Source organism: Hyla sarda, chromosome 4 (assembly GCF_029499605.1).
Source record: "Hyla sarda isolate aHylSar1 chromosome 4, aHylSar1.hap1, whole genome shotgun sequence".
NCBI classification, from domain to species: Eukaryota; Metazoa; Chordata; class Amphibia; order Anura; family Hylidae; genus Hyla; species Hyla sarda.
The window spans coordinates 6,589,322-6,661,410 of NC_079192.1; the positions used below are offsets into that span (position 1 = coordinate 6,589,322).

Below are 72,089 nucleotides of genomic sequence, written 5' to 3' on the forward strand. Positions count from 1 at the left end.
TGACTACAGATGACGTCTTCTCTATAGTGAGGAGAATACACAATGATATCAGTGATTACAGGTGACGTCTTCTCTATAGTGAGGAGAATACACAATGATATCAGTGATTACAGGTGACGTCTTCTCTATAGTGAGGAGAATACACAATGATATCAGTGATTACAGGTGACGTCTTCTCTATAGTGAGGGGAATACACAATGATATCAGTGACTACAGATGACGTCTTCTCTATAGTGAGGAGAATGCACAATGATATCAGTGATTACAGGTGACGTCTTCTCTATAGTGAGGAGAATACACAATGATATCAGTGACTACAGGTGACGTCTTCTCTATAGTGAGGAGAATACACAATGATATCAGTGACTACAGGTGACGTCTTCTCTATAGTGAGGAGAATACACAATGATATCAGTGACTATAGGTGACGTCTTCTCTATAGTGAGGAGAATACACAATGATATCAGTGACTACAGGTGACGTCTTCTCTATAGTCTTCCCTTATCTAATTCAGATGGTACATACCGCCAGGACTTGTTCCAGCTAAAACTTCTGTCTATAGAATGTGACGCCCAGACGTCTCCTCACTATGTCAGATCATTCTCATCCTCTATATGAAAACAATTATTATTATAAACCTGACAGACACTGTATCCTCTAAATATAATACTACTATACACTACACTCTTTATTATAAACCTTCCATACACCATAACCACTGAATATATTACTACCACACACTGTACATTCTGAATATAATACCAGCACATACTGTACACTCTGAATATAAATCTGCCACATACTGTACCCCTGAATATAATACCGCCACACACTGTACCCACTGAATATAATACTACCACATACTGTACCCTCTGAATATAATACTACCACCCACTGCGCCCTCTGAATATAATACTACCACACACTGTGCCTTCTGAACATAAATCTGCCACATACTGTACCCTCTGAACATAAATCTGCCACATATTGTACCCACTGAATATAATACTACCACACACTGTACATTCTGAATATAATACCAACACATACTGTACCCCTGAATATAAATCTGCCACATACTGTACCCCTGAATATAATACCGCCACATACTGTACCCTCTGAATATAATGCTACCACCCACTGCACCCTCTGAATATAATACTTAGAGATGAGCAAACTACAGTAAATTCAACTCGTCACAAACTTCTCGGCTCGGCAGTTGATGACTTTCCTGCATAAATTAGTTCAGCTTTCAGGTGCTCCCGTGGGCTGGAAAATGTGGATACAGTCCTAGGAGACTCTTTCCTAGGAATGTATCCACCTTTTCCAGCCCACCGGAGCACCTGAAGGCTGAACTAATTTACGCAGGGTAAGTCATCAACTGCCGAGCCGAGAAGTTTGTAACGAATCGAATTTACTGTAAGTTCGCTCATCTCTAATAATACTACCACAAACTGCGCCCTCTGAATATAATACTACCACCCACTGCGCCCTCTGAATATAATACTACCACAAACTGCGCCCTCTGAATATAATACTACCACAAACTGCGCCCTCTGAATATAACGTTGCCATACAGTGCACCCTCTGAATATAATACCACAACCGCAGTAACACCCCTCAACATCCGTTAGCTGATGCTATTACCACGGGAGGGGGGTATTGGTGGTGTTGCTAGTGGATGATGGGGGTGCTACTACTGGGGGGGTGTTGCTGGAGGATGATGAGGGTGCTACTGGCCATCCCCCCTGGCAGTATCACCCCCATCATCCATCGGCAGGATCATCCTCCTGGCAGGAGCACCGCCATCATCCACCATCAGGATCTGCTGATGGAGGTGCTGCTGGGGGGGGGGGGGGGTGTTGCTGGTGGATGATGAGGGTGCTACTGCCAGGGGGGAGCATTAGGTAGGCAGCAGTTCCCCCACATCCCACATTAGGTAGGTAGCAGTTTCCCCACATTAGGTAGCATATTTTCCCCACATTAGGCAGCATAGATTCCCCACATTTGGTACCAGTTCCCCCACATTAGGTAGGTACCAGTTACCCCACATTAGGTAGCATAGATTCCCCACATTCGGTAGCACAGATTACCCACATAAGGTAGCATAGACTCCCCACATAAGGTAGCATAGGCTCCCCACACAAGATAGCATAGACTTCCCACATTAGGTAGCATAGACTCCCCACATTTGGTAGTAGTTTCCCCACATTAGGCCGCAGGTTCCCTTGCAGGTTCCCAACAATGGGTCAAAGTCTCCCCACAATAGATCGCTGGTTCAACCCCCCCCCCCCCCCCCCCCCCCCCCCCCACACACACACACAAAAAACACATACAACACAGAGAGACACACACACAAACACACACACTGTCAGAGACACACACTCACAGACACACACACAGAGTCACACACACAGTCACACAGTCACACACACAGAGTCACACAAACACACAGAGTCGCACAAACACACACACAGAGTCACACAGTCACACACACACTCAGAGAGTCACACAAACACACACAGTCACACACACACAGAGTCACACAGTCACACACACAGAGTCATATACACAGACACACACACAGTCACACACACAGAGTTACACACACAAACATAGATAGAGACAGACAGACAGAGAGACAGATACACACACTTACCCATCCAGCGCAGCGCTCCTTCTCACCGGGCGCCCTGCGAGTGACGTAACTGACGTCCTCCTGCGCGGCCATGCGGTGTGATGTCAGGCCGGCGCAGACGTGGGAGCGGAGGCCGGGCACAGTGCTGGTGAAGATGAGGGGGGGTGTGATGACGGACGGGCGCACAGTGCAGGTGAAAGGGGGGGGGTTGCTGACGGACAGGCGCACCGCACACACAGCACGGGGGGGGGTGCTGACGGATGGGAGGCCGGTCGGGCACAGATGGGGGGTGTCAGTGTAGCTGGGGAGGGGGGGGTGGGTGCTGCGGAGCATCTTGGTGTCACCCCATTAGGTTGGTGTCACCCGATGCGGGCCGCACCCCCCGCAGCCGGGTCGCAACGCCACTGTGGACGGAACGCTACTTTAGTGACCTGATCTACCTACTTCCTCTTCCTATTTCTCTTTAACCCCCTTAAGGACTCAGGATTTTTCAGTTTTTGCACTTTCGTTTTTTCCTCTTTACCTTTTAAAAATCATAACCCTTTCAATTTTCCACCTAAAAATCCATATTTTTTTGCCTCGTCAATTCTACTTTGCAGTGACATTAGTCATTTTACCCAAAAATGCACGGCGAAACGGAAAAAAAGATCATTGACGACAAAATCGAAGAAAAAAACGCCATTTTGTAATTTTTGGGGGCTTCCGTTTCTACGCAGTGCATATTTCGTTAAAAATTATACCTTATCATTATTCTGCAGGCCTATACGGTTAAAATGATCCCCTACTTATATAGGTTTGATTTTGTCGTACTTCTGGAAAAAATTATAACTACATGCAGGAAAATTTATACCTTTAAAAATGTCATGTTCTGACCCCTATAACTTTTTTATTTTTCCCCTTACAGGGCAGTATGCAGACTCATTTTTTGCGCTGTGATCTGAAGTTTTTATCGGTATGATTTTTGTTTTGATCGGACTTTTTGATCACTTTTTATTCATTTTTTAATGGTATAAAAAGTGACCAAAAATGCGCATTTTTTGAATTTGGAATTTTTTTGCGCGTACGCCATTGACCGTGTGGTTTAATTAATGATATATTTTTATAGTTCGGACATTTACGCACGCGGCGATACCACATATGTTTTTTTTTTTTTTTTTTACACTGTTTTATTTTTTTTATGGGAAAAGGGGGGTGATTCAAACTTTTATTAGGGAATGGGTTAAATGACCTTTATTAACACTTTTTTAAACTTTTTTTTTTGCAGTGTTATAGGTCCCATAGGGACCTATAACACTGCACCCACTGATCTCTTATACTGATCATTGTTATCCCATAGGGACCAATAACACTGCACACATTGATCTCTTATACTGATCATTGTTATCCCATAGGGACCTATAACACTGCACACACTGATCTCTTATTAGGGAATGGGTTAAATGACCTTTATTAACACTTTTTTAAACTTTTTTTTTGCAGTGTTATAGGTCCCATAGGGACCTATAACACTGCACCCACTGATCTCTTATACTGATCATTGTTATCCCATAGGGACCAATAACACTGCACACATTGATCTCTTATACTGATCATTGTTATCCCATAGGGACCTATAACACTGCACACACTGATCTCTCATCATGATCACAGGCGTGTATTAACACGCCTGTGATCAGTGTTATCGGCGCTTGACTGCTCCTGCCTGGATCTCAGGCACGGAGCAGTCATTCGCCGATCGGACACCTAGGAGGCAGGTAAGGGCTCTCCCGGTGTCCTGTTAGCTGTTCGGGACGCCGCGATTTCACCGCGGCGGTCCCGTACAGCCCCGACTGAGCAGCCGGGTCACTTTCACTTTAGAAGCGGCGGTCAGCTTTGACCGCCGCTTCTAAAGGGTTAATACCGCACATCGCCGCGATCGGCGATGTGTGGTATTAGCCGCGGGTCCCGGCCGTTGATGAGCGCCGGGACCGACGCGATATGATGCGGGATCGCGGCGCGTGAGCGCGGCGCGTGAGCCGGCGCAGGACGTAAATATACGTCCTGCGTCGTTAAGGGGTTAATACTGAAATACCCCATATGTGGATGTAAATCAGGGTTCTCAAACTCAAATTTTCTGGGGGGCCACTGGAGGTAGTGGCTGGGTGAGGCTGGGCTGCATGCGCCCCTCACATATAATGCCCCCATCATGCGCCCCTCACATATAATGCCCCCATCATGCGCCCCTCACATATAATGCCCCATCATTCGCCCCTCACATATAACGCCCCCATCATGCGCCCCTTACATATAATGCCCCCATCATGCTCCCCTCACATATAATACCCCCATCATGCGCCCCTCACATATAATGCCCCCATCATGTGCCCCTCACATATAATGCCCCATCATTCACCCCTCACATATAATGCCCCCATCATGCGCCTCTCACATATAATGCCCTCATCATTCGCCCCTCACATATAATGCCCCCATCATGCGCCCCTCACATATAACGCCCCCATCATGCTCCCCTCACATATAATGCCCCATCATGCTCCCTTCACATATAATGCCCCCATCATGCTCCCCTCACATATAATGCCCCCATCATTCGCTCCTCACATATAACACCCCCATCATGCGCCCCTCACATATAATGCCCCCATCATGCGCCCCTCACATATAATGCTCCCATCATGCGCCCCTCACATATAATCCCCCCATCATGTGACTCTCATATATAATGCTCCTTGTGCTGTGCCCCTCACATATAATGCTCTTGTCATGTGCCCCTTACATATAATGCCCCCTGTCCTGTTCCCTCAGGGGGCAATATATGTGAGGGGCACAGGAAGCATTAAATGTGAGGAGCACAACACAGGGGGCCCCACCTATTATGTGTTTTTAAATCACCCTCCCCTCCTCCTGTACGATATAGTGTTGCCTGGGCCTTGAGCATACTCATCTTACTTACAGTATGTGAGCCGCAGGAACGGGATCTCCAGGTGCTGCGCGATTATGTAATGTCATCGTGCCAGACTGAGGTGGATTGCGTCCACGCAGCTCACACCCTGTGTACTCACAGCGTTAGTGAAGGTTAGTGAATGCTAGAGTATGCCCCCCTTGCTACGCCACGGGCTGAAAAATTGTGTTCCACGAGTTTGAGACCCCTGATATAAAGTGCTCAGTGGGCTCATGGCAGGGCTCAGGAGGGAAGAAGCACAATTTGGCTTTTGGAGAGATCATTTGGCTGGAATAGTTTTTTGGGGGCCATGTCACATTTATAGAGCCCCCATGGTGCTAGGGCAGTGGAAACCCCCCTCATGCCACACCATTTTGGAAACTACACTCCTCAAAAAATTTAATAAGGGGTGCAGTGAGCATATACACCCCACAGACCACTCTTTCAAAAATCTGCCAGTCACCTGTGGGGTGTAAATGCTCACTGCAACCCTTGTTACATTCCTTGAGGGGTGTAGTTTCCAAAATGGAGTCACATGTGGGGTTTTTTTTTTTTTTTTTTTTGCAGGTTCTCCCTTGTTTATACTGTTTTTTGTTATTATGTTTGTGTGTTATGTGTGCATAAATATGTGTTTTTTTATGTGTGTTGTGATTATGTATATATGTATTTTCTTACCTTTTGTGAAGATCCGGAAGCTGGCCCCTTTTTCTTCCAGGTTGTGTTCGGTAAGTGGGATGTCGGGGGGTGTGCTCTTGCTTCTGTCCTTCCTATCTTCTGACATCCAAGGCAAATCTTTTCTTCCTGTTTCTTCCGTGGCTCAGCGTCGAATCTGCGGCCTCTTCCGGCGCATGCAGAGTTTTTTTTTACCAATAAAGTTTTTTTTGTCTAATTGACAAACTGTCTGCGCATGCGCGAGTATGCAAGTGCTACGCTAACAGCATAGCGTACGTTAGGTCTACGCTAATAGCGTAGCTTCGCGCAGACAGTTTGTCGATTAGACAAAAAGAACTTTATTGGTAAAAAAAAAAATACCTGTGCATGCGCCGGAAGAGGCCGCAGATTCGTCGCTGAGCCACGGAAGAAACAGGAAGAAAAGATTTGCCTCGGACGTCAGAAGATCACACTTACCGAACACAACATGGCGCAGGACGAGGTGCACAGCAACCCACTGGAAGAAAAAGGGGCAAGCTTCCGGATCTTCAAAAAAGGTAAGAAAATACATATATACATAATCACAACACACATAAAAAAACACATACTTATACACACATAACACACAAACATAATAACAAAAAACAGTATAAGCAAGGGAGAACCCCCTTTATATGTACATGGTGTGCTCTCACTCCTGAACCATGTTGTACACCCACAGAGCACCTTACGTCCACATATTGTGTATTTCTGTACTAGGGAAAAATTGGAATATAAATTTTGGGAGTCTTTTTCTCCTTTATGTGTATATTTTTTACACTTAAATGCTGGTGTAGCCCCCACCTTTCCTTTCCTTTTCATAAGGGGTAAAAGGAAAAAAAGACCCCCAAAATTTGTAGCACAATTTCTTCTGAGTACGAAAATACCACATATGTGGCATTAATTTGTTGCCTTGAAATACGACAGGGCTCCGGAGTGAGAGAGTACCCTGCGCATTTGAGGCCTAAATTAGGGATTTGCATACGGGCGGACTCAGGTGCAAGCATGATGTTAGCCTCCTCCACCAAAAATACCCTATGGCAGTGTTTTTCAAACAGGGTGCCTCCAGCTGTTGCAAAACAACAACTTCCAGCATGCCTGGACAGCCAAAGGGCATGCTGGTAGTTGTAGTTGTGTGTCTCCAGCTGTTGCATAACTACAACTCCTAGCATGCCCCCTTGGCTGTGCATGCTGGCATTTGCTCCACAAAAGCAGACATAGCTTCCAAAATGCAGGAACAAGGCAAATGCAGGTATATTATGTGGCCCTGCTAAAATGTCACGTCTGGGCAGGGAAGAAGTGCACACTATTCTCGCCCACTCACCAATCCCTGCCTACTTACGTACCTGCCCTGGGCGAAAGGTCCGAAACCATGGCAACAGTCCCTCCCTAGACAAGTGAGGGAATTCAACTGTCAAAATAATAAATTACAATAATACAGACACAGGTCAAGGTACAGTAGGGAGCAGACAGACTAACAGATGCAAAACTAACACACTCACACTCAAAGTCCACTATCCACGTCAAAACACAGGAGTTGTCAAAGTACAAAATTGCTAATACCAGAGAAGAATCAGAGAGCGGAGCCAAAGGGTCAAAATGCCAGATATAACAGAAACCACTAGCTAGGAGTACAAACTGAGTTCTTTAGCAGGCAAAGACTGGGAGTAGACTGCCATCTTATATGGAGCCAGAACAGGTGCTCCAATCAAGGTCAGCTCACCAGTCCAGACAGCCGGGCATAACCCAGCAACAAAAAACAAAAAAGAATCTGTCAGAACATTTTAACCCTAAAGGTTCTGACAGCAGGAAGGCAAACAGTATATGCCTCACTGCACAGTGAGTATAGGAGCAGGGTCTCCTGTCTTAGACAGATGCCCCTACTCCTCTACCGATTATCTCAAAGTCAATCACAAAAAAGCATATTTGTAAAAGTGCAACAAATGTGATTCATTCGGATTCATTTTGCTCATCTTTGGTGGTAAAATTAAGTCTATTGAAAACAAACTTATAATAATTATTTACAAAACTATTGATGGCTGCTGTTCATTCCTCATTGATATCATAGCACTTTTACAGACAACTTACTATATTACTTCCAAGAAACTATATATACTGCATACATGTTTTTCTGTGCTTTTTATATACATTTCCAATACATGTCTCATTTTATTAGACCTCATTCTATGCCCTGATAGCTGTATGACATGTATATATATATATATGATCAATATAATGGAGGTGGAAATGAGCATCACAAAAATTTGGGACACATTTCCAATGAGGCACAAATTCCATCTCTCAACTACTACACCCCCCCCCCCCCCTTTATGTTACTCATTATTCTCAATTCACCTTGTACAGTGAGATCACAATTGAGTCTACACTAAGCCATATGTCCATTCATATTATTCATGGTATTTAATGAAGACATAAGATTATTTTCTCACCTAAAATGAAGCTTTGGGATTATTTATAAGAGCTCAAGTCTCTACATGGGACACGTCTTCAGTTAGATGGATATAGACAGATGTCCTCAGTCTTCAGTTACCTGTATACAATAGGATATTGGTCTTACTGTTTTTTGTTTTATTGATCTGTTTATAGAATATTCTGGCTATTTCTCTTCTGGAAGCAGAATCTTATACAGAGCAGATGTTCTTTCTTCTCTCTCATTGTCACCTGATATATATGATGTTATGCCCAGATGCCGTATTTTATTGCTTTATTTGGCTTTATGACAAACAATGAGCCTTTCAGGTTCTCAGTGTTGTAGATTTGTTACCATAAAGATAAAACGGAAAATGTGCATAAAGGAAGCAAAACTAGTGGATGTAAATAGTTTAAGGTGATAGAATAGGACACATTTTACCCAACACAGGGTCCAGTCTATGATAGAAGTAGACGTGTAATGTGTATTTGTGCAGAGAGAAATCAACCATATGAAATAAAGGTTGGTGAAATGTTTCTACAGAGCTCAGGAGCTCATATTTATGACATGTACATATGTGACTGGATATAGGAAACAGGAAATATAAACTTCAGTAACATCATCAGCAATAAAAAAATAATAATAATACAAATAATTTTAATTTAAACAGTTTTGAGATGAAAAGAATAAAAGGCATAAACAACATAAAAAGGAAAAGTACATTTCAGGAGTTGAGGAGTGTGACAAAGCTGTGGCACCTTAGCTATAGATTTCTGCAGGGTCCCACACTAATCTGGTGGCACTGCCTGAGTGCGGGTGACGCTGATCACAAGGGTCTTTTCCCTACATAGTAACATGTAAATGATGCTGTTTGGTGAACTGCAATGCCTACCCGGCTGGTCTTTGATGAACGCCCCCTTTATAAATATTTATCACATTAGCCAGGAACATGTAGCCGCTAGGTGCTGCGAGACTCCACCCTTGTATGGTCAGATCTCTAGTACAGCCGGCCCACTGTGCTTGAGCCACTACACTATACTATGAAGCATCAGATGCACGGCCATTTAACTCTGTGCTGAACTCAAAAAACACTACACACAGAAGGCCGTGTGTCTGAAGCCAATCCCTTCGCCACTTCTGGGTGTAATGTGAAAGCTGTGCATACATGGTGATACTCTAGGGCAGTCAGTGTTGTGAAAAATCCCATTAGCCCCAATAACTTAAATAATAACGTTAGACCCAATAACTCAAAAAATCCCATTAGCCCCAATAACTTAAATAGTACAATTAGCCCTTATAACTCAAAAAATAACATTAACCTCAATAACTATGAAAATCCCATTAGTGAGACTATATGTATAAAACTTAATGGAAATGTAAAGTGTATGTTCACAAATGCCAGAAGCCTAGCAAATAAAATGGGGGAGCTTGAGGCCTTGATACTGGAGGAACATATTGATATAGTTGGGGTCACTGAGACATGGCTGGACTCCTCGCATGACTGGGCAGTCAATCTGCAGGGGTTTACATTGTTTCGCAAGGATAGAATGAACAGAAAAGGTGGTGGAGTCTGTCTGTATGTAAGAAGTGGTATCAAAGTCAGTGTGAACGATGCCATAGTGTGTGATGATTCTGAGGATGTGGAGTCATTGTGGGTAGAATTACAAAAGGAGGGAAATTCTGAAAAAATAATATTTGGTGTAATCTACAGACCCCCTAATATCACTGAAGAGATAGAAGGTCGGCTGTATAAACAAATAGAGAGGGCCGCCCGGGCAGGTACAGTGGTAATAATGGGAGATTTTAACTATCCAGATATAGATTGGGGTCCGGGGTTGGCTAAAACTACAAAGGGGCGACAATTCCTACATTTATTGCAGGATAATTTTATGGGCCAGTTTGTGGAGGACCCAACAAGAAGTGATGCCTTGTTGGATCTGATCATTTCCAACAACGCAGAGCTGGTTGGTAATGTAACTGTGAGGGAAAACCCTGGTAATAGCGACCACAATATAGTTACTTTTGACTTAAAATATAGAAAACAAAGACAGGCGGGGAAAGCAAAAACATATAACTTTAAAAAGGCAAATTTCCCTGGGCTGAGAGCTGCTCTACAGGACATAGACTGGGGGGAGGGGTTCTCAAATACTGATACAGAAGGTAAATGGGACATCTTTAAATCAACTCTAAATAACTATACAGCTAAATATATACCAAAGGGGAACAAATATAAACGATTAAAACTAAATCCTACATGGCTGACACATGATGTTAAAAGAGCAATAAACAACAAAAAAATAGCCTTCAAAAAATACAAATCTGATGGGTCAGCTATAACATTTAAACAGTACAAGGAGCTTAATAAAATCTGTAAAAATTTGATAAAAACAGCAAAAATTCAAAACGAGAGACAGGTGGCCAAAGAAAGCAAAACTAATCCTAAATATTTTTTTTTAGATATATAAATACAAAAAAACAAGGACAGAGCATGTAGGACCCCTTAATAATGATAATGGGGAGGTTGTCACAGGCGATCAAGAGAAGGCGGAGCTACTGAATGGGTTCTTTAGTTCTGTATACACTATGGAAAAAGGAGCTGACATTGGCCAGGTCAGTGCTGGTAACAAATCATGTAATGTACTGAACTGGCTTAATGTAGAGATGGTACAAGGTAAGTTAAGTAAAGTAAATGAAAGCAAATCTCCAGGACCGGATGGATTGCACCCAAGAGTTCTTGGAGAGGTAAGTTCAGTAATATCTGTACCCCTGTTCATGAAATTTTGAGATTCTCTGGTGTCTGGTATTGTGCCAAGGGACTGGCGCAAGGCTAATGTGGTGCCAATCTTCAAGAAGGGCTCTAGGTCTTCCCCAGGAAACTTTAGACCAATAAGTCTAACATGCTGTCACGATGCCGGCTGGCAGGTGGTGGATCCTCTGTGCCAGAGAGGGATTGGCGTGGACCGTGCTAGAGGATCGGTTCTAAGTCACTACTGGTTTTCACCAGAGCCCGCCGCAAAGCGGGATGGTCTTGCTGCGGCGGTAGTGACCAGGTCGTATCCCCTAGCAACGGCTCAACCTCTCTGGCTGCTGAAGATAGGCGCGGTACAAGGGAGTAGACAGAAGCAAGGTCGGACGTAGCAGAAGGTCGGGGCAGGCAGCAAGGATCGTAGTCAGGGGCAACGGCAGAAGGTCTGGAATCACAGGCAAGGAACACACAAGGAACGCTTTCACTGGCACTAGGGCAACAAGATCCGGCGAGGGAGTGAAGGGGAAGTGAGGTGATATAGGGAAGTGCACAGGTGTAAACACTAATTGGAACCACTGCACCAATCAGCGGTGCAGTGGACCTTTAAATCGCAAAGACCCGGCGCGCGCGCGCCCTAGGGAGCGGGGCCGCGCGCGCCGGGACAGAACTGACGGGGAGCGAGTCAGGTACAGGAGCCGGGGTGCGCATCGCGAGCGGGCGCTACCCGCATCGCGAATCGCATCCCGGCCGGAGGTGGTAACGCAGCGCCCCGGGTCCGTGGAACCGACCGGGGCGCTGCAGTGAGGGAAGTGTAGCGAGCGCTCCGGGGAGGAGCGGGGACCCGGAGCGCTCGGCGTAACAGTACCCCCCCCCTTGGGTCTCCCCCTCTTCTTGGGGCCTGAGAACCTGAGGATCAGACTTTTGTCCAGGATATTGTCCTCAGGTTCCCAGGACCTCTCTTCTGGACCACAACCCTCCCAATCCACTAAAAAAAAAGTTTTTCCTCTGACTTTTTTAGAGGCCAAGATTTCTTTGACAGAGAAGATGTCCGAGGAGCCGGAAACGGGAGTGGGAGGAACAGATTTAGGAGAAAAACGGTTGAGGATGAGAGGTTTAAGAAGAGAGACGTGAAAGGCATTAGGGATACGAAGAGAAGGAGGAAGAAGAAGTTTGTAAGAGACAGGATTAATTTGAGACAAAACTTTAAAAGGACCAAGATAGCGTGGTCCCAACTTATAGCTCGGGACACGGAAACGGACATATTTAGCGGAGAGCCATACCTTGTCTCCAGGGGAAAAAATGGGAGGAGCTCTTCTTTTCTTATCTGCGAATCTCTTCATGCGAGAAGAAGCCTGTAAGAGAGAATTTTGGGTCTCTTTCCATATGGTGGAAAGATCACGAGAAATTTCATCCACAGCAGGCAGACCAGAGGGCAAGGGGGTAGGGAGGGGGGGAAGAGGGTGACGGCCGTACACCACGAAAAACGGAGATTTGGAGGAAGATTCAGAGATTCTGAAATTATACGAGAATTCGGCCCAAGGTAGAAGATCTGCCCAGTCATCCTGGCGGGAGGAAACAAAATGTCGTAAATAGTCACCCAAGATCTGGTTAATTCTCTCTACTTGTCCATTGGATTGAGGATGGTATGCAGAAGAAAAATTTAATTTAATCTTGAGTTGTTTGCAGAGAGCCCTCCAGAATTTAGACACAAATTGGACGCCTCTATCCGAGACGATCTGTGTAGGCAACCCGTGAAGACGAAAAATGTGTACAAAAAATTGTTTAGCCAACTGAGGCGCTGAAGGAAGACCAGGAAGAGGGATGAAATGTGCCATTTTGGAGAATCGATCAACGACCACCCAAATAACAGTGTTGCCATGGGATGGGGGTAAGTCAGTAATAAAATCCATACCAATCAGAGACCAAGGTTGTTCGGGGACAGGTAGAGGATGAAGAAAACCAGCGGGCTTCTGGCGAGGAGTCTTATCCCGGGCACAGATAGTGCAGGCTCGCACAAAGTCCACGACATCAGTCTCTAGAGTCGGCCACCAATAGAAGCGAGAGATGAGTTGCACAGATTTCTTAATGCCCGCATGACCTGCGAGATGGGAGGAGTGACCCCATTTGAGGATCCCAAGGCGTTGGCGTGGAGAAACAAAGGTCTTTCCTGGAGGAGTTTGTCTGATGGAGGCTGGAGAAGTGGAAATCAGGCAGTCAGGAGGAATGATGTGTTGAGGAGAGAGTTCAATTTCAGAGGCATCTGAGGAACGAGAGAGAGCATCGGCCCTAATGTTCTTATCAGCAGGCCGAAAGTGAATTTCAAAATTAAATCGGGCAAAGAACAGAGACCACCTGGCCTGACGAGGATTCAGCCGTTGGGCAGACTGGAGGTAGGAGAGGTTCTTGTGATCGGTGTAAATAATAACTGGAAATCTTGATCCCTCCAGCAGATGCCTCCATTCCTCAAGTGCTAATTTAATGGCTAGAAGCTCTCGATCCCCGATGGAGTAGTTCCTCTCCGCCGGAGAGAAGGTCCTGGAAAAAAAACCACAAGTAACAGCATGCCCGGAAGAGTTTTTTTGTAGAAGGACAGCTCCAGCTCCCACTGAGGAGGCATCAACCTCCAATAGGAAGGGTTTAGATGGGTCAGGTCTGGAGAGCACGGGAGCCGAAGAAAAGGCAGACTTGAGTCGTTTAAAGGCGTCTTCCGCTTGAGGAGGCCAAGACTTGGGATCGGCATTTTTTTTTGTTAAAGCCACAATAGGAGCCACAATGGTAGAAAAATGTGGAATAAATTGCCTGTAATAATTGGCGAACCCCAAAAAACGTTGGACGGCACGGAGTCCGGAGGGGCGTGGCCAATCTAAGACGGCAGAGAGTTTATCTGGGTCCATTTGTAGTCCCTGGCCAGAGACCAAGTATCCTAGAAAAGGAAGAGATTGGCATTCAAACAGACATTTCTCTATTTTGGCATAGAGTTGATTATCACGAAGTCTCTGAAGAACCATACGGACATGCTGGCGGTGTTCTTCAAGATTGGCAGAAAAAATCAGGATATCGTCCAGATATACAACAACACAGGAGTATAGGAGATCACGAAAAATTTCATTAACAAAGTCTTGGAAGACGGCAGGGGCGTTGCATAGACCAAAGGGCATGACCAGATACTCAAAGTGTCCATCTCTGGTGTTAAATGCCGTTTTCCATTCATCCCCCTCTCTGATGCGGATGAGATTATAAGCACCTCTTAAGTCCAGTTTGGTAAAAATATGGGCACCTTGGAGACGATCAAAGAGTTCAGAGATGAGGGGTAGGGGGTAGCGGTTCTTAACCGTGATTTTATTAAGACCGCGGTAGTCAATGCAAGGACGTAGAGAGCCATCTTTTTTGGACACAAAGAAAAATCCGGCTCCGGCAGGAGAGGAGGATTTGCGGATAAAGCCCTTTTTTAAATTTTCCTGGATGTACTCAGACATAGCAAGAGTCTCTGGGGCGGACAGAGGATAGATTCTGCCCCGGGGTGGAGTAGTGCCCGGGAGGAGGTCAATGGGACAATCATAAGGCCTGTGAGGAGGTAGAGTCTCAGCTTGTTTTTTGCAAAAAACGTCCGCAAAGTCCATATAGGCCTTAGGGAGACCGGTTACATGAGGAAGCACAGGGACACGGCAAGGTTTACTGGGAACCGGTTTTAAGCAGTCCTTGGAACAAGAGGGCCCCCAACTCTTGATCTCCCCAGTGGACCAATCCAGGATTGGGGAATGGAGTTGAAGCCAGGGAAGTCCAAGAAGGATTTCAGAAGTGCAATTGGGGAGGACCAACAGTTCAATCCTCTCGTGATGAGATCCGATGCGCATTAGAAGGGGCTCCGTGCGGAAACGTATAGTACAGTCCAATCTTTCATTGTTTACACAATTGATGTAGAGGGGTCTGGCGAGACTGGTCACCGGGATGTTGAACCTGTTGACGAGAGAGGCCAAGATAAAATTTCCTGCAGATCCAGAGTCCAAGAAGGCCACAGCAGAGAAGGAGAAGGCAGAGGCAGACATCCGCACAGGCACAGTAAGACGTGGAGAAGCAGAGTAGACATCAAGGACTGTCTCACCTTTGTGCGGAGTCAGCGGACGTCTTTCCAGGCGGGGAGGACGGATAGGACAATCCTTCAGGAAGTGTTCGGTACTAGCACAGTACAGGCAGAGATTCTCCATGCGGCGTCGTGTCCTCTCTTGGGGTGTCAGGCGAGACCGGTCGACCTGCATAGCCTCCACGGCGGGAGGCACAGGAACAGGTTGCAGGGGACCAGAGGAGAGAGGAGCCGGGGAGAAGAAACGCCTCGTGCGAACAGAGTCCATATCCTGGCGGAGCTCCTGACGCCGTTCGGAAAAACGCATGTCAATGCGAGTGGCAAGATGGATGAGTTCATGTAGGTTAGCAGGGATTTCTCGTGCGGCCAGAACATCTTTAATGTTGCTGGATAGGCCTTTTTTAAAGGTCGCGCAGAGTGCCTCATTATTCCAGGATAATTCTGAAGCAAGGGTACGGAACTGTACGGCATACTCGCCAACGGAAGAATTACCCTGGACCAGGTTCAACAGGGCAGTCTCAGCAGAAGAGGCTCGGGCAGGTTCCTCAAAGACACTTCGAATTTCCGAGAAGAAGGAGTGTACAGAGGCAGTGACGGGGTCATTGCGGTCCCAGAGCGGTGTGGCCCAAGCCAGGGCTTTTCCAGACAGCAGGCTGACTACGAAAGCCACCTTAGACCTTTCAGTGGGGAACTGGTCCGACATCATCTCCAAGTGTAATGAACATTGGGAAAGAAAGCCACGGCAAAACTTAGAGTCCCCATCAAATTTATCCGGCAAGGATAGTCGTATTCCAGAAGCGGCCACTCGCTGCGGAGGAGGTACAGGAGCTGGCGGAGGAGATGATTGCTGGAGCTGTGGTAGTAACTGTTGTAGCATAACAGTCAGTTGAGACAGCTGTTGGCCTTGTTGCGCAATCTGTTGTGACTGCTGGGCGACCACCGTGGTGAGGTCAGCGACAACTGGCAGAGGAACTTCAGCGGGATCCATGGCCGGATCTACTGTCACGATGCCGGCTGGCAGGTGGTGGATCCTCTGTGCCAGAGAGGGATTGGCGTGGACCGTGCTAGAGGATCGGTTCTAAGTCACTACTGGTTTTCACCAGAGCCCGCCGCAAAGCGGGATGGTCTTGCTGCGGCGGTAGTGACCAGGTCGTATCCCCTAGCAACGGCTCAACCTCTCTGGCTGCTGAAGATAGGCGCGGTACAAGGGAGTAGACAGAAGCAAGGTCGGACGTAGCAGAAGGTCGGGGCAGGCAGCAAGGATCGTAGTCAGGGGCAACGGCAGAAGGTCTGGAATCACAGGCAAGGAACACACAAGGAACGCTTTCACTGGCACTAGGGCAACAAGATCCGGCGAGGGAGTGAAGGGGAAGTGAGGTGATATAGGGAAGTGCACAGGTGTAAACACTAATTGGAACCACTGCACCAATCAGCGGTGCAGTGGACCTTTAAATCGCAAAGACCCGGCGCGCGCGCGCCCTAGGGAGCGGGGCCGCGCGCGCCGGGACAGAACTGACGGGGAGCGAGTCAGGTACAGGAGCCGGGGTGCGCATCGCGAGCGGGCGCTACCCGCATCGCGAATCGCATCCCGGCCGGAGGTGGTAACGCAGCGCCCCGGGTCCGTGGAACCGACCGGGGCGCTGCAGTGAGGGAAGTGTAGCGAGCGCTCCGGGGAGGAGCGGGGACCCGGAGCGCTCGGCGTAACACATGCATTGTGGGTAAATTGTTTGAAGGACTTATAAGGGATTACATATAGGAATACATAGAGGATAATTGTATTATAAGTGATAGCCAGCATGGGTTTACTAAGGATAGAAGTTGTCAAACCAATCTAATTTGCTTTTATGAAGAGGTGAGTAGAAGCCTAGACAGAGGAATGGCTGTGGATATAGAGGGGGGCTGTGTATATAGAGGGGGGGCTCTGTATATAGAGGAATGGGTGTGGATATAGAGGGGGGCTGTGTATATAGAGGTGGGGCTGTGAATATAGAGGAATGGCTGTGGATATAGTGTTTCTGGATTTTGCCAAAGCGTTTGATACTGTCCCTCATAGACGTCTGACAGGTAAGTTAAGGTCCTTGGGTTTGGAAACTTTAGTTTGTAACTGGATTGAACACTGGCTCATGGATCGCACCCAAAGAGTGGTGGTCAATGATTCGTACTATGATTGGTCCCCGGTTATTAGTGGTGTACCCCAAGGTTCAGTACTGGGACCGCTGTTGTTTAATTTATTTATCAATGATATAGAGGATGGTATTAACAGCTCTGTTTCTATCTTTGCAGATGACACTAAGCTTTGTAGCACGGTACAGTCTATAGAGGATGTTCATAAGTTACAAGATGACTTGGATAGACTAAGTGTCTGGGCATCCACTTGGCAAATGAGGTTCAATGTGGATAAATGTAAAGTTATGCATCTGGGTACTAATAACCTGCATGCGTCGTATGTCTTAGGGGGGATTAAACTGTCAGAGTCACTGGTAGAGAAGGATCTGGGTGACTTGTAGATCACAGACTACAGAATAGCATGCAATGTCAGGCTGCTGCTTCCAAAGCCGGCAGGATATTGTCATGTATAAAAAGAGGCATGGACTCGAGGGACAGGGACATAATACTCCCCCTTTATAAATCATTGGTACGGCCTCACCTGGAATATGCTGTTCAGTTTTGGTCGCCTGTTCATAAAAGGGACACTGCGGAGTTGGAAAGGGTGCAAAGACAATAAACTAATATGGGGCATGGAACTTAGCTATGAGGAGCGATTAAAGGAGTTACAATTGTTTAGTCTTGAGAAGAGACGTTTAAGGGGGGATATGATAAATGTATATAAGTATATAAATGGCCCATACAAAAAATATGGAGAAAAACTGTTCCAGGTTAAACCCCCCAAAAGGACGAGGGGGCACTCCCTCCGTCTGGAGAAGAAAAGGTTTAGTCTAAAGGGGCGACACGCCTTCTTTACCGTGAGGACTGTGAATTTATGGAACGGTCTACCTCAGGAACTGGTCACAGCAGGAACAATTAACAGCTTTAAAACAGGGTTAGATACATTCCTGGAACAAAATAACATTAATGCTTATGCAGAATTATAAAACTATATCCCTTCCCCTTATCCCCTTACACCCTTCCCTTCAATTCCCTGGTTGGACTTGATGGACGTATGTCTTTTTTCAACCATACTAACTATGTAACTATGTAAGGGGTTTTCATCAGGGACCAGTCAAGCAGGTGTAGCAGTGCACCAAGGGGCTATGCAACACCCCCAACAGCCTCATTTACAAATTAATATTGTATTAATATCTCAAGAATGGGGCAACATGGATTAAAATGGAAAATGTTCTTGTGATCAGTGTCATCTGTAAGGATGGGATCTTACTAGAATCCATCATACTCAGTGTCATGTGTTGGATCAGTTCTTGCATCAACTAAATAAAAATAATTTTAAATATATTTTTTCCCTGCAGATGCTGGTTTCTGTCTCTGTAACAAACCATAAGCTTCCATTCTTATTTATTTCCAATTTTTGACTAACACAATGGTTACTAACAATGGACTCTGACTTTGTTTGATGATGTGGTCATATAACATCCATTTCACTGAAGACATTTAATGTTTTCAGTCATCAATAGGTCTGGTGTCTCCTGCAGGGACCTTGTGCTCAATGGGTCAAAGCCAAGCCCATTTAATCTCTAGAGAAATATGCAATCATATGAATTTAGTCACCCTACTTAATGTACCAGCAAACAGTTGCCCTTTCTAACGGTACCATCTTCAGCAGATGTTCCACCGATAGTTGTCACTGACCTAGAGCTGAGGTGGCACACTGTCCGAGGATCAGTACCCATGCCTTCATTCTCAATTTGCCAATGTGACTCTTTGGTAACTTAGTTTTCTCTTATTGGGAAAACCTCTTGTAAGGGGTCACGGCGGGTGGTGGATCCTCTGGGCCTGTGTGGATGATGACGTGAGCCATGCCAGGGGGTGGAGTCTAAGGTGCCACTGGTTTTCACCAGAACCCACCGCAAAGCGGGATGGTCTTTCTGCGGCAGGCGGCACTCAGGTCGCTACCCCTGGCACGACTCTTCCACACATGTAGATGAGAGGTGGAGTGGCACAGAAGGAAACTGGCAGGACGTGGCAAGATGGCAGTAGGTCAGGGCAGGTAACACAGGTGCAGGGTAGGTAAGGTAGCAAGGAACAGGTACACGGTAACAGGAACACAGACTTTCACTATGGCACAAGGTAACCAAAGATCCAGCAGGGAACCAAGGGAGGAGCTGATATTTAAAGACAGCGGACAGGTGTAGACACTTTGATTAATTAAGCACTAGCCCTTTAAGAGTTAGAGCTCTGGCATGTGCGCCCTAGGAGGCAGGGGCACAGAGAGGCGGAAGATGAGGGAGGTGAGTGATGGGCTGGGATTCGGGCGCGTCCCGCAATGCGAATCCCAGCCCCGCCGGCAGCGTGGACAGAAGCAGAGAGCAGTCATGGCCGGCGTGTCCAGCCGGAGCACAGGTGTTACACCTCTGCCATCAGCTCCCGAGGTGCCATTGCACACTCCTTGATCAACTCCTTCCTTACCCAACTCTTGGATCAATACTGAAATGTCCTCCTAAATCATTTCTACAGTGGGTATAGCCTTTTTGACAGGAGAGCCAAGTTTCAAGAAAGCTGGGCAGAGATGCTCAAGTGCTGCAGCCTGGCCTATCTTCTTGCTCCCCCTCACCTTCATGCTCTTTCTTAATTGATGTACAAGGCTTGGGTTATAATCAAGGAGGGACTGAGGTATAAGGCTAAGCTGGAAGGCACACCAAGTTGTGGCACTTAAACAGTTTGGGTCACTGTCACTGTCATCCAGGAGTTCAGGGGTTTTGGAATATAATACGGGTACGGCCCTTGTGGACTGGTTGACTGGCTGAAAGTCTTCTCAAGTGGAGGAAGAAGAGTCTGACAATATGACAGAGAGCCAGCAGTGTATTTCTCCTCGTCTACAGTTACATGGCATGGTGGAAATGTCCATCCTAGATGGTCTCATCATGTCTGCCTTTGCACACCTCCCCCCCTCCCTAGTTCTACACAGAAGGATATTTTTTTTCCACAATAAGGAGTTTCTTTAGGACAGTACACATTTCAAATGTGTTGCAGATGTGGTTGAGGTGGAAGACATGGCCAAACATAATAGTGGGCTACTGGACGGTGTCATGGTGGATATGTCAAAGGGGAGTAAGGAGCCCGAGAGGTTTATGCAGAGAGGAGTAGTGGGGACTATGAGGAGGAGTTTGATTATGATTATGGTGTAATGTTGGACGTCCTGAAGGAACCAGGTGAGTAGGTGACATGTTCTGTTAAACATAATAGACATAGGCCTGCTGCTCTGATCAGACGAGGGGCACAGTCAGACAATGCGGTAATTGCCCAGTATTCTGCTGTGTGGAAAATCTTTTCTACCTTACCTGCCTTCTCTGGTCATATCCTTCTTCTCTATCTCATCAATTATCTATTGGGGAATCTATGTCACACAGACAATAGTATTCGCCCAGTCAAGGAAGTCATTGTTATGAATAAGGAAGGAGGGATAGAGGAATGTTTCTAATGCAGTAGGGACAATATTCAAATTCATGATATTTGGCAAATATATTGACGATTATTCGTCCTATGTTCGCGAAATTCTCATATTCGCTATGTTCATTCATTTTTCATTTCAATTTCAAAATGAAAATTTGCATGTAAAATTTACATAAAAATGAGCACAAAAATTAGCTTGAAAATAAAAAGTTAAAAATATTCAGCATAACGAATATATAGCACTATATTCTAAATATTTGTGAAAATGTGAAGTGACGATATTCGCGATAAAAATTTGCATTACGAATATTCCTTCTCAACACTAGTTTCCATGTGGCTGGCAGCAGTATGGATGTTCTTCTTGAGGAGGAGTTGGATGAGGATGATGAGGCAGTGGGACATGAGGAGGAGGGGTTGGAGATGAAATATGTCAAAGGAACAGTGGACAAGCAATCTACACAAGGTGATGATGATGACGATGATGACGAGGACCATGACCAACATTGACAGTGTGGGACGGAGGTAGAACAAGCTGGGCTCTTGTAAAAGCTGACAAGGATGGCTAGCTGGATGCTTTCTTGCGTGCTCAGTGAGAGGCGTAGTTCAAGCTTAAAGGAAAGAAGTGACTACTGGATAGTAACACTCTTAGACCCTCATCATAAAGCCCAAATGGGGAAATGTTTTCCCCTTCTGAGAAGGAGGCTAAACAGGGGTCCATTCTCCTCTCCCCGCTGAGTCAATGCTCCACCACCTGGTAGCACTACCCCTGCAAGAGGCAGGAGCATCAGCAGCAGTGCCACTTTAGGTTGGAGTACATGATGACAATGTTTTTACATCTCGTATTCCATCCTGACATGAATCATTCCCAATGGGATATAAACCACCACCTGAACAACCAGTTTGATGCATACCTAAGCTGTACCCATTTTCTGAGAGATTAGTTGACTGTCAGAGTGAACTTGCTCAGTTTGCGCTGGGTGCTCTGTCTTGTCCACCCTCGCATGTAGCATCAGAGAGAGTGTTCAGCGCAGAACTTGACATTCAGCCAGCAATGTGGAAAAACTCACATTTGTTAAAACGAATCAGGCATAGATCAGTCAGGAATTTAAATATCCTATTCCAGATACCACTGATTAGATACTAGTACAACCTACAACCCCCACCAGTCCTCTACCTCTTGTTTTCCTGTTTGCTGGCTACTTCAACTTACACCATTCCACCACAGCCTGTTGTACGCTGTCCAATAGACCTCCCACCAGTCCACCACTCCCCGCTGAATACAACAACTACCACCAGTCTGCCACTGCATGCTGTATGCTGGATACCACAACTGCCACCAAGCCACTACCCTTGCTGCTACCCCTACCCCCAGCCAGGCTTACACCCATGCTGAGAGGGGCATGTTATCTCAGAATGTTATCCTCTATCCACAGGATATAGGTAACATTCTGATTGAGGCCCATAGACTTGCATAGCCTGGGCGGGGCGTGACGTCACACGGGGGCGGAGTCGGGATGTCACAATTCTCCGGCCCCGTGGTCAGCTCCCAAAATATTTGTATCATTCAGGTCCTTTAGGTTTATGCGGTTGCCTCTATGCTCTATTGTATGTAAGTAAAAGTGGTTGGTAACATGATGAGAATGATGACAAAATAATGGACAAGATTGAAACGGATGACCACTATTTGTTAGTGACTCACTTTGTTGATTCTGACTATAAATAACATTTTAATCAGATAATATCGGATTTAGTCTCCTGACATATACAAACAGGAGAAGATCCCCTAATGACTTATTACTGGAGAATAAACATAGAAAATGTAACCATCTGTGGGATCCCTGTAGATCTGGTAACACAATAAATAAGGGGCCAGTGTGCTTAGTATTTTATATTGAGCTTATGCTGAGTGGAGATTCTGCCTTTACATCTTTCTTCATTTACCATTATGGTGAATATACATTTACTATTAATGCTCTGGATTATTTATCTTCACATTCAGAAGATGCAGCAGTATTGACCAATACATGGAGCCAAACCAAGGCTTAGTGATAGGGCATAAAATATGAATATTCTATTACAGAATAGAAATTAATGCTTTAATGTATGTTTCTTAAAAAAATCTCCTGATATCCTTGGAGACAAGTCTTGTCTGTTGCTCCTCGTAGTCGTATTCTTCTTATCATATCTAAATGAGAAAACATAAAGCACCATAAAATCACAAATGAAAGCCTAAATAATGGAACTTTGTGTAAGTGATTTTTTTATGTTTTTAGATTTGTTAGCACCATCCATATGACTGAAGTGCTCTAAGATATAGAAATTGCAACAAAATATCTTACATATCTATATTCATCAGGTCCTTATGCTTATAAAGTTTGTGCTGAGTTTGCACTCAATCTGCAGGAAAGTAAAAAAAAAAATGGAAAGGAAATGGTTTGTCCAGAATTTTTTTTAAAGTAACATGGTGCTGGTTCATGGGGAGAAAAGGAAACATACTTACCTAGCTTCGATCCCCCACTGGTCTCCTAGAGCTTTTATTCACCTGCGTCTGGTCCCCGATTTTCTTCCTGCTTGTAAGACGAGTACTCAATACAGAAGGACTAGAAACCGCTGTGGCCAGTGAATGGGTGACTCATACTGGGGGACCGGACAGATGTGAATGGGAGCTGGGAGGGACAAGTAGGAGACTGGGGCTAGGTAAGTATGTTGATTATTCTTCTATTTACCCCCCATGACAGTATCATATTAGTGTTCACAAAATGCTGGATAATTCCTTCACACTGTTCAAAAATGTTTGTGCTGTCCTATTTAGTTTTTTTTTTTTTTTTGTCCCAATTAAGACTTGTACATGGGATCACAGGTACTTTTATTAGGCCCTGTCTCCATTAGGTCTTAAACCATACCTGTCATTTCAGATGACTTTTCAGAATATGTCATTATATAACTTGTTAGTTGTATGTTTTGTCAGATTTCTGCTCAGCAGGCTTCACCTCTAATTTGAAGAGTTCCCTCTAAAGTCTTCCATAGACTTGCATTGCTTGTCTCGCAGACACAGGACACAGCTGAGCTGAATTTTAGAGAGGAAGATCTGAGTAGCAAAAGCCGGTGTGTGTGTGTGTGTGTGTGTGTGTGTGTGAGAGACAGTGCCTATTTAGTTACCATACAAAGATGGCAGACCTGAGGACCTTTATTTTCCTACGGTATGACTACCCATTGTCAATTGTGATTGCTTTGCAAAGTGTTGGTGGAGTGACAGAGAGCGCTCTGCTGAGATCACAATTGATAACTGGTCCCGGCCATTATTTAATCCACATCATCCCATTCACAGATCCATATCACATGAGGGATTTGTTCATTTTAGGATTTAATAGAAATATCTTCATCTCTTTTAAGTCTAAAAATCGTCGGATCTGGTTCTCTAGACAGTGGCTCGGTCATGTTGTCCGAATGAGAAAATGATGGAACTTTTATGCCAGGAACCTTCTCTTTGAATGATTTTTAGATATTGATGATATTTCTCTAACAAGCCATGTGTCATTATTGCACCTTTGTTACTTTCTTTTGACTTTTTAAAAATTATTTCTATTACTATGTTTATCGTCTGACTCTCACATTTTTATATTATTGTCTCCATGTTTCAGGGCTTGTCCGGCGAAAATTATGTTCTAAAAACATGACCAGGCTGGCTCCTTAAACAACAAAAACCATACTTACCTCTCTCTCTGTCCCTGTCGCTTCCGGTGTAGCTGCTTCCAGTCTCCTCCGTGCTCTACTTCCTGGTGCCTGGGGTCAATATGTCACTACTACAGTCACTACTTTGGACCACCAATATTTCACAGTACTTCTCAGCCAGTCACTTGCCACAGCGTAGTCCCTCCATAGCCAGTGACTGAGCGTCATTCTGACATCCCAGACCCCAGCATCAGGAAGTAGAGTATGGTACAGACCAGAAGTAGTGATACTGGAGGCTACAGATGGAGTGAGTAAAAGGTAAGTATATTCTTGGCCAGATAAGATCTAGAGAAGGGCAAAAAAAAAAAAAAAAAGGAGCCGACAAAAATGGGCCTTGATAATATAGGTGACCAAGAGTTCAAGCTGATCTGCAAAGATCCTGTGTGCAAATGAGTGAAAATTCCAAAAGGTCAACCATCACTGTAGCTTTCACACCATCACTGTAGCCAGAAAGAAGCTTCTCTGTAAGAGACACATGTAAGGCACCTGGAGTTTGGGGGCAGCATCATGTCTGGAGGAAACCAGGCACTGCCCATCACCTGCCCAATACCTTCCCTACAGTGATCATGGTGGGGGCAGCATCATGTCTGGAGGGAACCAGGCACTGCCCATCACCTGCCTAATACCATCCCTACAGTGATCATGGTGGGGACAATATCATGTCTGGAGGAAACCAGGCACTGCCCATCACCTGCCCAATACCATCCCTACAGTGATCATGGTGGGGGCAGCATCATGTCTGGAGGAAACCAGGCACTGCCCATCACCTGCCCAATACCATCCCTACAGTGATCATGGTGGGGGCAGCATCATGTCTGGAGGGAACCAGGCACTGCCCATCACCTGCCCAATACCATCCCTACAGTGATCATGGTGGGGACAATATCATGTCTGGAGGAAACCAGGCACTGCCCATCACCTGCCCAATACCATCCCTACAGTGATCATGGTGGGAGCAGCATCATTTCTGGAGGAAACCAGATACTGCCCATCACCTGCCCAACACCATCTCTACAGTAAAGTATGGTGGGGGCATCGTCCTGATCAGGGTTGAGGGAAAGCTTAATGTAATATTGTTTTATTCTTAATGAAAACCTGATTCAAAGTTCTCTGGACCCCATACTGGGCCAAAGGTTTACCTTACAACAGATGTGTCAAATTTATCAAGGGATTTACACAGTTTTGTTTTTGTGTATATTTGTTGCAAAAATGTTGCATGTGCAATGTTTTTTGCAACTTTTAGTGGTGATTGTGCCTGCACAATTTCTCACTGAACAGATGTTTTACAAGAGATCTGCTTTTTACTTTGCAGTGGTCAGAGATTTAATATGTGCAACTTTTCTAAAAAGGTTGCAGATTTGTCACACCGACCTACACCAGAATAGACCTACACCAGAATAGACCTACACCAGTATAGATACTGAGGGCAGATATCAAATAACAAAAATGTGAAATAAGTGAAATGGTCTTGTGAATACATTGTGTCACGGGACAGCATACCGGGATGTGTAAAAGCGCTCAGAGGCAATGCCGGTCGTTTCACACGACTCTGTGGGCTTCCTGGCCTAGGAGGCCGGAAAAAGCGTGCATAGTTGCGTGAAACGATCGGCGTGGTCTCTGAGCGCTTCTACACATCCCAGTATGCTGTCCCGTGACTTTGGACCTTCAGGCATCTATGTGAGTGCATGCTATCGCTTCTTTGTTGTTATTTAGTGATCCTATACCTTGATTGCGTGCACCCTGCAGGTGTCAGCTACTGTTTAGTTGGATCCCTGAGTGTGACGGCTGGAGTCCCTCCTAGTAGTGGTATCAGAATATTATATCATGGAAGAAATGCGGAGCACTCACCAGGTACGTAGATCAGGGGCTTCTTTATTGTAGTTTGTCCCGTCGCCAGCTTCCATACCCCCGCGTCTATTCCATCCCGCACCCCTGCATGCAAAACTGACTGCACTGAACTACAATAAAGAAGCCTCTGATCTACGTACCTGGTGAGTGCTTTGCATTTCTTCCATGATATAATATCTATAGTAATTCAGAGAATTTAGGGTATCTCCCAACCAAATTATAAGAATATTCCCAGTCAAATAAATTATGAAGTAGGGGGGGGGGGGAGGGGAGTGACTAAAACTTAACTTTTAATCTAGTAATCTTAAAAGAATACAATTATATGTGAATGTACAGTGTGGGGTAGATCTGATGATGTCTCCCCACCATGAAAGACGCAATAAATACACAGTGTTAAATAACCCAGAGTGTTATGCATTGTTAATTTAGTACAGTCTGATATAATATCTAGACTGTACTGCATTGCGTGCTAACACCAAAGAGTTATCAGGTGTGGCTTCCAGGGACTGTGCAAACCTGTTGGAATTGTGTCCTATTCACACAGCAGTATACGGATGGTCCCGAGATTACTCTTTTCTTGTATGGAATTAGTGTTGAACACGAATATTCGTAATGCTAATTTTTATGGCGAATATCGGCACTTTGCGATTTCGCAAATATTTAGAATATAGTGCTATATATTCGTAATGACAAATATTAATATTTTTTTTCCCATGCAAATTTTTAGGAAAATCTTTTTGCATGGAAAAAATGAACAAACATAGCGAATATGCGGATTTCGCGAACATAGGACGAATAATTGTCAATATATTCGCAAAATATTGCAAATTCGAATATGGCCTCTGTTACTCATCATCATGTAGAATATCAGAATAGGTGTGATCTCCCCTTGTTTCCTTGTTCTCTATTTTATATATATATATATATATATATATATATATATATATATATATATATATACAGTGACCCCCCCGACCTACGATGGCCCCGACATAGGATGAAATCGACATACGATGGCCTCTCAGAGGCTTTTTTATGTCGGGGCCATCGCATTAAGTGCTATCCGGCAGCGCCAAATGCTTAAGCTGCTGCCGGATAGCAGCTTAATGTTCCCCGTGTGGTGCGGTAAGTATTACTTACCCCTCCACGATTCTCCGGGTTACCCTTCGGGTCCAGCGCTGGTCTTCCGGTGTCTTCTCGGCCCTCTCCGATGACGTCAATACGCTGCTGCGCACGTCATCCAATAGGAATGGCGTACGCAGCCGCGTAATGATGTCGCTACGCAGGCCCAGTAAGGCCTTGCGGAAGACAGAAGAGGACCGGAGAAGACAGAAGAGGACCGGAGAAGACAGCGGAGGACCGGAGAAGACCAGGAGAGCCCAGCGGAGGCCCGGGATCACCATCGGGAGCGGCGGGGACACCATCTCGAGCGGCGGGGACAGATGGGTACAGCTTCCTATACTTTACATTGCACAAATCCCTCAACATACGATGGATTCGACAAACGATGGCTCGTTTGGAAAGAATTACCATCGTATATGCATTTCCAAAATAACAGGGTGGCACTCCAGTGATCCAGCGTAAAAATAGTTTTTTATTCACCTAAAGTGAAAAAAGCTACATTTCAATCTACTCAATAAGGTCTTTTTTTCAAGCATTGAATTGGTTGAAATGCTGCTTTTTTCACTTTGGGTGAATAAAACTATTTTTACACTGAATGGATCACTGGAGTGCCGCAATGTTCTTTTGAAATTGTACTACTTTGGACTTTGTGGTTGAGTCTTTGATAGGACTGAGCACCCGCCTGGATCCTGGGATCGAAATCCCACACAGTGCCACTGTTTTCTCTACTATATATATATATATATATATATATATATATATATATATATATATATATATATATACACATTTTTACCTCTCTGCTATTTTATTCAAAAACAGGAGATTAACCGGACTGTGGTCACTGAGTTCGTCCTCCTGGGATTTCAGGGCGGCAGAACCTTCCGATTTGTCTTCTTCTTTCTTCTCCTTGTGACTTACTGTGCTACGTTATATGGGAACCTCCTGATCATCACTCTGGTCTTCTACAGTAAGAGTCTCCAGTCTCCCATGTACTTCTTCATCTCACAACTGTCCATGAATGACATCTTACTGACCACAGACATTGTCCCCAACATGCTCTATATCCAATGTAATAATAGGGGGGTCATTACTTTCTCTGGATGTATCACTCAGTTTTACTTCTTCGCCACCTCAGAGACCTTTGAGTGTCTCCTCCTCACGGTGATGTCCTATGACAGATATTTAGCCATATGTAACCCATTGCGTTATCCTTCTATCATGAACAGTACATACTGCCGGACATTAGTCGCCATCACTTGGATTATCAGTTTTTTATCTTTATTAATCACCACTATTACTATATCTCAGTTATCCTTCTGTAAGTCAAATATCATAGACCACGTATTCTGCGATCTCGCCCCTTTATTACACATTTCTTGTTCTTACGCTGACATTGTCCAATTAGAAGTTTCCATACTAAGCGTACCGGTCATCATCCTGCCCTGTATATTGATCATAGTTTCCTATGGGTATATATTACATACAGGCCTAAGGATCCAATCTGCTTCCAGTAGACATAGAGCCTTCTCCACCTGTGGTTCCCACTTGATGGTCGTGTCCATATTTTTCGGATGCATATTTAGTTTTTATACTTTGCCAACAAAATCCGAATCAATGAGTTTGGTTAAAGTCCTTTCGCTGCTGTATACTGTGGGGACTCCATTGGTGAATCCCATCATATACAGTTTGAGGAACAAAGACATAAAAATAGCGCTGTATAAAATAATAGAGAAAAGAGATCAGCTCAGGGGTGTCTAAAGTTTAGCTTTGTTGGCACTTTTCCACAATGTTGATAAATTGTTGAAGTTTTTTTAGGTTATGTGCACACGGGCAAATTTCCCTAGCAGATGTTTCTGCTGCAAAAACTTCGGCAGAAAAAATGTCTTCTCTTTCTTGAGATTCTGCATTGGCGTCTATGAGATGTCACATTTCTTAGGGGTCCTAGCACCTGCCGTAACATTTAAATGTGCAGAATGTCCGGCTTATTTTCTCCTATGTGAACATGGCATAAGTAGGATGAGGCATGATAACGTCCAGCATGCTTTGTGCTAAAATAATAAAATAATGTTTTTCTCCATTGTTATTATTTTATATTATTATGATGAATTTACAAAACAAATGCATAGAATGTATGAAAAATAAAGTATTGCAGCCGCCCAGTACTTAGATAAGTATAGAAGCCCCCCCATTAGTTATGTAGGTATTGCAGCCCCCTCCCCCAGTAATCATGAAGGTATTGCAGCCCCCATTAGTTAGGTAGGTATTGCAGCACGCCCCATTAGCTAAGTAGGTATTGCAGCCTGCCCCATTAGTTAGGTAGGTATTGCAGCCCGCCCCATTTGATAGGTAGGTATTGCAGCCCCCTCCTCCCATTAGTAAGTTATTGCAGCCATGCCACTCCCCCCTCCCCCCCAAAACAATAAAACTTTTACTCCCTGAGGTCCAGGCTACAGCACAGGACTTTTTTAGCAAGCCATACGCAATGAGGTGGAAGTGCTGTGGGAGTCGATAAGATGATAAAAGTCATCTATTGTAAAATTATCAGCAGCTAACCTGGGTTTTTTTTCCCAGCCAACGGAAAATCTGGTACATGTTGTGTCTTATGAAAAAAAAAAAAAAAAAAAGGTTCTGGGAGGTAGATTGGGAGGGTTTTAAAGACATATGGCAATTTGGGGAGCAGGAACATCTTAACTTAACCCCTTGCCACAGAACACCATTTATAAACAGCACTGCACAAATGCAGGGTTACAAAGCGAGCTCAAGAGCTGAGTTTGCATCATGCCCTTATGGTCCCGGTTGCTATCAGCAGCCAGGACCCTTGGCTAATGCCGGACATCGTCGTTCAGGCCGTTGACTGGCATTAATTCTTTAGATGCCGCAATCAAAGTTGATCACAGCATCTAAAAGTGACAAAATCTGTTCCCAGCTGCTCAGTATAGCTGATCAGGACCTTTGCGGGGAAACCACAATGTCCCAATCTGCTGTACGGACAGAGGGAAGTCTCTTACCTCCTTTCCTGCCGTCCTATCGGCAGTCCTATGTGTTACGCCGAGCGCTCCGGGTCCCTGCTCCTCCTCGGAGCGCTCGCGGCGTTCTCCTCTCTGCAGCGCCCCGGTCAGACCCGCAGACCGAGAGCGCTGCACTGACACTGACGAAGTGGATGCGATTCGCATAGCGGGACGCGCCCGCTCGCGAATCGCATCCCAAGCCACTTACCTGTCCCGGTCCCCGGCTGTCACGTTCTGGAGCCACTCTCTAGGGCGCACGCGCTAGCTCTCTAAAATTTAAAGGACAAGTGCACCAATGACTGGTGCCTGGCCCAATCAGTCTAATTAGCTTCCACCTGCTCCCTGCTCATACAACCTCACTTCCCCTTCCCAGCATTGCTGGATCTTGTTGCCATTGTGCCAGTGAAAGTGTTCCTTGTATGTCCCAAGCCAGTGTTCCAGACCTCCTGCCGTTGCCCCTGACTACGATCCTTGCTGCCTGCCCTGACCTTCTGCTACGTCCGACCTTGCTCTTGCTTAATCCCTTGTACCGCGCCTATCTCAGCAGTCAGTCGGGGTTGAGTCGCTATCGGGTGGAACGACCTGGGGGTTACCTGCCGCAACAAGTCCATCCTGCTTTGCGGCGGGCTCTGGTGAATACCAGTAACCCCTTAGACTCCGTTCCCCTGGAACGGCCCACGTCATCACCCCACTGACATAGAGGATCCACCACCAGTATCCTCACAGTACCCGGATCCTGACACTATGCTTCAGGCAGCTATTGCAGGCTGGAGCAATGAAGCCCCGATGGCATTGACATCCCATATGGTGACTTGTAAAAAATAAGTGTAAAAAAAAGTTTAAAAAGTTAATAAATTTGATTTAACCCTTTCCCTAATAAAAGTTTGAATTACCCCCCTTTCCCCAATTTTAAAATAAAATGATGTATACAAAAATAAATATAATATAATATAATATATATAATATATATAATTGCCACATGCATTAATGTCCAAACTATAAAAATATAATGTTATTTTAACCGCATGATAAATGGCGTAAATGGAAAAATATTCTAAAGTGAAGAATTGCATATTTTTTGGTTGTTCTTTTACTAGAAAAAAAGAAAAGAAAAAAAGTGATCAAAAAGTCCCATCAAAACAAAAAAAGTATCACTAAAACTTAGGAATATGGTGCAAAAATTGAGCCTTCATACATCAAAAACAAAGAAGTTATAGGGGTCAGAAGAGGTCAATTTTAAACATACAAATTTTCATACAAAAAATTATAATTTTAGGTAGGAAAATAAAACAAAACCTATAAGTTGAATATCATTCAAATCGTATGGACCTAGAGAATAGATATAACTTCTCATTTGTACCGAAAAGGGCACAGTGTAGAATCACCCAAAGTTTGCAAAATTACTTTATTTAATTTTTTTTTTCAATTTCTTCCCACAAATATATTTTTTTCATTTCACATTAAATTTGGTGGTAAAAAGAGTGATGTTATTACAAAGTAAAGTTGGTGGTGCAAAAAACAAACCATTATATGGGTCTGTGAGTGAAAAATTTAAAGCGCTATGGCTTTGCGAAGAGGAAAAAACAAAAGTGCAACCCCCCCCCCCACAAAAAAAATGTCCATAAGGGGTTAACCCCTTAACCCCTTCCTGCTATGGGATGTATGCATACATCATAACGATCTCCGGGACTGCAGGAGATCGGCGACGGGACCCAGCTGTCAATCACAGCCGCAGTCCCGCCGCAGCTGCCGGAGCCGCGATCGCGCCCATCCCGGCAGCATTAACCCCGTAGATGTCGTGATCAATCCTGATCACAGCATCTATGGTGTTGACAGGGGGAGCGCTCTCCCCCTGTTCGCCAACAGCGGCACCACAATATGATCGTGGGTCACCGTTGGTTGCTATGGCAGCAGGCAGCAGGAGGTCACAATATGACCTCTTGTCTGCTTGCTATGGAAGCCTGTGAGATCCAGCCACAGGCTGGATTGCACAGGCGGTGCTGTGTGCAGCTGATCAGGTCATACTGTGCTGCAGTACAAATAAATTGCAGCATAGTATAACCTTTAAAAAATAAAATAAAAAGTTCTTCAAAAAAAGTATGAAGTGTAAAAAAAAAACAACTTACAAAAATGCCATATTCCAATAAAAGCTCTGTATTATCACCAAAAAAGATCAAAAACACAAATCATTTACATAATAGATATTGCCTCATCTGTAATGACGTGTACTATAAAACTATAATGCAAGTTATCCTGTACGGTAAACACCGTAAAAAAAAACATCTAAAAAAGCGCAAAATTCGCCAATTTTGGTACAAATAGCAGATAAAAAAAGACCAAAAGGTAGCACGAATTGCAAAAATTATAGTAAATAAAAAGTACAGCTCATCCCGCAAAAAATAAGCCCTTACTCAATGGCGTCGGACGAAAAATAAAAAAGTTGCGGCTGTTGAAAAATGAATGGCAGAAAAAGAATTTTGCTCAGAAAAGGAACATAGAAAGCGACATAAAATGGGTATCACCATAATCGTACTGACCCACAGAATAAATATAACATTACTTTTACTGCACAGTGTACACCATAAATATAACATTAAAAAAACTTCACAAATTTTCCAGTTTTTCACAATATTTTGCAGTTTTTCACAAAAAAATCTGCATGTGTCAACAAAAATGCACCACTTACATAAAGTACAATATGTCACAAAAAAATCCAGCTCAGAATCGCTCCGCTCAGAAAAATTGTTCTAAAGTTATTACCACCTAAAGAGATACATGTCAAATTAAAAAAAAAGTGCCTGGTCATAGAGGTAAAAAAATAACAAAATAGGTCCGTCCTTAAAGGGTTAAATGGGTACTCCGCCCCGGTCCCACTGCTGGCGACCCATGGGATCGCCGCTGCGGCACTGCGCTATCATTACTGCACAGAGCGAGTTCGCTCTGTGCGTAATGACGGGCGATACAGGGGACGGAGCAGCGTGACGTCATGGCTCCGTCCCTCATGACATCATGGCCTGTCCCCTTAATGCAAGTCCATTGCAGGGGGCGTGACGACCACCACGCCCCTCCCATTGAGTTGTTTTGAAAGGGGCGGACCGTGATGTCACGAGGGGCGGAGCCATGAAATAACAATGCTCCGGCCCCTGTATTGCCTGTCATTACGTGAAAAGCGAATTCGATCCCGGGGGTGGCCAGCAGCGGGACCGCGGCGACCTGACATCTTATTCCCTATCCTTTAAGGACCCAGCCAATTTTCACTGTAGGACCCGGCAATTTTTTGTACATCTGACCACTGTCACTTTAAGCATTAATAATTCTGGGATGCTTCTAAATTTTCGTCGATACTTGCTTCATTCTTGGTGAAAAATTCCAAAATTTCCTGAAAAAATTTAAAATGTTGAATTTGTTTTTATTTGAAGCTCTCTGCTTATAAGGAAAATGGACATTTCAAATAAATTTTATTTTCATTCACATATACAATATGTCTACTATATGTTTGCATCATAACGTTGACATGCTTTTACTTTTGGAAGACATCAGAGGGCTTCAAAGTTCAGCAGCAATTTTCCAATTTTTCTCAAATTTTCAAAATCAAGTTTTCCAGGGACCAGTTCAGTTTTGAAGTGGATTTGAAGGGCCTTCATATTAGAAATACCCCATAAATGACCCCATTATAAAAACTGCATTCCACAAAGTATTCAAAATGACATTCAAAAGGTTTGTTAACCCTTTAGGTGTTTCACAGGAATAGCAGCAAATTGAAGGAGAAAATTTAAAATCTTCATTTTTTACACTGGCATGTTCTTGTAGACCGAGTTAATGAAATTTTACAAGGGATAAAAGGAGAGAAATCTTCCTAAAATGTGTAACCCAATTTCTCTTGAGTAAGGAAATACCTCATATCTGTATGTCAAGTGCTCAGTTGGTGCACTAAAGGACACTAGAAGGGAAGGAGTGACAATGGGATTTTGGAGAGTGAGTTTTTCTGAAATGGTTTTTGGGGCCCCTATGGTGCCAGAACAGCAAAAAAAAAAAAAAAAAAAACACATTGCATACTATTTTAGAAACTACACCCCTCAAGGATCGTAACAAGGGGTATAGTTTTCCCCCCAAATTTCTATTTTTACAAGATGTTATAGGAGAAAATGCCCCACAAAATGTGTATCCCCATCTCTTCTGAGTATGGAAATACACCATGTGTGAACATCAAGTGCTCTGCAGGCGCACTACAATGCTCAGAAGAGAAGTCACATTTGGCTTTTGGAAAGCAAATTTTGCTGAAATGGTTTTTGGGGGGCATGACGCATTTAGGAAGCCCCTATGGTGCCAGAACAGCAACCCCCCCACACATGGCATACTATTTTGGAAACTACACCCCTAAAGGAACGTAACAAGGGGTAAAGTGAGCCTTAATACCTCACAGGTGTTTGCTGACTTTTCGTTAAAGTTGGATGTGTAAATAAAAAAAAATATTTTCACTAAAATGCTGGTTTTTCCCAAAATTTTACATTTTTACAAGGAGAAATAGGAGAACATAACCCCCAAAATTTGTAACCCATTTCTTCTGAGTATGGAAATACCCCAGGTATAGACGTCAAGTGCTCTGCTAGCGCACCACAATGCTCAGAAGAGGAGGAGTGCCATTGAGCTTTTGGAAAGAGAATTTGTTTGAAATGGAAGTCAGGGGCCATGTGCATTTACAAAGCCCCCCGTGGTGCCAGAAAAGTGGACCCCCCACATGTGACCCCATTTTGGAAACTAAAACAAATATCCTATGTGGATCCCAGGGCATCAATTATTATTCCTAAAACCCTTTGGGAGGACAAAACCCCCTCGGGGAAAAGAACCCTACACTAGGGTACCACTAAAAATGTTTTATTGGTATATGTTAAAATTAAAGTAACCATACCAAATAACCACCAGCAGTCCATATATAAGGTAGGAGGGTGTGAGAGACCCCTACAAAAAGATAGAAGTAGTAGCCGTGACATAGTGGAGCATTAACCCTGATAGGGTATCCTTCTTTCCCTTATACATCTGTGAGAAGGTGTGAGAGTCCTCTCAAAGGGCTGCTGACATGGCTAATCTCCACTGATAATCTCCATCAATACCCATAAAGGAAGGCACTAACCACCCTCCTCCTGTAAATTGATGATAGAGATAGCTCCTATCTCACCACCAAAAAGGGATACATCCCATAAACAGTACAAAAAGTATACTAAAGCAATAAAAAGAGTCCCTGATAATTTTAAAATCACTATTTGTTATATGTTGTATGGTTACTTTAATTTTAACGTATACCAATAAAACATTTTTTAGTGGTACCCTAGTGTAGGGTTCTTTTCCCCTAGGGGAGTTTGTCCTCCCAAAGGGTTTTGGGAATAACATTTTGGAAACTACACCCCTCGCAGAATTTAATAAGTGGTGCAGTGAGTATTTACACCCCACTGGCGTTTGAAAGATCTTCTGAATAGTGGGCTGTGCAAATGAAAAATTAAAATTTTCATTTTCACAGACCACTGTTCCAAAAACCTGTCAGACACCTGTGGGGCCTAAATGCTCACTGCACCCCTTATTACATTACAAGAGAGGTGTAGTTTCCAAAATTGGGTCACATGTGGGTGGGGGGGTCCACTGTTCTGGCACTATGAGGGCTTTGTAAACACATGTGGCCTTCAATTTCAGACAAATTATCTCTTCAAAAGCTCAATGGCACTCCTTCTCTTCTGAGCATTGTAATTCGCCCGCAGAGCACTTTACATCAACACATGTTTTATGTTCTTACTTACTTTATGTTCCCCTTGTGAAAATGAAAAATTTAGGGTGACACCAGCATTTTAGTGAAAAATTTTTTTTTTTCATTTTCCCATCCAACTTTAATGAGAATTTGTGAAACACCTGTGAGGTGTTAAGGCTCACTCTACCCCTTGTTACATTCCGTGAGGGGTGTAGTTTCCAAAATGGGGTCACATGTGGGTATTTTTTTTTTTTTTGCATTTATGTCAGAACCGCTGTAAAATCAGCCACCCCTGTGCAAATCACCAATTTAGGCCTCAAATGTAAATAGTGCACTCTCACTCCTGAGCCTTGTTGTGAGCCCGCAGAGCATTTTACGTCCGCATATGGGGTATTTCTGTACTCAGGAGAAATTGCGTTACAAATTTTGAGGGTCTTTTTTTCCCTTTTACCGCTTGTGAAAATAAAAAGTATGGAACAACACCAGCATGCTAGTGTAAACATTTTTATTTTTTTACACTAACAGGCTGGTGTAGCCCCCAAATTTTCCTTTTCACAAGGGGTAAAAGGAGAAAAACCCCCCCAAAATTTGTAGTACAATTGCTCCCGAGTACAGAAATACAGGGCTCTGAAGTGAGAGAGCGCCATGCGCATTTGAAGACTAAATTTGAGATTGTATAGGGGTGGACATAGGGGTATTTTATGCCAGTGATTCCCAAACAGGGTGCCTCCAGCTGTTGCTAAACTCCCAGCATGCCTGGACAGTCAGTGGCTGTCTAAAAATGCTGGGAGTTGTTGTTTTAAAACAGCTGGAGGCTCCTTTTTGGAAACACTGCCATACAATACCTTTTTAGTTTTTATTGGGGGGGGGGGAGTGTAAGATGGTGTATATGTAGTGTTTTACCCTTTATTATGTGTTAGTGTAGTGTAGTGTTTTAGGGTACATTCACAAAGGTGGAGGTTTACAATGAGTTTCCTGCTAGGAGTTTGCACTGGGGCAAAAAATTTGCTGCAGCTCAAACTTCAAGCAGGAAATGTGTGGATGTACCCTGTACCCTGTACATCCACATAAGGGGGCAAACCTCCAGCTGTTTCAAAACTACCACTCCCAGCATGCACTGACAGACAGTGCATGCTGGGAGTTGTACTTTTGCAACAGCTAGAGGCACACTGGTTGGAAAACCTTCAGTTAGATTCTGTTACCTAACTCAGTATTTTCCAACCAGTGTACCTTCAGCTGTTGCAAAACTACAACGGCCAGCATGTACTGATCGCCAAAGGGCATGCTGGGAGATGTAGTTATGCAACAGCTAGAGGTACGCAACTACAACTCACATCATGCCGAGGCAGCTGTTTGCTGTTTGGGCATTCTGAGATTTGCAGTTTTGCAAGATCTAGAGGGCCACAGTTTAGAGACCAGTGCACAGTGATCTACAAACTGTAGCCCTCCAGCTGTTGCAGAACTGCAAATCCCAGCATGCCAAAACAGCAAACAGCTGTCTGGGCATGCTGGGAGTTGTAGATTTGCAACATCTGGAGGGCTACAGTTTAGAGACCACTGTATATTGGTCTCGAACTATAGCCCTCCAGATGCTGCTAGGCAACTCAACGGCTTCCGTAGGATCCAGGGAGCCACATAGCCATCCTCTTCTGCTGCCGATCACCGCCGCCGATCGCCGCCGCCGATGGGTAAGTTGACCTTCGGCGACGGTCCTCGCCGGTTTCCCTGTTCTGCCCTGCCTATTGTGGGTGGGCAGAACGGGGAAAAATGAAAGTTAACCCCCCCTCCTCTGATCTGCTATTGGTCGTTGCTTTTGATGACCAATAGCAGTGATAGGAGGGGTGGCACCACTGCCACCTCACTCCTATCCCTTCAGGGGGATCGTGGGTGTCTTGGACAACCCCATCCCCCTTATTTTCCAGGTCACCGGAGACCTGTATGACCCTGAATTGATGCAAATCGCTAGTGTGAATTCAGTCTGATGACCCCCTGGGCATTTGTGCGGGGTGCCTGCTGATCGATATCAGCAGTCACCCCGGTCCGGTTCCCGCCCGGCGCGCGGCGGGGACCGAAATTCCCATGAGCGTACAGGTACGCCTTGGGTCCTTAAGTACCAGGGTGTCAAGGTGAACCTGTATGCCCTGGGTCTTTAACAGGTTAAAGGAGAAATCTCATTTGGAAAGCACACCTGCTTCATTTTAGAGGTCTATGACCCAATGTTCATAGTTTGCCTGGTAAAGGGTAGAATGAGGATAGGAAATATGGCCTCCTAGGTGAGCTAAGACTCAAGCTGTCGGACACGAGTAGAGAGAAGATGGCGCAGAAAGTATTCCTCCTCCAAAACCCATTGCCCAAAGGACCGAGAATGTGAACAACCATTTGAGGTGGTCAAAGGCCTTCTAGGCATCTAACGCTAGGATCAAGGCAGGGGTATTAGAGGATTCTATGTGGTGGAAGATATCGAGCAACCTTTTATTATTGTCAGAGGTTTAGCGGGCAGAAACAAATTGATTGATGGTACTGAACTAAGCTGGGAGAATTAGCTATAAGAGGCTGGCTAATAGTTTGGCAAATATTTTCAGGTCTTGGTTAAATAAATAATGGGTTTGTAGTTTTTGGGGAGGTCTGTTGACTTGCCGGACTTTGGAAGGGTAGAGATTAAAGTATGTAAGTTCTTCTTGGGGAGATTTGGCGTATTGGCAAAAAGACCATAGATAGGGAGATAAGCTAGTACAATAAGAACTAGCAAAACCATCCAGGCCTGGGGCTTTTCCAGAAAGAAGAGAGCAAAGGTCTCTCTGTACTTCCTCCACTGTTATGCTTTCATTAAGTGATTGAGCCTCTGTGAGGGTAGGTAAGTGGAGATTATCTAGGTACCATTGAATAGCAGTAGATGCATCAGGATGTTAGCAAGCATACAGGGCCGGTGCAAGGATTTTAGTCCTTCTTACAATTTGGTGGATGCCCCTGAAGTATCCCTTATTTACTTTCTGGGGCAACCACCAAATTGGAAAGAGCAGTACGTTGATAGGTATTGAAGCCACCCAGTACCCCCCTCCCCCCCAAAAAAAAATAAACTTTAACTCACCTTCCTACAGCTCCTCTTCCTCCCTGACTTCTTCAGCAAGCCACGTGCGATGAGATGACATCATCGTCCACGGCCTGCAGTGGAAGTGCTGTGCTTCGCCGCTCTGAAGTTCAGAAGCAGGGAGAACTGCTGTTCCCTGATCCTTTAAAGTACTGTGTGTGGCAATGCGTACATCCTACACATGGCCACTCATTTTACCTTGGCGGGGAAGGGGGAGTGGGGGCACATCTCATCCAAATCTGCTGCCTGCACTGGGGGTTTGGAGTTCTCTGCCCCTTCACCGCCTGCAACCTAAGGTAGCTGCTTTGAGTTGACTTATGGAAGCGCGGGTCATGCCAGCATATTGTAGTTGTGCAATAGCTCACACTGAAGTCATGGAAGTATGAACCACCAACTAAGCACGAAAAATAAAGTGTAAGATTAACCGCCATGAAACATGTGTCATGGATCAGTTCTTGGCTAAACAAGAACGGCGTGCAGCAGAAAGAGATACTCTTGGGGATGCTGGATCGAGGTTCCCGGATGTCAGCAGCGACTGACCCTCTTCCAGGGACCAAACCACATAAAGATGATCACCCTTTATGATAAGGAGGCGGACCAGGAAGCCTCATCTATAGGCTATCTTGGCAGAGTGGGGTTTTGAGTGATCGATTGGAGGGCCCTACGTGCTTGGAGAGTGGCAGCAGACAGGTCAGTGTATACAGAGTTCTTGTGGTATTGGGCAGGGAGGCCTCCATTACTGTGAAGTATTCCATCACTCAATTCATTTTAAACCAATTCACTCTCGCCAAAATGACCCTCAGGACAGTGTGCTCCAACTACCTTGGTTGGGGGATCCTGTGAACCCTGTCCACCTCAACTTCTTCAGCACTGCAGGATGGCAATACCAATATGATTAACCCCTTAACGACCATGGACGTAAATGTACGTCCTGGTTTGGCGGGACTTCGCACACCAGGATGTACATTTACGTTCTGTGTATGACCGCGAGCACCGGAACGGTGCTCGCATCATAAACAGCAGGTTCCAGCTTCTAGCAGCAGCCGGGGACCCGCTGGTAATGGCCGACATCCGCGATCGCGCGGATGTCCGCCATTAACCTCTAAGATGCCGTGATCAATACAGATCATGGCATCTGCGGCGATCCGATCATCCAGCATGGCGGCCGGAGGTCTCCTCACCTGGCTCCGGCCATCTCCCAGGGTCTTCTGCTCTGGTCTGAGATCGAGCAGACCAGAGCAGAAGATGACCAATAATACTGATCAGTGCTATGTCCTATACATTGCACTGAACAGTATTAGCAATCAAAGGATTGCTATAGATAGTCCCCTATGGGGACATAAAAAGTGTAAAAAAAAGTTGAAAAATTTAAAAATAAAAAGTAAAAAAAAAGTGAAAAATCCCCTCCCCCAATAAAAATTTAAATTGCCAGTTTTTCCCATTTAATCCCCAAAAAGTTTAATTTTTTTTATAAACATATTTGGTATTGCCGCATGCATAAATTTCCGAGCTATCAAAATATAATGTTAATGATTCCGTACAGTGAATGGCGTAAACGTAAAAAAAAAAAAAGTCAAAAAATGCTGCTTTTTTGTCACATTTTATTCAAAAATAAATTAATAAAAAATGTATCTAAAAGTTTTATATATGCAAATGTGGTATCGATAAAAAGTACAGATGACAGCGCAAAAAATGAGCCCTGATACCGCCCTATATATGGAAAATGAAAAAGTTATAGGTGGTCGAAATAGGGCGATTTTAGATTACTGATTTTGTACAAAAAGTTTTAGATTTTTTTAAGCGGTACAAAAATATAAAAGTATCTAGCCATGGGTATCATTTTAATCGTATTGACCCACAGAATAAAGAGCACATGTCATTGTCACTGTAAAGTGTACAGTGTGAAAACAAAACCCTCCAAAATGTGCAAAATGGTGGTTTTCATTAAAATTTCGCACCCAAATTTTTTTTGGGGGGGGGTTCGCCATACATTTAATGGTGAAATTTGCGGTTTCATTACAAAGTACAATTGGTCATGCAAAAAATCAAGCCCTTATATGGGTCTGTAGATGGAAATATAAAAGAGTTATGGATTTTAGAAGGCGAGGAGGAAAAAACAAAAACGCAAAAATAAAATTGGCCTGGTCCTTAAGGTTAAAATGGGCTAGGTCCTTAAGGGGTTAAGGAGCGACTATAATCAGTGATATCTGCTGGCAATACAGTCTCGGGGACAGACCACAACTTTATATTGTTGCGGCAACTCCTATTCTTCAGGTCTGCCACTTTTGCTCTCAACTCTGCCACATTCTTTGCTAAATCAATATGAGAATCAATGAGAACATTGTGAGAGACTGAGAACATTTCAAATTTAGTGTCAACATGGTCCATTCTGCCACTTAAAGGGGTACTATGCCCCTAGACATCTTATCCCCTATCCAAATAACTGATCTCCCTGCTGCACTCGATGTTCGTTTAGAGCATCGGGTGCAGTGTCAGAGGCTCATTATGTCATGGCCATGCCCCCTTCGGACATCACGGCCATACCCCCTCAATTCAAGTCTATGAGAGGGAGCATGGCGGCCTCCCATAGACTTGCATTGAGTGAGTGTGACTATGACATCACGAGGGGGCATGGCTGGGACATCACGACCCTCCTGCACCTCATAGCCAGTCATCTGGCATGGAGAAAATTTCGATCCGTGCATCGGATGACTGGGGTGCCGCAGCTGAGATCATGGGGGTCCCCAGCCGCGGGTCCCCTGCGATCAGATATCTTATCCCCTATCATTTGGATAGGGGATAAGATGCCTAGGGCCCAAGTACCCCTTTAAGTCTTGTACTGTAAAGCCCAAGCGGGCAATCATACCATCCATGGAATGTTTTGTGTAAGGCTAGTAGCAGGGATGGCCCTCATGATGGTGTCTATGAGGGATTTATTATACACAGAGATAGTTCCCAGAGCATCTTCTCCTTGTGAGGCGAGTAGGGAGAGAGGGTCCCAGTCGCATACATCTGAAGTAGGCACTGATAAGTGGGGTCTCTGATTGGCAGGACTTTGCATTGGTGTGAAAGCAGGGGAATATCAGGATGTCTTATGACGGGTCATGGGGCTACCGGCCTGTTGAATCACAGCCGCGCTTTGAGCAGAAGTAATGGAAGACCCGGGGAAGATGGCCTATCTGACTCCGGATAAGATCTGCAGTGTAGCCCTAGGTCAGAGGTGGAGCGGTGTGGAGGGATGCGAGTCTGAGATCCAGGGCTGCAGTTTCCAGAAGGCTCTGAAGCTCAAAAGGGGGCGTGCTCTGGGAGACTGGCACCATCTTGAGGGCAGCGGAATGTGCGGAAGAAACATATTTTGAGAGCGTTTCCTGCTGGCATGATGGTGAGTTGTGAGCTACTGATAGAGCTGAAAAAGCTGGGTAATGTCACTATTTCAGGCTTTAGTGACGGAGCTCTGCAGTTAAGCCGCCATATACCACGGCAGCCAGGCCACGCCCTGCTTGATAATATTTATTATCACCCAAAAATTATTATCACAAAACTATTGATATTATTTATTATTACATAACAATTACTGACATTATTATTTATTATCACAAAACAAGTATTGATATTATTTTGAATATTGTTATTATTTTATGTATTTATTTATTTTATTTAAAAGACCAAGGAAAAGACATAAATGAGACCCAGGAGAAATAATTAATTGATCCTCATACGATGATTTCCCACAACCCCTTAGGCTCAGTCTGACTATATATACATGAGCTGTATACACTGGGTCTTCTGTGTCCATGTCTGTGACACATTGTATGCTGCGTCTGTCCTCGCATCATTAACTATTCATTAACTATTTATTGACTAATTTGGGATTTGAAGCCAAGAACAAACTTTCCCTTTTTTGGAATGCTATCATCCAATAATTACAATGTGAGTTTTTTATGTTTTATTTCTAAGGTGTTTTATTTTATCACTAACTGATCTAATTTAATTGTAATAAAAAAATATATGATCAGTGCTAAGTGTAAGACTTCACTATAATAGTGACTCCTGAGTGACATCTCCTTCCATTATCTTTACATACAGCATATTCTGTATTTTGTATATTCTGTATTTTGTATATTTTGTATTTTGTATGTTCTGTTCTATATTCTGTATGTTCTATATTCTGTATTCTGTATGTTCAATATTCTGTATTTTGCATGTTCTATGTTCTATATTCTCTATGTTATATGTTCTATATTCTGCATGTTCTATATTCTGTATCCTCTATATTCTGTATTTTGTATGTTCTGTTCTATATTCTGTATCCTCTATATTCTGTATTATATCTGTTCTATCTTCTATATTCTGTATCTTCTATATTCTGTATGTTCTGTGTTCTATATGATGTATCCTCTATATTCTGTATCTTCTATATTTTGTATCTTCTATATTCTGTATTTTGTATGTTCTGTTCTATATTATGTATCCTCTATATTCTGTATCCAACTGTAGCCAACATCTGCATGTAACTACCAGCCTCAGACTTTAACCACGAACATACCACAATTAGAGATGAGCGAATCGAAGTTGACCAACCCGAATTCGTTACGAATTTCATGAACAATTCGATTTGCAACGAATGCGAATATCGCCGCGATTCTATCGCGCAAATCGCTTCATTAAACTCCATTTTACAGCGTTCCAGACTATTGGAGACATAAGATGGCGGATCCACATGTGAGTACATGGGGCAGGGGATTATGGGAGGGTGGGAAACAGCGGCGGGAATGAAGGTAGGCGGGATGACACTGAATCACATGTGAGATGCAGCCTATCAGTGATCACTGACCCCTGTGATGTCACAGCCCCTATATAATCGGCGGCCATCTTGCCTCTCTTCATTTCATCCATGCACTCAGATGGAGAGGACGGGACTGTGTGTGTGAATAGCTCATACCACAGCGTTACACTGCAACTGCTAGTCACATCAGCATTAGGGAAAGGCAGGAGTGCAGAGTGCTGTGCTGTTACACTGAGAAGGATCATTGATTGCTAAACCTCCTATTCACGTTATTGAGCATTGCAGCAGAGAGGGGCAGATAGCTGTCAGCTGCCTCATACAGATCTCCAAGCTGCCTGAACTTTATCAACCATCTTATCTCCTCATTTTTCAGCCCAATTGTTTTTTTAAATTTGCTCCACAAATCTTCTGCTGCTCAGAATTGTGTGACAGAGTGCAATTTAGGGTTTAATCCCTGGAAATTTTTTTTTTGTGGTGCAGCACTGTTGGGTCCTGCTGCTGTTCAGAAATACGTGATTGTTCAGTGGACTGTAGTGCATTTGTACCATTTTGTACCTGTTAATCTGTCAAGGGGCTACATACTGTGTAAGTCCAAACAATAGTATTCACCGGCTGATGTTTTACAAATATACAGAGTTTTTTCTGCGTATAGTTACTAATATTACTGCCCTCATCAGTGCATACCGCATACGTACATCCAAGTATTGTAACATCTAGTACCTGTTAATCTGTCAAGGTGCTCCAAACCGTCAAAGTCCAAACAATAGCATTCACTGGCTGGTGTTTTACAAAAACACTGAGTTTTTTCTGCGTATAGTTGCGCATATTACTGCCCTCATCAGTGCATACCGCATAGGTACATCCAAGTATTGTACCATTTAGTACCTGTTAAGCTGTCAAGGTGCTCCATACCGTCAAAGTCCAAAATATAGCATTCACTAGCTGGTGTTTTACAAAAATACAGAGTTTTTTCTGTGTGTAGTTACGCATATTACTGCCCTCATCAGTGCATACCGCATAGGTACATCCAAGTATTGTACCATCTAGTACCTGTTAATCTGTCAAGGGCCTACATTCTGTGAAAGGACAGTCGTAAGTAATCACCTGCTGCTGTTCTAGACACAAACTGTTTAAAGAGTAGTGTAGCGTATTGTAATACCCTCATAAACGCACAAAGTATGTCAGGCAGAGAAGTTCCAGGACGTGCACAGAGGAGTGGCAGATGCCTAAATACTTCAGGCAGAGTTGGTAGCAGACTTGGGGCGAGTGGCAGCAGGAGTCGCAGCGAGAGGCCTGTGCCGACGTGTGGAGCCGACGTGTGGAGCTGTAACTACGGGCAGGGACAATACTTGTCTTTTACGGCCCACTGGGTAAATGTGGTTCCTGCACAGCCACAACAGCAACTTGGACAGGTCACACCGCTTCCTCCTCCACGCTCTCGCTCACAGCCAGTTGGTCCTGTTACAGTGTGCGCCGCTGCCTCCTCATTCTCCACCGAGTCCTCGATCTCCACTGCATGTCCAAATCTCGGTGGCCCTTCATCGTACCATGTGTGTACGGCACGGCGCTGTCAAGCTGTTCTTCACATGGTTTGCCTTGGTGAACAGAGTCACACAGGGGAGGAACTGCTAAAGTTCATTCGTAAAGAAATCCGAGTATGGCTTACTCCACGAAATCTGGAAATGGGAACCATGGTGACCGACAACGGGAAGGACATTGTGTCCGAGCTGCGACAAGGAAGTGTGAAACATGCGCCCTGCATGGCACACGTGTTGAATCTGGTTGTCAAGCACTTCCTCAAGTATTCACCCCATTTGCAAAACATCCTGAAAATGGCAAGGAAACTGTGCATGCACTTCAGCCACTCATACACCGCCAAGCACACCTTCCTTGATCTGCAGCGTCAGAACGGTATCCCACAACATAGTCTTATTTGTGACGTTGCCACACGTTGGAATTCCACCCTCCATATGTTGGACAGACTATACGAACAAAGAAAAGCCATTACTCCCCTGTGTAACTTCAATGTGAACCAGTGGCAGCTCATACGTGACACCTGCCGTTTGCTGAGGCCCTTTGAGGAAGCCACATTATTTGTGAGTTGCCTGGATTACGCCATGAACGACGTAATTCCACTCCTACATTTCCTAAAACAAATTATTGAAACCATGGCTGGTCACGGCAATGGAGACGTTGCGCCTACATCTTAAGGCTACATGAGCCCTGTAGGGGCTGAACTGGAGGAGGAGGATGATGAGGGGCAGAGCAGAGCACAGTTGGCTGATGCCTATCGGCCACATGGTTCATCCACTCGCAGGTCTGACTCTGGGGGCCCTCTGCACTCACCTTCCACTGCCATTGCTGCTGGGAGGGGTGGCAGGAGCAGTACCAGCTCAATCAGCAGCAGCCTGAGTCTACAGTTGCTGATGAGTAGCTTACTTCACCCGCATAGTGAAGCAACTCATCAGCAGCAGGTAGACATGGAGCAGAACCTGAACCAGCAGGTCGTGGCATTCCTTGACATGGCCATGCCAACAACCATTGAAGATCCGCTGGACTTCTGGGCAGCCAAACTTGATTTATGGCTGCAACTATCAGAGTTTGCCTCGGAAAAGCTGTCCTGCCCGGCCAGTAGTGTGGCATTAGAGCGGGTGTTTAGTGCAGCCTGGGCCATAGTCACCCCAAGGCGAACTCATCTGTCCACTAAAAATGTGGAGAGACTGACATTTGTGAAGATGAATCAGCGATGGATTAGCCAGAATTTCCAGCCACCAATGCCAGATGCCTCAGAGTAGATTGACCATGCTGCTACACCAACATTTCCCAATTATGGTTGGTTATGAAACCCTCTTGGGTTATAAATTAGGGTTATGAAACCCTCTTTGGTACTGTGATTGCCTGCTCCTGGCTTATCCTGTGTCTTTCAGGAACTACGTGCCTCACTGATGCTTCTAAATGAATACGTTCTAAGTCCGATCCCTGTTTATAAGCGGGGTCCCGGCGGGACCCCGCGTCATAGCGGGATCGTCCGGGCGCCTATTTACAGCCGGAACCCGTGGCTAATAGCGCGCGGCCACGATCGTTCGGCCACGCGCTGTTAACCCTTCCGCTGCGGCGCTCAAAGCTGAGCGCCGCATCGAAAGTGAAAGTATGCTTCCCGGCTGATTCAGTCGAATCAAAATCGCGATGCCCTGATCAGCTACCCGGAGAGAAGAAGTTCCCTACCTTATCCGTCGGCGTCCCGGCTCTGATTGATCGCTCCATGCCTGAGTTACAGGCTGGAGCAATCAACCGCCGATTACACAGCTTGTTGCCATGCAACGGTAAGGCAACAATCTGTGTATGCAATCAGCCATTGCAAGCTCATAGATCCCTATAGGAGCTATGGGCTCGCAAAAAAAAGGTGTAAAAAAAAAAGTTAACCCTTTCAGGTATTCCCTTCTGAATTAAAAGTTTAAATCACCCGGCATTTCCTAGTAACAAAATAAAACAGTGTAAATAAAAATAAACATATGTGGTATCACCGCGTGCGGAAATGTTCGAATTATAAAAATATACTGCTTTTAAAACCGCACGTTCAATGGCGTACGCGCAAAAAAAATCCAAAGTCCAAACTAGCGCATTTTTTGATCACTTTTTATACCACAAAAAAAGTGAATAAAAAGTGATCAAAAAGTCTGATTAGAACAAAAATAGTACTGCAAAAAACTTCAGATCACGGCACAAAAAATGAGTCCTCATTGCGCCCTGAACACAGAAAAATAGGGCTCAAAAAATGAAAATTTTAAACGTATACATTTTCCTGCATGTATGATTTTTTTCTGAAATAATACAAAATCAAACCTATACAAGTAGGATATAATTTAACCGTATGGACCTACACAATAAAGATAAGGTGTTATTGTTACCTAAAAATTTACTGCGTAGAAACGGAAGCCCCCAAAATTTGCAAAATGGCATTTTTTCTTCATGTTTGTCGTACAATGAATTCTTTTGCCGTTTCGCCGTGGATTTTTCGGTAAAATGACTAATGTTACTGCAAAGTAGAATTAGTGGCGCAAAAAATAAGCCATAATACAGATTTTTTGGTCCAAAATTTTAAGGGTTATGATTTTTTAAAGGCAAGGAGGAAAAAAAAACGAAAATGCAAAAAAGTGAAATCCCTCAGTCCTTAAGGGGTTAATTTTTGATGTTTAGCAGTAGCTAAATATATACTTAATGCAAATGTCAACATTGATTTTTAAATGTAAGGGGTTGTGAAACCCTCTTGGGAACTGCAAATGCCTGCTCCTGACTCATCCTGTGTCTTTCAGGAACTACTTGCCTTCCTGATGCCTCAGGCCTTGGGCCTTCAATTTTTGGATGTTTAGCAGTAGCTTAATACATGCTTAATGCAAATTTCAACATTGATCTTTAAATTTAAGGGGTTATGAAACCCTCTTGGGTGCTGCGAATGCCTGCTCCTAACTCATTCTGTGTCTTTCAGGAACTATTTGCATCCCTGATGCCTCAGGCCTTGGGCCTTCAATTTTTGGATGTTTAGCAGTAGCTTAATACATGCTTAATGCAAATTTCAACATTGATCTTTAAATTTAAGGGGTTATGAAACCCTCTTGGGTGCTGCAAATGCCTGCTCCTAACTCATTCTGTGTCTTTCAGGAACTATTTGCCTCCCTGATGCCTCAGGCCTTGGGCCTTCAATTTTTGGAAGTTTAGCAGTAGCTAATACATGCTTAATGCAAATTTCAACAATGATCTTTAAACTCGGCGCTCTGCCAGTGCCTTCTCCTGCCCCGCCGGGGCTGATCCGAGGACCTCATTCAACCATCCAATTGGTAGTAGAGACATGCGGTGTGTACAAAGGGCAGGGACTTAATGAACCCGAGCTTATGACACGCGCTTAGTTGTGATTTTTCTTTCCTGGCAAATAATTGCAATACCTGATCCCTATGGCGAACGGGGTTCAGCAGGTTACACGCACCTGTCGGTGAAAGATAGACACACGCTGGTCCGTTCAGTGTAGCGCGCGTGCAGGCCTGGACATCTGAGGGCATAACACACCTGTTATTGCTCGATCTCGTGAGTGATCGTGCAATGTAAGGGGTTATTAAAGCCTCTTGGGTACTGCTGATGCCTACTCCTGACTGCTCCTGTGTCTTTCAGGAAGTACTTGACTTCATGATGCTTCTGGGCTTGGGCCTTTAATTTTAGGATTTTTTAAATACATACATACATGCTTAATTTAAATTTCAACATTTATGGTGCAATGTATGGGGTTATTAAACACTCTTGGGTAGTGTTTTTTTCAAATTTTAGGATAATTATCACAATAACCATTGCACCATTGAACGCTTGTTGCGTGTGATTTTTTAAGTAAAATTTAAAAAAATAAAAATGCGGAGAGGGATGAACTCTGCTTCTTTATTTCATAAAAAAATTATTTTATAGAAGAATGTCTTTTTGTGGTCCACCGTCCTGCATTATAGAGTCTTCTGGACTCTTGGATATGTGCTTGTTCTTAAACAAAGGTACAAAACCCAAAAATGGCCGGTCAGGGATATGTAGACGTTGCGCCTACATCTTACGGCCACATGAGCCCTGTGGGTGCTTGTGAGATTAGGTCCTTTGTAACCACACGGCGGGGTCCGGGACACAAATTTTCATTTAAATTTCAAATAAAAAAAATCACACATTTCAATGGTCTCCTCATGCTGCAGCCAACTTCAGGCTGCATCATTCTGGTTATATATAGAGAGCACTCGCTGTCCTAAATTTTTGTTAAAATTTTTTGTCAAAAGTGTTTGTCTTTTTTATTAGGGATCGTGAAGCTTTGGTGCGTACTCATGCATCAGCCAACTCCAGCCTGTGTCATTCAGGCAATATATGGTTTACTGATGGCGCTGCTGGGCCTGGGTCTGGGAATTTCTAATTTTCTCATAGGTAGCACCCGCTATCCAAAAGTCTTCTTCATAAATTTCTACAATTGTTGAGTTTTTTGGAGAGATTGTGAAGCCCTAGTGTGTACTCATGCATCAGCCAACTCCAGGCTGTGTCATTCAGGCAATATATAGGTAGCACCCGCTGTCCGAAATATTCTTACATTTTTTTTTTTTTTAAATGGTTGTTTTTTCTTTGGGATTCTGAAGCCCTGGTGTGTACTCAATGCTGCTTCCTGCTACACTCTGTCAGCCTGTTGGTCCTGTGACAGTGCGCTACTCCGCCTCCACATCCTCCACTGTGTCTTAAGCCTCCACGGCCCGGACAAGTCTCAGTGGCCCTTCAGCATACCATGTGTGTAGGTCACGGTGGTGTCACGCTGTTCTTCACATGGTTTGCCTTGGCAAGAAGTCTTGGAAACAATGGCCGGTCAGGGCAATAGAGACGTTATGCCTAAATCTCACGGCCACATGAGCCCTGTGGTGGCTTGTTGGATTTGGTCCTTCGTACCCACACGCTGGGGTCCGGGACACCCAAAGGTTTGTTTTAAATTTCAAATCAAAAAATGATGGAGCTGCTGGGCCTCGGTCTGGGAATTTCAACTTTTTCTCATATGTAGCACTATCCAAAATCTTTTTTAAAAATTTCTAACATTTTGTTGTTTTTTGGGGGGATTGTGAAGCCCTGGTGTGTACTCGTGCATCAGCCAACTCCAGGCTGTGTCATTCAGGCAATATATGGGTTACTGATGCCGCTGTGGGGCCTGGGTCTGGGAATTTAAAATGTTCTCATAGGTAGCACCCGCTATCCAAAATCTTTTTCAAAAATGTATAAAATTGTTGTGTTTTTTAGGGGGGATTGTGAAGCCCTGGTGTGTACTCGTGCTTCAGCCAACTCCAGGCTGTGCCATTCAGGCAATTTATTGGTTACTGATGCTGCTGTGGGGCCTGGGTCTGGGAATTTCAAATTTTCTCATAGGTAGCACCCGCTATCCAAAATCTTCGGTTTAAATTTCTTAATTCATCTTTTAATCTTAGGGATTGTGAAGGCCTAGTGCCTACTCATGCTGCTGGCAACTCCGGGCTGTGCCATTCAGCCACTATATGGTCTCCTCATGCTGCCAGCACCTCCACACTGTGCCATTCAGCCACAAAATGGTCTCCTCATGCTGCCAACCCCTCCACTCTATGTCATTCAGTCACTATATGGTCTCCTGATACTGATGCCACCACCAGGCTTTGTCATTGAGCTGCTGTGCGGCAGTGATTCTAAAAGCAATGCCGGTAATCTGCATGTTATTCTGAATAACAGTATTATTTCACTAACCCAGCGCACTCCATATGCGTTTTAGAACACAGCAAAGTGTTCTATACCCCTATAGAGGCTGTATGTAAGCTAGAAATAGCCTTTTTTAATATAGATTTGCCGCGAAAAAATTCAGATCAAAACAAACCTTTTCGGGAAAATGCGGCGAATCGGCCGAATCAAATTTTTAATAAGTTCACTTATCTCTAACCACAATCATTAGCAATTGCGTCATGCAGAGAGTGAACTTACAGGTGAACAGGGGTCTTATTGATACCCCTGTGACACTATTGTGGGGTGCTGATCAGTTTGGCAGCTGGAGGACTCCTAATGGCTTCCGTGCCTTCCATAGGGAGATCCTCTTGTACAGTCTGCCTCAGGCATGGACGGATTACAGGACCAAGACAGGTTATCACTTGGGGTTATTTAGTTTAGAGAAAAGACGTCTTAGGTGGATCTGATCACAATCTACAATTATATGAATGGACAGTACAGAGATCTTTCTTAGAATCTTTTAATATATAGGCTGGTAAACATGACAAGGGGGCATCCTCTTCATCTAGAGAAAAGAAGGTTTCACCATTATCCCAGACAGAGATTATTTACTGTAAAAGCAGTGGGACTATGGAACTCTTAGCCCCATGAGGTTGTGATGTCTGAATGAATAAACAAGTTCAAGGGAGGCATGGGTGTTTTTTTAGAAAAATATAATATTACAGGTTATGGATAATAGATTTTATTCTGATGTCATATTGGAATCGGAAAGGATTTTTTCTCTGTTAAGTGGCAATTAAAATCAGATTTTTGCCTTCCTCTGGATCAACACAGTAGGGTTTTAGGTTCAACTGGATAAACTCTTGTCTTTTTTTTTTTTAAACCTAATAAACCATGTAACTTTAAGGTCTCGTCTGGTCAGTTTGTGCATGCTGCACTCTGGCCAACTTAGTGTTAATGTGTCTAGCCAATCAAAACCTAAGAGGGGTTATATCTAGCCTTCTCAGGCCTTCCTTCAGCCTTGCTTCTGATTCTTAGTATTACCTTGTGCACTTTCTGTTTGCCATGGTTTTCTGTCCAGTGTAGCTTTTTGCTTTATTCCGATATCTTTATTATGTGTACCTGTCAGCAGCTTATTTAAAGGGGTACTCCGGTGCTTACACATGTTATCCCCTATCCAAAGGATAGGGGATAAGATGCCTGATCGCGGCACCCCGTTTGTAATCAATCCCCGGAGCGTGTTCGCTCCGGGTCTGATTACCTGCGACCGCAGGGCCGGTGGCATGTGACGTCACGCCTCCGCACCCGTGTGACGTCACACTCCGCCCCTCAATGCAAGCCTACGGGAGGGGGCGTGATAGCTATCACGCCCCCTCCCGTAAGCTTGCATTGAGGGGCGGAGCTTGACGTCACACGCCGCCGGACCTGTGATTGCCGGTATTCAGACCCGGAGCGAACATGCTCCGGGGACTGATTACAAACGGGGTGCCGCGTGCATGATCACGGGCATCCCCAGCTGCGGGACTCCCGCGATTAGGCATCTTATCCACTTTAAGCTTACACTAATACACCTCGCCTGTGAAAGGACTTAGGGGGAGATTTATCAAAACCTGTGCAAAGGAAAAGATGCTAAGTTGCCCATAACAACCAATCAGATCGCTTCATTTATTTTGCAGAGACCTTGTTAAAAATGAAAGAAGCGATCTGATTGGTTGCTATTGGCAAATGGGCAACTTTTCCTTTGGACAGGTTTTGATAAATCTCCCCTTTAGTCCCTGTAGCTAACGCTTATATCCTGCATCTGCATCTTTTCTGATTACCTGGTTTTTGTGACTCTGGCTCTATCATGGGTTTCCCTCTGGTTCTCGTCTCTGTACATTACTGTCCTCTTGGCTTCTGATTTGTCTTGTTGTCAATCCTTTGTTTCCCTGGAGTGTTGTATTAGTGCATATTTACCTTCTGTATTCTGACTGTTTCCCTACCCAGCACTTTAACACAATTTTACACAATTTTAACTTTAGAAAGTAAGTGTTTTTGGGGATTGGTATGAAATTTTTACAGTTTTTGGGGTCATTGGAAATATTCTGACCAGAATGGTGTATTTGTTGCAGATCCAAATAACCAAATCACTGACTTCCATAATGAAGAGGAATTGGATAGGAATAAAATATCCTGGTATATACTCCTCCTGAGTGTAATTATTCATAGTGCAGAGGCAATAAAAGTGTTCATGAGTCGGCTAGATACTGAGGGGTGTGGGTTTCTTTTGTGTAAATTCTATAATTCTACTCATTGCAAAAAATGGTAAAATGCCCGCAGTTTATCACAGTAATGTATAACTGTGTGTCAAAGGGGCAAAAAAATAAATAAAAAAGATATATATATTGGTACATAGAACAATAAAAGTACAGTTGACTACATTAGGGAGATTCCTGGAAGAAGATGGGTGGATTGGGTTGTGGCTGCTGTGAAAATCTGGGCTCTCATTTTGTTTCTAATTACAATAAATCCATCAATACATTTTCCTGTGTTGATCTTCTTGGGCTACAGGAGGCATTATCATTGATTCAGAAGATTTCATATGAGCCAAGAAGTATCTCAGATCACTTGCTATTGTTCATAGTTTTAAAGAGCAGCTGTCACCAAATAAAACTTTTAATATACATTTATATGAATACACCTTAATAAAATGGGAATGGTTGGTGATATTAACTTCCTGTTTGTGGCACATTAGTATATGTGAGGGGGGAAACTTTTCAAGATGGGTGGTGACCATTGCGGCCTTTTTGAAGTTGGCCATTTTGAATCCAACTTTTGTTTTTTCAATAGGAAGAGGGTCATGTGACACATCAAACTCATGGGGAATTTCACAAGAAAAACAATGATGTGCTTGGTTTTAACGTAACTTTATTCTTTCATGAGTTATTTACAAGTTTCTAAAATGTGTTCAATGTGCTGCCCATTGTGTTGGATTGTCAATGCAACCCTCTTCTCCCACTCTTCACACACTGATAGCAACACCACAGGAGAAATGCTAGCACAGGCTTCCAGTATTTGTAGTTTCAGGTGCTGCACATCTTGTATCTTCATAGCATAGACAATTGCCTTCAGATGACCCCAAAGATAAAAGTCTAAGGGGGTCAGATCGGGAGACCTTGGGGGCCATTCAACTGGATATGCGAAATTGCTATATGATCATGTGTTTCCCTCTTTCTGCACTGAAGCTGGCATGTTCCCTGAGTTTTTCCAGCAAGATGGTGCACCACCACATTTTGGGTGTCCGAATTGGTCGTTGTGGGCCATTTGAATGGCCCCCAAGGTCTCCTGATCTTACCCCCTTAGGCTTTTATCTTATCATCTGAAGGCAATTATCTATGCTGTGAAGATACAAGATGTTAAGCACCTGAAACTACGGATACTGGAAGCCTGTGCTAGCATTTCTCCTGCGGTGTTGCTATCAGTGTGTGAAGAGTGGGAGAAGAGGGTTTCATTGACAATCCAACACAATGGGCAGCACATTGAACACATTTTGTAAGTGGTCAGAAACTTGTAAATAACTCATGAAAGAATAAAGTTTTGTTAAAATCAAGCACATCATTGTTTTTCTTGTGAAATTCACAATAAGTTTGATGTGTCACATGACCCTCTTCCTATTGAAAAAACTAAAGTTGGATTCAAAATGGCCAACTTCAAAATGGGCACCATGGTAACCACCCATCTTGAAAAGTTTCCCCCCTCACATATACTAATGTGCCACAAACAGGAAGTTAATATTACCAACCATTCCCATTTTATTAAGGTGTATCCATATAAATGGCCCACCCTGTAGTGTTCCTATTGTAATTAGCAGACACTTTCCCATTCAGTTGCTTTTAAAATCAACAACATAAATATGATTAAAATGTAATATAAAAATCAGCCACTAGTTGGCTCTGTTCTGTTCCCTGCCACAATTAATACCGTGAGTTTGGTCTCCTCCAGGCCTGGCAGGAGTCCGAACTCATCAAATGTTTCTCTGCATGGAGCTTGATTGGCAGCTGCACAGAAAGTGAAAGCTTCACAGATTCTCACAGAAAGCTGCACGGACTGAAAACTGCAGGAAAGCCTCACTGATAGCATCACAGACTGAAACATTCTTCTATTCCTCACAGCACTTCAACGATGTGAGGGCAGAAGTTGTCCCCAGCAGGCTTCAGTGATGTAATGCATGCTGGGAAATGCGCTATGAAAGCAAGGGGAAAGTTAAGATACACAGCTTTTTAAAGGAAAACTGTCACATATTTTCTCCCGCACTATCCACAGGTATTGGTGGATAGTGTGGGAGACACTGATTAAAACGAGCCCTACCTTGGACTGATTCGCACCGCCGTTCACCCGCAATTGTAGTTTTAATCTCTGTGTATATCCTGCTGTAACTGGCAAAGGCGGGGCTTCTGCGGGCTAACAGACACTGATGTCAGCGCCGCTGACTATTCATGAGCGGCGCTGATGTCAGTGTCCGTTAGCCCGCATAAGCACCGCCTTTGCCAGTTACAGCAGGATATACACAGAGATTAAAACTACAATTGCGGGCGAACGGTGGCACGGATCAGACCAAGGTAGGGCTCGTTTTAATCAGCGTCTCCCACACTATCCACCAATACCTGTGGATAGTGCGGGATAAAATATGTGACAGTTTTCCTTTAAAGCTCTGAAATAGTTTTTGAGGGGTGTTAGGAGTAGTTAGAAACATAGCCTAAGTTAGTTTAGAACAGTTTATTTGGTGACAGGAACTTTTTAAATATGGAAAAGGATAAAAATTAGACTTGAATATTTATGCAGATTCATCATTTTATCCCTCATAATATTTATTTACACAGATCATTCTGAGATTACATTGTGGTTTTGTTTTGCTTTAAATACAGGAGAACAATGTGACTGAGGTCAACGAGTTCCTTCTCATAGGATTTCAAGGCAGCAAGAATATGAGAATTTCTCTGCTCTGTCTTCTTCTTGTGGTTTATTGTCTGACATTATGTGGGAATCTCCTGATCATCACCCTGGTGTCCACCAGCAAGAACATTCACACCCCAATGTACTTCTTCATCTCACATCTGTCCATCAGTGACATATTGTTGACGTCAGATATTGTCCCCAACATGTTCCATATCTTATTGAATAATGGCGGAACCATAACTTTTATTGGTTGTATGACTCAGTTTTGTTTCTTCGGTACTGCAGAAACATTTGAATGTCTTCTCCTAACAGTGATGTCTTATGACAGATATGTGGCCATTTGTAATCCCCTTCATTATATTTCTATTATGACAAGCACATTTTGTGTGATATTAGTCATTGTGTGTTGGTTGATCAGCTTTTTTAATGGATTCATTTACATTTTTACACTGTCCAGGCTGAAGTTCTGCGGAGCGAATATCATTGACCATTTGTTCTGTGATCTTGTTCCCTTAATAGAAATGTCCTGTTCTGATACATTTCTTATGAAAGTACAAATGTATTTACTAAGTATTCCAGTACTGATCATTCCCAGCATAATAATTGTTATTTCCTATGTGAACATTGTCCTCGTCATCTTACGGATCCCATCTAATATCAGTAGACAGAAAGCTTTCTCCACCTGTAGCTCCCACCTCATTGTGGTCACCATATTTTACTGCACTCTGTTTAGTGTTTATGTTCTTCCGACTAGAGGACAAACATCAAATCTTAATAAAGTCATATCCCTGCTATATACTGTATTTACTCCACTGGTTAACCCCATTATATACAGCTTTAGAAACAAAGATATTAAGAAATCAGCGCAAAATGCTATTCAAAAATATCTCTGACCTGTTGTTGTGTTTAGTTTTGCGCAACCTGAGCCCGGTGAACCTCTATTCGACCCGAATTTCAGGTTCTGCTCTTCTTGCACAATTTTAGAACTTTTACCAGTTTGGTCGTGCAAACTGGTACAAGTGCAAAAACATGTGAAAATCCAGGCATTGGAATCTGGCATGGAGAATCTGCTACAGCAGAGTCCCATTGAATTCATCAGGATTCTATTGCTCTGTGCACACTGCAAATTTCCGTGCCAGATGTTACTAATTTCAGTGTCCACACAAAGAATGAACACATTAATTCTTTGTGCGGAAACTGCATGTGAGACAGAGTATTCCTGTGTGGTCCCAGCACTGGTGCCCCCCGCAGTGTCTTGAATGTCCACACAGAGATTTTCAGAGTGAACAGTCCGGAAGAGTAAATATAGTCTAACAGTGCATTCTGACCAGGCAGAGATGGTAGGTTGCAGAAATACAGAGAGAGAAGAGATATAGAGAGATAAAGAGAGAGAGAGAGAGAGAGAGAGAGAGAGAGAGAGGACAGACACTGTGTGTGAACAGGAGCCACAATCCTTAAGCCAGAATCCTAATCCCTGAGCCAGAATCCTTTTCCTAACTATAACATCCGCAGTGCGCAAATCCTATAGAGGTTCTACAATTGTCCACAGGAAAAAAGTTATAATTCCCAACCTCTTTGTGTATGGGCTGTTCATAGGGGGACCTCCTGACCATTCCTACAAAACCCTTTGTCAAGACTCATACAAAAAAAAAAAATATAAAAAAAAAAAACTGAACAAGTACTGAACAGAGAAAAGCTGTGCTGCGGCAGACCTGTATGATAGCAATGCCTAGGCATAGCACCTTTACTCACATATACAGGGATTAATCACAAAAACAGTATACCTACAGGCTGTACTATGGTAGCAGAGTAAAAAGCATGTGCAAATAAAATGCATCAGCCTAATAAAGGCATTATAGATTTATTTCCCTGGTTCAATGAAACCAGCATTATATCTTCCTAGTTGTTAAATATCAGCAGAGTACAAAGGAAGTGCAAGTGACATGCATCTGCCCTGTTAACACAGTTTTTGTAAATATTATTGGTTTCATCCAATACATATTATATCTTTCTAGTTGTGTGATAGCATCAAAGTAAAAACTGTCTACAAGTGACAGACATCTGCTCTGTAAACAGAGTATTTGAGAAAATAATTAATTTCATTAAACAAAATCTTTTACAATACCCCAAAAATATGTCTGGTCAAGGAATTTTTCATAATAAATGCTCTGTTTCCTCATCTCTGTCTTTGCTTCCCCCTCCCTACTGCTAGGCAGATGGATAACACTAGCCAAGAGGAGGAGTTGTGTCATATTCAGCCTGTGGAGCGTGTTGTTGAAGTGGCGGAGGGGGATGTAGTTGTCGAGCATAGCACTAGTGGGACTGGTGGTAGTCACGGTGGGGATACTGTAAGGCATCATGGTGGATGTGCTGATGGGGAACAACTAGGCCACAATGACACATCAGAAGTTCTTACTGAGAGGAGTGGTGGGGATGATAAAGAGGAGTTTGAAGAGGAGGATGTCAGCAGGTCTGTTGGTTTGATCAGCTCAGGAGGAGGTGACGGTGACAATGATTCTGGATCTGAAAGCTTGAGAAACAACGTTCTACAACAGGGGCACAGTTGGGTAGGGATGTGCCTAGCTCTTTACAGTACCAGATGCAGTAAACCAGGTTTATTCTTGAGAACGATAATGATCTACAGATGATGACGCAAAATAGATATTTCATTACATTTAAGAGAAATAAGATGATAGGAGGGGTCATAAAGAATAGGCGGGAAATACATTTAAAAAGAGAAACTACTTGGTTGAATGAAACAGAACCAAATGGAAACTATCCATGCAAAAATTGTTCTTTCTATAGGAGGCCAAGAAATTAATGTGCAACAATTTGTCACCTGCCATAGTCTACTGTATTATGTGACCAATGAGTTATATTATGTGAGTAAGATGAAAAGAAACTTATTTAAGAGAATAATAGAACATTTATATTGATCAAGTACAGGAACAGGAGCCACCAAGTTAAGCACATGCAGGAAAAACACGATAGAAATCTGACAGGATTCCAGTTTGCTGGCTTAGAACATATAGAGGGAGATTTATCAAAACCTGTGGAGAAGAAAAGTTGACCAGATGTCCATAGCAACAAAGGATGAGCGAATCGAATCTGACGAATCTGAATTTGTTAAAAATTTGAGGAAAAATAAAATTTGCAACGAATGCGAATATCAACGAGATTCGATCGCATTAACTGCTTCATTAACTGGGCACTGTCATTAAAACTAATTTTTGCTATTGTACGCCTTATGGTAAATAAAAGTTTTCTATGTTTTATTTGTGCTAAAAAAAAGCTCAAGAGCACATTTTCCCCCATATCATACACAGACTTTGGATTGAAGCCCAAACACAGGAAAAGCAGGCTTGAGTGCTGAGGGGTGTGTCAAACCGACAGCATATTGTAGAAGTGTGAGAGCAGCTATGATTGGATGAGGCTGGACACACATAGCCCTCAGCACTCCAGGCTGCAATTTCTGTGTTTGGACTTCGGTCCAAAGTTTGTGTATGAGATGGGGGGAAATGTGCTCTTTAGCTTTTTTAAGCACAAATAAAACATAGAAAACTTTTTTTTTTTAAAACAAAGTATGTTAGAAATAATTTAGTTTTTACCATAAGGAGTGCAATGGCAAAAATTAGTTTTAATGAGATTCGTATGTAGAGAAAGTTACTCGGCACAGCTTGCCTGATCTCTAGCACATGCAAATCACTACCTCTGTTGACATAACCACGTCAGGTGGTGCTCTCTGGATAATGCACAGTCCAAATTGTGCCGTTTCGCAGGATATGCTTCAACTGGCCCAGTAAGTTGGGCCAGTTGAAGCATATCCTGCGAAATAGCACAGTAGCTCTGAACGAACATCCCCCTGTGTATCGTCCACCCATGTCCTGCACTGTTTGTACCCTTTATGTCGCAACAAAGAAGCTTTGAAGTACAGGCATTCTGTGAGTTGCCCTGGTTTTTCTCTATATACTTGAAGATTAGTTTTAATGAGAGTTACCCTTTAAACTCCATTTAGTGTGGTCCAGGCTCCAGGGCATCTAAAATGGTGAATCTACATGTGAGGACATGGGGCAAGGAATTCTGGGAAGGCAGGAACAAGGGTCGATGGGATGACCCTGAATCACATGCAGCATGCAGCCTATTAGCAGCCAGCCACCCTTGTGATGTCACAGCCTTATATAATTGGCAGCCATCTTGTGGCAAGTCACTTCCCCCTTTTATTGCAGGGAGAGAGAGGGGCAGACAGCAGTGTGTGTTGCACAGAAAAGCTTTTTTACAGCAGCGATTCACCTCCCAGTCACATCAGCGTTCTGTTGTAGAGAGAGAGGCTTACACCACGAAATCTGGAAATGGGAACCATGGTGACTGACAATAGGAAGAACATTGTGGCCGCGCTGCGACAAGGAAGTGTGAACCATTCGCCCTGCATGGCACACGTGTTGAATCTGGTTGTCAAGAAGTTCATCAAGTCTTCACCCCATTTGCAAGACGTCCTGACAATGGCAAGGAAACTGTGCATGCACTTCAGCCACTCGTACACCGCCAAGCACACTTTGCTTGAGCTGCAGCGTCAGAACGGTATCCCACAACATAGTCTCATTTGTGACGTTGCCACACGTTGGAATTCCACCCTCCATATGTTGGACAGACTATACGAACAAAGAAAAACCATCACGGATTTCTTGATGATACAAGCAGATAGGAGTACTCCCCTGTGTAACTTCAATGTGAATGAGTGGCAGCTCATACGTGACACCTGCCGTTTGCTGAGGCCCTTTGAGGAAGCCACATTTTTTGTTAGTCGCTGGAATTACGCCATGAACGATGTAATTCCACTCCTACATTTACCCCCCTAAAAATGATTGAAAACATGGCTGGTCACGGCAATGGAGATGTTGCGCCTACATCAGAAGGCTACATGAGTCCTGTGGGGGATGAACTGGAGGAGGATGATGAGGGGCATAGCGGAGCACAGTTTACGGTGGATGAGATGGCCGGTGTTTCTGGTCATTGGACAGGAGGGGAGGAGCAGGAGCATCCAGAGGAGCTGTAGGGTTATTACGAGGGAGGCGAGACAGAGGACCCAGACACACCGTGGCAGTATGCAGTGGAGATGGAGGCAGGTAGTCCCAGTGAGTCACTGTCACAAATGGCACGATGCATGCTGAGTTGCTTGCGTAGTGACCCCCGAATTGTCAAAATTCGTCAGCGCGATGACTTCTGGATCTCCATCTTATTAGACCCTCGCTACCGGCCCAGAATGGGGGCCTTTTTTACACCCACTGAGAGGGAGGACAAACTGACCTACTTCAGGGAGCTTCTACGTAGTCGGTTGGCCGATGCCTATCGGCAACATGGTCCATCCACTTGCAGGTCTGACTCGGGGGGCCCTCTGCCCTCACCTTCCACTGCCACGGCTGCTGGGGAGGGGTGGTAGGAGCAGTACCGGCTCAATCAGCAGCAGCCTGAGTCTACAGTCGCTGATGAGTTGCTTCCTTCGGCCGCATAGTGAAGCTACTCATCAGCAGCAGGTGGACATGGAGCAGGACCTGAACCAGCAGGTGATGGCTTACCTCGACATGACCCTGCCAAAAACCGCTGAAGATCCGCTGGATTTCTGGGCAGCCAAACTCGATTTATGGCAGCAACTAGCGGAGTTTGCCCTGGAAAAGCTGTCCTGCCCGGCCAGTAGTGTGCCATCAGAGCGGGTGTTTAGTGCGGCCGGGGCCATAGTCACCCCAAGGCGAACTCGTCTGTCCAATAAAAATGTGGAGAGACTGATGTTTGTCAAGATGAATCAGGGATGGATCAGCAAGAATTTCCAGGCATCAATGAAAGATTGGTCTGAGTAGATTGACCATGCTCCTACAACTAAATTTTCTCTATTGTGGTTGATTATGAAACCCTCTGGGGCAGACCTGGGGATTGTACGGCCCGCTTGACACATATGGCCCTTTGATTGGCTCTGACCGGCGTGCGCTGATTGGGGGACAACTATGCAGCCTAATCTGGGGGACATCTATGCTGCCTAATCTGGGGGACAAGTATGCTCCTATTCTGGGGGACATCTATGCTGCCTAATCTGGGGGACAAGTATGCTCCTAATCTGGGGGACATCTTCGCTGCCTACTCTGGGGGACATCTATGCTGCCTAATCTGGGGGACATCTATGCTGCCTAATCTGGGGGACAACTATGCTCCTAATATGGAGAAAACTGAAGCTTCTGGCCTTGGGCCTATAATTTTTTGAAGTTTAGCAGTAGCTAAATACATGCTTAATGCAAATGTCAACATTGATCTTTAAATTTAAGGGGTTAATAAACCCTCTTAAGTACTGCGAATGGCTGCTCCAGACTCATAATGCGTCTTTCACAAACTACTTGCCTCCCTGGTGCCTCAGGCCTATAATTTTTTGAAGTTTAGCAGTAGCTAAATACATGCTTAATACAAATGTAAACATTGACCTTTAAATGTAAGGGGTTATGAAAACCTCTTGGGTACTGCAAATGCATGCTCCAGACTCATTCTGTGTCTTTCTGGAACTACTTGCCTCCCTGGTGCCTCTGGCCTTGGGCCTTACATTTTTGGATGTTTAGCAGTAGCTAAATACATGCTTAATGCAAATTTCAACAATGATCGTTAAATTCTCGGCGCTCTGCCAGGGCCTTCTCCTACCCCACCTGGGCCTATCCCAGGACCTCACTAACCAACTCACTAACTAATCCAATAGCTTATAGCAACGGGCGGTGTGTACAAAGGGCAGGGACTTAATAAACGCCAGTTTATGATCCTCACTTACTGGTAATTCCTCGTTTTAAGATAAAATAATTGCAATCACAGATCCCTATCACGAACTGGTTTCAGCGTGCAACACGCACCTGTCCTTGAAAGATAGAGACACGCTAATCCGTTCAGTGGAGCGCTAGTGCGGCCCAGGACATCTGAGGCCATAACACACCTGTTATTGCTCGATCTCGCAATTGATCGGGCAAGGTAAGGGGTTATTAAAGCCTCTTGGGTACTGCTGAGGCCTACTCCTGACTGCTCCTGGTGCAATGTATGGGGTAATTAAACACTCTTGGATAGCGTTATTGTTAAATTTACTGGTAAGTTTATCAGTAATAAAATTGAATTTTGCAGAATGCTAACCGTTACACAACGGAACGCTTTGTGTGGTTTATTATATTATAGAAGAATGTCTTTGGGTGGTCCACCGTCCTGCATTATAGAGTTTTCTGAACTGCTGTATATGCGCTTGTTTTAACAAAAAGGTATTTTGTCAGACAATTTAAAAAAAATTGCAGTTTTTTGGGCTTGATTGTGAAGCCCGGATGTGTCCTCGTGCATCAGCCAACTCCAGGCTGTGTCTTTCAGGCAATCTATGGATTTCAGATATGTTGGATATGCGCTTGTGCTCACACAAAGTTGTAAATTTAAAAAAAAAATTACACAATTTTGTTGATTTTGGGGCGGATTGTGAAGCCCTGTGTGTACTGATGCATCAGCCAACTCCAGGCTTTGTCCTTCAGGCAATAAATGGGTTCCTGATGCCGCAGAGGTGGGGCCTGGGTCTGGGAATTAAAAATTTTTGGATTGCGGGTGCTACAAAAAAAGATGGACACACACTAATCCATTCAGTGGAGCGCGCCTGCGGCCCCGGACATCTGAGGGCATAACACACCTGTTATTGCTCGATCTTAGGATAAAGGGGTTCTTCATCAGCAGAAGAGAGCTGCAGGTTGCCCATGAGTCAGCAAGGTGGTTGCACGGTTGGCAGTCAGTGTGGTGTGCCAGTGGTGGAAATTCTGGAGCCAAACGTGCCCGGGGGAGACCACCTGCTTTGGGGCAGCTTACCTTTCCGGGAGTTAGTGGTTTACCAGCAATGGTCGATGAAAGATAGAGACACGCTAATCCATTCAGTGGAGCGCGCCTGCGGCCCCGGAAATCAGAGGGCATAACACACCTGGTATTGCTCGATCTCGCAATTGATCGTGCAAAGATAGGGGGTTATTAACCCCTTCCCGACCTATGACATACCTGTACGTCATGGGTGGCAAGGTGTTCCCGACCCATGACATACAGGTACGTCATGAACATTACTGCCGCTACTCGCGGCATCCCGCAGCGCCCGGAAAGATGGTGGCTATCACTGATAGCCAGCCATCTTACCATGCGACCACGGGGGGTTTCATCCCCCACCCCCCCCAGCGATCGCTGCTATCAGCTGGTCAAATCTGACCAGCTGATAGCAGCGTTTCGCTATGAAAATACTTAGCAGCGCGGTGTGTGAGTCCCGATCACGGGGATCGGGACACACACCGCTCTGCTAAGTGTCCCTGACCCGTCCCCCGGCATCACTTACCCGTCCGAGCGGTGTCCCGAGCGGTCCCGGCGGTCCCGGCGTCCTCCAGGCGGTCCCGGCTGCGCTGCGTCCCGGAGGTGAGTTTCCGGCAGCAGTGCGGCATCTTCATTGGCAGCAGTGAGATCGCCGTAAAGCGATCTCACTGCTGCCTCTGAGAGTTTCAAAACTGCAACTCCCAGCATGCCCAGACAGCCTTTGGCTTTCTGGGCATGCTGGGAGTTGTAGTTTTGCAACATCTGGAGGTCCACAGTTTGGAGACCACTGTATAATGGTCTCCAATCTGTGCTCTTCCAGATGTTGCAAAACTACAAATCTCAGCATGCTCAGTCTGTCCAGGCATGCTGGGAGTTGTAGTTCTCTAACATCTGGAAGAGCACAGATTGGAGACCATTATACAGTGGTCTCCAAACTGTGGACCTCCAGATGTTGCAAAACTACAACTCCCAGCATGCCCAGACTGCCCAAGCATGCTGGAAGTTGTAGTTCGGCAACATCTGATCCTTCAGATATTGCCGAACTACAACTTCCAGCATGCCTGGGCAGTCTGGGCATGCTGGGAGTTGTAGTTTTGCAACAACTGGAGGCACACTAGTTGGGAAACATTGTCCGTTTCCTACCTCAGTGCCTCCAGCTGTTGCAATTGTTGCAAAACTATAACTCCCAGCATGCACTGACAGACCATGCATGCTGGGAGTTGTAGTTTTGCAACAGCTGGAGGCACACTGGTTTGGAAACACTAAGTTTGGTTGCAAAACACTTGAAAGTTTATTACTTAACTTAGTGTTTCCAAACCAGCGTTCCTCCAGCTGTTGCAAAACTACAACTCCCAGCATGCACGGACAGCCAAAGGGCATGCTCGGAGTTTGCAACAGCTGGATGTTTGCCCCCTCCCCCCAATGTGAATGTACAGGGTACACTCACATGGGCGGAGGTTTACAGTGAGTGCTGCAAGTTTGAGATGGCGCAAATTTTGCGCTGCAGCTCAAACTTCCAGCGTCAAACTTGCTGTGAACCTCTGCCCATGTGACTGTACCCTAAAAACACTACACTAACACTAACCTAAAATAAAAAGTAAAAAACACTACATATACACATACCCCTACACAGCCCCCCTCCCCCCAAAAAATGAAAAACGTTTGGTACGCTACTGTTTCCAAAACGGAGCCTCCAGCTGTTGCAAAATAATAACTCCCAGTATTGCCGGACAGCCATTGACTGTCCAGGCATGCTGGGAGTTTTGCAACAGCTGGAGGCACCCTGTTTGGGAATCATTGGCATAGAATACCCCTATGCAAATCCCTAATTCAGGCCTCAAATGCGCATGGTGCTCTCTCACTTTGGAGCCCTGTCGTATTTCAGGGCAACAGTTTTGGGACACATATGGGGTATCGCCGTACTCGGGAGAAATTGCCTTACAAATTTTGGGGGGCTTTTTCTTCTTTAACCCCTTATGAAAAGGTGAAGTTGGGGTCTACACCAGCATGTTAGTGTAAAAAAATAAATTTTTTACACTGACATGCTGGTGTTGCCCTATACTTTTCATTTTCACAAGAGGTAAAAGGGAAAAAAGACCCCCAAAATTTGTAACGCAATTTCTCCCGACTACGGAGATACCCCATATGTGGGCGCAAAGTGCTCTGGGGGCGCACAACAAGGCCCAGAAGGGAGAGTGCGCCATGTACATTTGAGGCGATTTGCACAGGGGTGGCTGATTGTTACAGCAGTTCTGACAAACACAAAACAATAAATATCCATATGTGACCCCATTTTGGAAACTACACCCCTCACGGAATTTAATAAGGGGTGCAGTGAGCATTTACACCCCACTGGTGTATGACAGATTTTTGGAACAGTGGTCTGTGAAAATGAAAAATAAAATTTTTGATTTGCACAGTCCACTGTTTCAAATATCTGTCAAACGCCAGTGGGGTGTAAATGCTCACTGCACCCCTTATTAAATTCCATGAGGGGTATAGTTTCCAAAATGGGGTCACATGTGGGGGGGGTCCACTGTTCTGGCACCATAGGGGCTTCCTAAATGGGACATGCCCCCCAAAAACCCTTTCAGAAAAACTCACTCTCCAAAATCCCATTGTCGCTCCTTCCCTTCTGAGCCCTCTACTGCGCCCGCCGAACACTTTACATACGCATATGAGGTATTTCCTTACTCGAGAGAAATTGGGTTACAAATTTTAGGGTGATTTCTCTCCTTTTACCCCTTGTAAAAATTCAAAAATTGGGTCTACAAGAAAATGCGAGTGTAAAAAATGAAGATTTCGAATTTTCTCCTTCACTTTGCTGCTATTCCTGTGAAACACCTAAAGGGTTAAAACACTTACTGAATGTCATTTTGAATACTTTGGGGGGTGCAGTTTTTATAATGGGGTCATTTATGGGGTATTTCTAATATGAAGACCCTTAAATCCACTTCCAACCTGAACTGGGCCCTGAAAAATTACGATTTTGAAAATCTTGAGAAAAATTGGAAAATTGCTGCGGAACTTTGAAGCCCTCTGGTGCCCTCCAAAAGTAAAAACTATTCAATTTTTTTATGCAAACACAAAGTAGACATATTGTATATGTGAATCAATATGTCATTTATTTGGAATATCCATTTTCCTTTCAAGCAGAGACTTTCAAAGTTAGAAAAATGCTAAATTTTCAAAATTTTAATGAAATTTATAGATTTTTTACCAAGAAAGGATTTTCAAAAAATGCCCAGGTCATGAAGGTGAAAATGGGCTGGGTCATGAAGGGGTTAAAGCCTCTTGGTTACTGCTGAGGCCTACTCCTGACTTCTCCTGGTGCAATGTATGGGGTAATTAAACACTCTTATGTAGTGTTTTTTTTTATTTACTAATAATTTTATCAGTAATAAAATGTAATTTTCCAGAATACTAACCGTTACACAACAGAACGCTTGTTGCGTGTGATTTTTTAATGAAAATTAAAAAAATAAATATATAAAAATACGGACAGGGATTAACTCTGCTTCATCATTTTGGGCGAAAAAAGTCCTTTGGTGATCTTATCTTTTGGAGATAGATGCGCTTACACACATATTGAATTAGTTATTGTAAAAAAATGTCAAACATTGTGTGGTTTATTTTTTTTGAGAAGAATGTCTTTGGGTGGTCCACCGTCCTGCATTATAGAGTCTTGTGAACTGTGGGATATGTGCTTGTTCTTACACAAAGGTATTTCTTTAAAAAAATTCTGGTGCATCAGCCAACTCCAGGCTGTGTCCTTCAGGCAATATATGGGTTCCTGATGCCGCAGAGGTGGGGCCTGGGTCTTGAAATTTCAAATTTTTGGATAGCGGGTGCTACCAATGAGAAATCTTTGACAAAAATGTCATATATTGTGTTGGTTTTTGGGTGGGGATTGTGAAGCCCTGGTGTGTACTCTTGCATCAGCCAACTCCAGGCTGTGTCATGCAGGCAATATATGGGTTACTGATGCCGCAGGGGTGGGGCCCTGTTCTGAAAATTTCTAATTTTTGGATAGCGGGTGCTACCAATGAGAAATCTTTGACAAACATTTAATATCTTGTGTTGGTTTTTTGGGGGGGATTGTGAAGCCCTGGTGTGTACTCTTGCATCAGCCAACTCCAGGCTGTGTCATGCAGGCAATATATGGGTTACTGATGCAACAGGGGTGGGGCCTGGTTCTGAAAATTTCAAATTTTTGGATAGCGGGTGCTACCAATGAGAAATCTTTGACAAAAATTTCTCATTGTGTTGATTTTGGAGTGGGGATTTTGAAGCCCTGGTGTGTACTGGTGCATCAGCCAACTCCAGGCTGTGTCCTACAGGCAATATATGGGTTACTGATGCCTCAGAGGTGGGGCCTGGGTCTGGAAATTTCTAATTTTTGGATAGCGGGTGCTAGCAATGAGAAATCTTTGTCAAAAATTTCATATATTGTGTTGTTTTTTGGGGGGGATTGTGAAGCCCTGGTGTGTAGTGTACTAGTGCATCAGCCAACTCCACGCTGTGCCATTCAGCCACTAAATGGTCTCCTCTTGCTGCCAACATGTCCACGCTATGTCATTCAGCCACTATATGGTCTCCTGACACTGATGCCACCACCAGGCTCTGTCATTGTGCTGCTGTGCAGCAGTGATTCTAAGAGCGATGCTGGTAATCTGCATGTTATTCTGAATAACAGTATTATTTCACTACCCCAGCACACTCCATATGCGTTTTATGACACAGCAAAGTGTTCTATACCCCTATAGAGGCTGTATGTAGGCTAGAAATAGCCTTTTTTAACATCGATTCGCCGCAAATACATTTTGATCAAAACTACTTTTCGGGGAAATTTGGCGAATCGTCCGAATCAAATTTTTGAAAAGTTCACTCATCTCTAGCGGTAAGAATTGAGGGATGTTATATCCACATTATTTTATTTATAGATTATTATATCATTGTTACAAATTACATATTTAACATTTCCTGAAGAGATTTTTTAATGTCCTTATTCCTCAGACTGTATATAATGGGGTTGACCAGAGGAGTAAACACAGTATATAGCAGGGAGAGGATTTTACTCATGGTCAGTGTTTGTCCTTTTGTTGGGACAATATAAACACTGAACAATGTTCCATAGAATATGGAGACCACAATGAGGTGGGAGCTACAGGTGGAGAAGGCTTTCTGTCTTCTGATATTGGATTGGATTCTTAAAATGTTTAATATAATATTGACATAAGATATGATCATGATTATTATGGGGAGGAGTGCCGCTAAGAAACATATTATAAAGACCTCTATTTCAATAGTGTAAGTACTGGAACAGGCGAGTTCTACTAAAGGAACAAGATCACAGAAAAAATGGTCAACGATATTTGGTCCACAAAATGTCATCACCGATATTGTTATGATGTAAAGCAATGCAATGGAAAAACCTAACAACCAACATATGGCGGCCAGTACAATACAATGGACCCTTGTCATGATTAGTGTTGCTCACGAATATTCGCAATTCGAATATTATTCGCGAATATCGCATATTCGCGAATTCGCGAATTTCGCGAATATAGCGCTATATATTCGTAATTACGAATATTCGTTTTTTTTTTTTTTTTTTTCTTCACAGTACACATCACAGTGATCACCCCTCTCTGCTTCCAGCTTGTGTGGTGTAAAGAAGGCTCTAATACTACTGTGTGAGACTGGCGCGCGAACATTCGCATATACGAAAATTTGCATATGCTAATTTTCGCATATGCGAATTTTCGCATGTGTTAATTTTGTATGTGCTAATATTCACATATGTTAATTTTCGCATACGTGAATGTTCGCATATGCGAAAATAAAACGAGAATATAACGAATATGCGAATATTCGCGAATGTATGACGAATATTCGTCCATATATTCGCGAATATTCGCGAATTCGAATATGGCCTATGCCGCTCAACACTAGTCATGATAGAGAAGTAACTGAGAGGATTACAGATGGCCACATATCTGTCATAAGACATCACTGTGAGGAGAAAACATTCAGATACTTCTGAAGCAGCAAAAAAATACAACTGAGTCAAACAACATATGAAAGTAATGGTCACCCCATTATTCAGTAAAACATGGAACATATGGGGGACAATATCTGTGGATATTAAGAGGTCACTGATGGACAGATGTGAGATGAAGAAGTACATTGGGGTGTGGAGGTTCTTGCTGGTGGACACCAGGGTGATGATTAGGAGATTCCCACATATTATCAGACAATAAACCACAAGGAACAGACAGAACAAGACAATATTTGTGGCTCGGCCGTTTTGAAATCCTAAAAGGAAAAACCCAGCGTCCACAGTCAGATTGTTCTCCTGTATAAACAGGAAATAAAAAAAAATGAAAAAGAACTGAAAAACAGTGTTAAGAATTCTCCTTCTACTAATTTATTAGCTCGACCTACAAAATATCAGTAGTGTTGAGGGAGCAGAGTCCAGTGTACCCTGTTTAGTCCCGAACTTCGGAGAAACCTCGGCTCACCAGACTTTCCAACAAAGCTCACACAAACCTGGCAATGTAGACATTAGAGCCGTGATCTGTTTAGATCACTGCTTGACTATAACATCCCGCTGGGCTGAGCGCTGTGCACCAGTCCAGCAAGGGAAAAGTTAAAGGGGTTATCCAGGAAAAAAAATGTTTTTATATTTCAACTGGCTCCTGAAAGTTAAACAGATTTGTAAATTACTTCTATTAAAAAATCTTAATCCTTTCAGTACTTATGAGCTTCTGAAGTTAAGGTTGTTCTTTTCTGCCTTAGTGATCTCTGATGACACGTGTCTCGGGAAACGCCCAGTTTAGAAGCAAATCCCCATAGCAAATCTCTTCTAAACTGGGCGTTTCCCGAGACAGGTGTCATCAGAGATTACTTAGACAGAAAAGAACAACCTTAACTTCAGAAGCTCATAAGTACTGAAAGGATTACGTTTTTTTTAATAGAAGTAATTTACAAATCTATAGAACGAAGATAGAAAAATGTCTGCACTCACCATGCCATTTCAAATGATTCGCTTTATTGGATTCTTCAGATTTCCATTAAAAAGCATGAGACAAAAACAACCGAGTGCAGGGAGGGGGAGCAGCTACGGGCAAGGAGACTAGGAGCGGCTGTCAGGAACAACAGCACCGTTTCGCGTTATTCACGCATCTTCCAGGTTCCTGATGCGTGAATAACGCGAAACGGTGCTGTTGTTCCTGACAGCCGCTCCTAGTCTCCTTGCCCGGAGCTGCTCCTCCTCCCTGCACTCGGGTGTTTTTGTCTCATGCTTTTTAATGGAAATCTGAAGAATCCAATAAAGCGAATCATTTGAAATGGCATGGTGAGTGCGGACATTTTTCTATCTTCGTTCTACTATATATGAAAGACTGTCTCTGTGATTGTCCAGCACCATATACCAGCCATACACCCGAACACATTGATTGCTGCACCTGCATAGTGGTTCTCTAGCAGTGCCCACCCACTTTTTCTACCTCTATTTAATTTACAAATCTGTTTAACTTTCTGAAGCCTGTTGAGATATATATATATATATATATATATATATATATATACATATATATATATATATATATATTTATATATATATATATATATATATATATATATATATATATATATATGTGT

At 43.9% G+C, this 72,089-nt stretch overlaps 2 protein-coding genes across 2 annotated transcripts in view; one reads left to right on the forward strand and one right to left on the reverse strand.

Annotated features, from left to right (window-relative positions):
- The first annotated feature begins 21,651 nt into the window (after nucleotides 1-21,651).
- On the forward strand, nucleotides 21,652-57,481 carry LOC130367174 (olfactory receptor 1009-like). Its single transcript, XM_056569577.1, has 2 exons — nucleotides 21,652-21,729; nucleotides 56,558-57,481. The coding sequence occupies exons 1-2, from the start codon at nucleotides 21,652-21,654 to the stop codon at nucleotides 57,479-57,481; spliced, it is 1,002 nt and encodes a 333-aa protein (XP_056425552.1).
- Nucleotides 57,482-69,389: 11,908 nt separating this feature from the next.
- The window catches only part of LOC130367175 (olfactory receptor 11L1-like), a 24,045-nt gene continuing 21,345 nt past the window's right edge, over nucleotides 69,390-72,089 (reverse strand). The window contains exons 2-3 of the mRNA XM_056569578.1: nucleotides 70,377-70,782; nucleotides 69,390-69,919 (exon numbers count right to left, since the gene is read on the reverse strand). Coding sequence (XP_056425553.1) covers nucleotides 69,390-69,919; nucleotides 70,377-70,782 — 936 coding nt within the window. The remainder of the gene's footprint in view (nucleotides 69,920-70,376; nucleotides 70,783-72,089) is intronic.

Bases quoted from the DNA above. Each gene is read 5' to 3' on its own strand.
- LOC130367174 (XM_056569577.1), top strand. From the start codon at position 21,652: ATGGCTAGCTGGATGCTTTCTTGCGTGCTCAGTGAGAGGCGTAGTTCA. The intron at 21,730-56,557 runs GTAACACTCTTA...CTTTAAATACAG, and splicing joins AAAGAAGTGACTACTGGATA to GAGAACAATGTGACTGAGGT.